Raw genomic sequence first — 72,089 nt, 5'->3', positions numbered from 1 at the left:
TTATTATTATTATTATTATTATTATTATTATTATTATTTGTTAGTCTTAAAAGATGCCACAAGACTGTTTAAATGATCACTAGCAATGCTGTAATTCAAAACAAATAAAAGCAACTAGCTAGCTAGATAATTTATGGAATATGATATCTGAGGTGAGGTAACTAACTCAGATAAAAGTGCTTCAAGAAAAAAAGGGGGAATTTGATGCACATTCATCTTCAGTGCTCTAAAACTATCCAAACCAGCATTTGTAGGCTTACATTTGTTCAAGGTTCAGTTCAAGAATATTTTTCTTTTTAATGTTAGAGTTTAAGCCTGGAATTTCATGATAGAGTCAAGTTGCCTCTGAATGTCTCTATCCCTGTGAATACTTAGAACAGTTAGCAATTCAACAGTGATCAAGAAACACACTTCTAGATTTAAGAAGTGTTGCTTGCATTTGGTGATGAAGAGGGCTTAGGGAATGGCCTTGAAGGATAAGAGGCAAAGTTGCTACCAAGGCAATAGTCAGATAAGAGGGACTTGAGCAGAGGTCAAGAAAATAATTTGAAAAAATGTCTCATATAAGCCCCTTCATACCTCACATGCAGATAAAATGAGGGAAGCACATTCAGGTTTGCAAGATTGTGTTATTATTATGGTTTGTCATACAGTCAGCCTGATGCTTAGGATGGATTTGGCATTTTTATCCACCAGTTGAATCCTTCCAAAGGACCTGGGATAGGGAGGTGTTGTACTTGTTACTAAAATTTATATGTAGTCCGACTCCCAGGTAGTTTACAAATTAAGAACAAGAAACAATACAAGAAACACAAAACAAAAATGACAGAGAAAACAAATCTGGATAAGAACAAGGAAAAGGAAGAAAAGGGGGCGTCAATCATCCCCACCAAAGTCCTGGGGAAATAGCCATATCTTTGAAATACAAATAGTGGGAGCCATTTGACAAAGCAGTCTTGACTGACATGGCAATGGTTTCTTAGTCTGGTCTACATTGTAGAACTGACCAGCAGGTAGTAACGATTATAGTTCTTCAATCATGTACCTGGGACTCAGAGTAAGTTAGCCAATTCTTGTTAATACTCACCACCATTGCTGAGAGTATTGCCCCATCCTGAGATCAAGCAGATATCACCAACTGCTGGACATCCGTTACTCAAAGGGATAGGTGAGACACTTGCATCAATAGTGACAGGTGATTCCAGCTTGATGAGCATGATATCATTATCCAGGAGCCAAGAGTTGTAATCTGAATGAACAATTATTTTTGCAGGTTTTTTAATCTGCTCGCTCTGTTCATTTTCTACAATATTGTGCTCTCCAAGTCTCACATCCATGCGGCTGAAAGTTAATATTGCAGCATTATATTGGTTGTACAAAGCAATGTCTGATCTCAAGTAAGAAAAAAGCTTTGAATACCTTATGTTAAAGAACACGCAATCAAATCAACCGTCATAGTTTTAGTAGAGAGTCCAATCTAACCTGGGAACTTTGCATGTATTCATGACTAATATCATAAATTTCACAAAGTTAGAGGTTAAAACAATTCTAGCCCTATTAGGGTTGAATATGAATTTAGAGAATCTATTTTCACTCATCTCCACAACAATACAGATTCTGGTATTAACTAAGAAAGTTTGATTGTTGCTTCATCAAATTCTACACTTTCCCCCAGAGCATCCCCAAAAAATTATTCTTGAATTTTGCATACAAACAAAATGTTAAAAGAATGTTTTTTAAAAAATGTACCTGTGAAGGAATTTACATTTTAAAAAGCCCAATATAAGAAAATGCACATGTCAAAAAAAGTAAGGTGATCTTTTTAAAGCTGTTTAGACATTATATATAACTGTTGCATAAATTAGTGAAATATGCATATAAGGCCTCCTACCATTGTAAAGATACAGAAGTTGGAAAGAATAAGTAAATAATTATTAACTATTCACAACAATTGTCATGGCAGATAATTCTTTAACTGGTATTGATCTTCATAGCGTAACATTCTTCCTAAGAACCTAAGATGTACTAGCTCTCAACAACTTTGGGTGGTTCGCAACAATAAAATAACAATTTTATTAATTGTCCCACTGGTATTTTTTCAAGAGGCAACTGGACTTTCTTGTTTTTGTTTGAAGACGTTTCACTTCTCATCCAAGACGTTTCTTCAGGTCTGACTGGATGGTGGCGAATGGAAGGATCACAGTCCTTTCAGCAGTTCCAAAAAGACTCCACACCCATTTTCCCCACTCAGGTGACCTTGAGGACACAGATAAACCTCCAAGTGGCCTTATTGACTCTCTAAAAGAATGCAAATAAGCAGCTGTCTGCAAGGAATATAAATCCCTCCATTCCCCCACCAGCCAGTTAGATCTGAAGAATCTTCTTGGAGGAGAAGCAAAATGTCTTCAAAGAAAAAAAAAGTCCAGTTGCCTGTTGAAAAAGCACCTTTGGGACAACCATGACCTGGATGACTGAGAATCTTCATAAACAATCTTATTAATTCCCGTGTCCTTAGTAGTGAAGGTGGAAGTTAAACTTTGCCCTTAAGCATAAAGTAATGTTTTCTCATAAGACAAAATGCAGAGAAACAAGGTAGGAAACTTCCATTTTCAGGGTTAGGTTCAGGTTTTATGCTCTAAGCATAAATCATGTATACTGAAGCTTCAAAGCCCTCTTAAGGTGCAACACAAAATAGCATAAGACTATTCCTGACTTTTGCCAGATAGTATAAAACGTCTGGCTCAGCCTTAACTGTTATACAGTAATTATTAGAAACAGACATTTTGCCTTCTAATCAAAATAACATTTTCTGCTTGCTGCATTTCATCCTTGGGTCAGTTGCCTGACCTTAGAGATCCGGAATAGGTTTCTACTCTCTCACACTGGATCCGGGTACAAAAAAATATGCCCCTTGAATCAATTCCACAACAGGCTATTTCTGAAGAAACCTGTGACTTTCAGGGAATGAGTTAGCTTAGCAAGTGATGTAAGGAACCCTTACAGATCATTATCATTAGATTTGCACTCTATGTAAATTAGTGTAATTGATTTATTTAAGATATTTCCATGCCACTATCACAATCTATATAATTGAGTGGACAGCTATAGTCCTGTAAGATTACCTTGATATCATAGACGTTTTTTGGCTTTGGGATTGATTGGGATTGATCTTTAATAATAAAACACCAGACTAGGAATAAATAAAAGTGGAATCACAAGCACACAAGACTTTACTGAATGAATATGACATTGATTTATTGTTGGTGCTTTTTTAACTTCCATGTGTAGAGATCGGCTTTATCAGAAATTGCTTTAAGATATCATAAAAATACTCTTTACTCACGATTTATAACAATGGGCAGCTGAAACGACCCATTGTTCATTGATGAGGGAACCGCCACAGAAATGATAGCCAGAATTCAGTGAAACCTGATAAGGGATAGCATTTTTCTGGCAGGTATATCCTCCAACAATCTTGTCATCATCATCCTCAAAGGGGGCAGCAACTAATAAGAAAAGGGACATCAAAATGAATAAATACAGCACTATTATGTAGAAAGCCCACTGGAGTATATGTTCCTATTGAAACCATGAAGCAATGGGTGCTATTTATAGAGAAGACCACTACTCCTCTGTAATTTGAAACATGTTAGCCTCAACTGAGATTACTTAATGATGGACTACCGAATGATTGAATTATTCAACTTTCTTAATATATCTATATAAGTTCCCCAAAAGGTGATAATGAGCTGTGGTTTTGGTTTTCTCAGATTCATATGATGTATGCAGGTATGTGTAACATATCTGCAAGTTGTGGGAGATTGGAACAATCTATATGTTTCATACATAAAATTCTACACACATAAATAATGAGGACTCATATATAAAATATAAGTACATATATTTTTATTTATTTATTTATTTATTTTAATTCCATTTATATCCCGCCCTTCTCCGAAGACTCAGGGCGGCTTACAAGCTTAGCAGTAGCCTTCATTCTATGTATATCCCTGCTTATTAGGGCTTTCACACACACCCCAAGCGGCATTATTACAAAGTCAGCTTAATTGACCCCAACAATCTGGGTCTTCATTTTACCTACCTCGGAAGGATGGAAGGCTGAGTCAACCTTGAGCCTGGTGGGATGCGAACCTGCACTAATTGCAGGCAGCTGGTGTTACTTAAGGAGGCATTAGCCCACTGCTCCACCAAGGCTATAGAAAGCTGGATATCTGAGACAATAGTTCTAGGCCAGCTTCGAATATGTTTGTATTCTATGTATTTTGAGGGAAACAGCAAAGAATGAACTACGAGAATTGTTACCAAAAACAGTACCAAAATCAAATGGTAAAACCTATTTTACACTCAGGTGAATCTTCAGAAGAAAGAAGAAAGGTTTTGGGCATGTGTGTGTATGTGTTCCTACTGTTAATAGATTTAGCTTTAAGTCAAGTACAAAGGAAATATAGGATTCTCTTTCAAATCAGACATACAAGGAATTTCAGTTAAATTCAATCCAAAACAGTCTCACAAAGGCATCCTTGTGTTGAGGGAGGTTTCTTTACTCTTCTCACAGCAAAACATGTATTCATTAGGGCTTAGTACTCCTTAGAAAATTGCAGGGCTGTAAATGCTTCAGAGAGAATAGTAGAAGTATATAAATAAAGGAACTACCCATGGAGAAAATGGTGGTCTGACTTAGAGATTCAACTGATTAAGGTAGTTCAATCCAAAGGATATCCATCAGCCTTCACTTAATAAAGTCTAGTTAGAAAGATAACCAGAAATGCCTGAAAATACAGTAAACCTTTGATTCAGAAGATCTAATGGGAAAAGGGAGTATACTTTAAAGCTAGATGTCCATTAAAGAGTAAATTAATATTTGAGCCCTAAAGCACCCACTCATTTAGTGCTCCCCGATGAGGAACATGGAGAGAAAAAGATGGCTGTCCCCATTGTACCCTCCAACCTCAGAGACTAGAAGAATCAAGTATCTGTTTTAAAACTCACATGCTGCTCCGAGGAAGGCAAAGATCCACAGGACTTTCATTCTGTCTGATGGTAATTTTGTAAGTTGGAATGGGATGTGCTGAGGGAATATTTCCCCATTTATACCCTTCTTGGGATCTTATCTTTTTGGCCCAAGACCCAACAGCTCCCTACTTCCCAAGGTCTTGCATAAGCATAATTACCAATTAATCATGTATTAGACATTTTCATGATGTGCCATATGTGATAGCATTGTTCCAGGTGTCTTAAATCTAAAGGAAAGCATTAGGCAGATACTCACGCACCATTTGACCTGTGTGCTGGGTCTTCCATTGAGCCTATCTGTCTACCTACTTGGATGTTTCTGAATGTTCTAAGATTTTGGGGGTTTGCAAAGCTTGAGCCACTCCTGTTCACATCAAAGGCCTTTCAACATACATGGCAAAGACATGGCTGCCAGAGCTCAGTTCTTTCCTTAGCTGGGGCGAAATTTAACAGGTCACAGAAAATTTCCCCATACTTATGCCAGATTATGCTACTCTGGAGAAATAGATATGAACCATAGCTTTTTTGTCTACTCTACATCAAATACAGCAAGATAGAGATCTTTTAACAGTTTGATCCACTTGTGGTCCTGATCCAGAGAAAATACTGGCAGTTATCCCAGTTTGCCCAGTTCATCTTGGATTTCAGGAGATCATCTCACTCAAAGTCTCACTCAAAGGATTTGATTGCATGATGTGAAAGTACTGACCAATTAGCAACACCACAGTGTCTTCTCCATCAGTACCAGCACCATAACAACCACCTAAAGAAGAGATATCCTTCTGGATTTCCATAGGTTTGGTAATGACATTGTCTGGCCCCATAAAGTTTTCTGATCTCCCCCAAAGATGTGATGGAGTCATTGAGACAGAAGGTGACATGGCCAGAAGCACAACTTACAGAACAGTAGTTTGAGTGATGCATTGCAGAATAGTGAAAGCAAGAATGTTTATCACAATAAGTGTCAATGTTTGGTATTTTAACTCCTACTAGTTATTGGAGCAAAGAATGTGGATCAGACAAAAATCCCCCTTTATTCAAATATGTTATTTCCATGGTTACAGGTCTTGATGTATTTATTACTTGTGTTAAATGTGGACAAATGTGGAAAGTCAAGAAATTTAACCTCTCCCCAAACTGTGCTGTGCTCTTGGTCCAAGCTGCAAAATTCAGTGTGCAACCAGAATTGTCTTCAGCTGTATACACAGAAACTTCCATGAGACCTTAAACCCCATGCCATCAGAGTTTTGACTCATGTGAACATTCCTGTCATCTAAAACCTCACGTAAGAACATTTTTCACTACAAACCACCATTCTGGGCTCATAGATGACTGATGCTGTCTTATCTAGATTGATAGATATCTTGGACTTAGACAAATCTTCTTTTACTATGGTGTTCTTGTTTGGATTTACAATATTTATGGCCAGAAGAGGCTTCTGCATATGAACTTCCTCTAATATTTCCAGTAGCTGATGAAAGAGTTGGTTGAGATCCCTGGAAATGTTGAATGAGACTTCAAAGTGATGCCAAACAAAGCAATATAATTGCTTTGTTTTAAAAAGTACAGTGTGTGTGGTCATTGTTTCCCAAAGTAGCACTGAAGAGTGTTTTGTATGATGAGCCTTCATTAAAGTAAAGCACTCAATCAGAGCTTTGCACAGATTTACAGAAAAATGTAAACCGGGATGAAATTAAATCCATGTGTTTGCCTAAAATTCCTGAACGCTCAAGTACAGGAATCTGCCATCATGCTGGTCCCTTCCAAGACCTCCCTGTATGTTCCTCCTGTTGATATTAATTTTCTTGGTGTTGATCCAGGAGATGTGAAGAGAGTTTCTTTTTCACACTTGCTTGAATGGCAGTAGAATGTTGTCCGATGGTGACTAGAATATGTAGGGAGAGCTACTACAGCTACTAGCCTACGTAACTTCAATCTCTTTTGAAACCTAGATAAACTGGAAGACCATCGTTTCATTTGGTGCTATCCAACTCAATAGCTTAATGTGCTATGTAAAAAAAATACTTTTCATATATTTTGAGCATGCATTTCCTTGGATTTAGCTGGGGGTGATGACACAGAGTTATAATTTTGTGTGAGAAGAATCTGTTTTTATTTTCAATATTGATGCCATACCTTATTTTTCAATATTCATGCCACCTATAACCCACCTTATTTCCAAATTGGAAAAAAAATTCTCACAAAGTTGTAGTCTTTCTTCATAAAGGAGCTATTCTCTAAGTATTTTTTGTTTTTTTCAACTGTAAAATATTCTTTTTGAAGTGCAGCGTAGAAGATAGACAGTGTACATTATTTATGCGACAATATAGATTTACAGTTGTTTATAGGCATTACAGTGCTGACAATTTTATTTTCAATCTCATTTTTAATAATTCCCAGTATTGAATTCATTTTTTTTTAATCTTTGCCACAACCAGGGTTAAAATTTGATGGAGATAATGATCATTAGTGTGATTGTGAACTTTGGGTTTTGTTATTGCTGTTCCACTATGCTGCACTTTGTGTTTGCTTTTACTGCACTGACCCAATTATTTTAAAATCCATTCTTCCAGTTGGAAAGATGTTTTTGAAATCTTTTGAAAACACACTACTTAACACAAGAGCTGCTGGACTGCTCATCCCTCTTTCTAGCTCATTTATGCAGTAAAGCCACCAGTCCCAGAACACATTCATTCATTTAGGGCAATCTCCGTTTGTTGTGGTTTCTTGTTCACATTTCTTGATATTTGGTTTCTTGTTATGGGTGCTCCAACACTGAAGGTTTTAAAGAAGAATTTGTCTGAAAAGTTATAGGATTTCCTGCTTGAGCAGGAGGTTGGACTAGAAGACTTCCAAGGCCCCTTCCAGCTCTGTTATTCTGCAAAAGTATCACATGAGAACATGTCTACCTATCCCATGAAGAGAACTGAAAGTAATTGGACTGTATTTATTATTGATTTGTTTGTCATACTAGCTCAAAATAATTTTAACCAGCAATCCAGTTCAGAGTAAAAGGTAAAGGTAAAGGTTCCCCCGCACATGTGTGCTAGTCGTTTCCGACTCTAGGGGCCGGTGCTCATCTCCGTTTCAAAGCCGAAGAGCCAGCGCTTGTCCGAGGATGTCTCTGTGGTCATGTGGCCGGCATGACTAGACGCCAAAGGCGCACGGAACGCTGTTACCTTCCCACCGTAGTCCTCCCTATTTTTCTACTTGCATTTTTACGTGCTTTCGAACTGCTAGGTTGGCAGAAGCTGGGACGAGTAACAGGCGCTCACTCTGTTACGCGGCACTCGGGATTCGACCCGCCAAACTGCCGACCTTCCGATCAACAAGCTCAGCATCCTAACCCACTGAGCCACCGCGTCCCTTGCAGTTCAGAACAAATACAATAAAACAGACATGTCAAACACAAGGCCCGGGGGTCGGATCCGGCCCGCGAAGTGGTTTCATGTGGCCCACGAAGCCATCCTGGAAACAGTGAGGGAACGGCCCCCACTGCCTTGGCCCTGGCCCAGAGACCCTCCTTCTGCCAGAGACCCCCAGATCTGTCCCACTCCTGCCCAGGCCCCCATAGGCACTCTTGATGCGAACGATGTAGAGCTGGCCACGCCCACCCAGTAGGCCATACACACTCTAGCCATGCCCACCCAGTAGGCTACGCCCACCCAGGCCACTCCCACCCGGCCCCTTGAGGGCAACCGCAATGCTGATGCAGCCCTCAATGAAATTGAGTTTCACACCCCTGCAATAAAATATAAAAACCAGAAGACAATATCTGGGGAATAAAATAATCATCACTCAAATAAAACTCCCATAAGGCTTGTATTCTCAACCCAGTACCTGTAGAAAGATTCAGGACTCTAAGGTGGCTAGATTAACTATCTCAAGGATCCTGTCCACTTCCTCAGTGTCAAACCCCACATAGCTGGTACCAACTCAAAACTTAGGTGAACACATACCTGAGGCAGAAATATACTTCATCCCTTCTTATATCCTCTCAATTTGCTTTTATAGATTGGGGTTAGTATTGCTACTGCTCAGCTCTCCAATACAAATTCTAATTGGGGGGAAAAACTTGCATTTTTATTAGAACAGTAGAAAATAATTTAAGAAGATTTGAAAATTTTTTAATTTGTTACTGAACAATTACTCAGGTCTTTGGGTTGCTCAGGAAATAATTCAAGCAGAGTCAAAAGTCTGATGGATCTTATTTGCACTTATCATTCTTCAGCAGGTTACTGAGATCCCTGTTGCTCAGCCGTTCAACAAACGTTGGTCTATGACTGTAATAAAAATGTGATTGATTGAACCATTCAATACTGTAAATTCAAAAGTTTCTTACTTCAAATTCAGTTAACAATTTTATTAAAAATATCACAATTTGTGATATTAAATTAGTGGAACTTAAATGATTTTTTTTTAAAAAAAAAGAACTGCAAAACATAAAAGTAACTTCTTATGCCATTGTGAAGCTATAAACCATTAATTGTGAACAAAATGTCCCTTTCCCTGAAGCAGCTCCAAGGCCTTTTGTTGACAATAAAGTAATTAAGATTCTCCCTCTTGACTGGTCCTTGATATGATAGAACATTTCCAGATATGGGTCCTGAATTTTCACATTAGCTTATCTATAACCTAAAAGGTGATATCTCCTACCTCTGTCGATTCCAGATGTTTCTTTCCCAGCAATTCTTGGTGGAGCAAGCAACTTTAGCATGCATAAAATCTGAAGGTCTTCTAACTCATGCTAAGGAAGCGGTATCTGGAGCTGTAACTTTTTTCTCCTGTGCATGCATATTTATGAACACATGCACAATACAACTCACATAGATAATAATGCACTTACCTACACTTCGTAACACATCTTTTTAGTCATGTAACAGGATGTCTTCTCATACTATTATGAAGAATATTCTGTTGCAGTGCCTGATAAAATTCTAACAGCTTGACACCCAAGTAGATCTACAATGCAATACTGTACAATAATACTCTTTCAGATTATGATTAATCCATATGGATCATGGCAGTTGATTACTTCTTTAAGTATGTAGACAGAGGATGATGGAAATTGTAGTCAAGCGCATCTGAAGAGTGCTAGCTTGGGGAAGTGAAGAATCAATCTGGCAGTCTTAGTGTCTGCACACACCAATTCAGGCCTTTTTCAAGACTGTGGTTGGTAATTGTAAGAACAATGTCAGATTACTCCCAATGTGACAATAAGCTTCCACAAGACAATGTAAGAAAATCATAGCATAATAAATTAAATATCTATTCATAGAACCTCTTTTAATTTGAAAACAAATGAACAAAGATCTGAATGAACTATATATGATTCCATCTTTAACTCATTCTGAAATGCAAACATATGCCTAATCAATATTTAATAGTCATAATATACTTTGTAATAAGAATTTTTATTGCTGCTGTTCACTTTAAATCTATATGTTTGCCTTTCAAATCAATAATCCTGAATTACTGATTTGAAAGAAGGTATATACCTAAAGAAAATTAGGTAAGTGCTAGAAAACGTTTTAAATCCTTGCATAGACAACTTACTCTTTTGATACATTTTAAAAGTTCAAAGCACATTTTCAGAAATGAAAGAATGTATTTTATACTAGTAAATGTATTATTATTAAAGGTAAAGGTAAAGGTTCCCCCGCACATGCGTGCTAGTCGTTTCCGACTCTAGGGGCCGGTGCTCATCTCCGTTTCATAGCCGAAGAGCCAGCGTTTGTCCGAGGACGTCTCCATGGTCATGTGGCCGGCATGACTAGACGCCAAAGGCGCACGGAACGCTGTTACCTTCCCACCATAGTGGTGCCTATTTTTCTACTTGCATTTTTACGTGCTTTCAAACTGCTAGGTGGGCAGAAGCTGGGACGAGTAACAGGCGCTCACTCTGTTACGCGGCACTCGGGATTCGACCCGCCAAACTGCCGACCTTCTGATCGACAAGCTCAGCGTCCTAACCCACTGAGCCACCGCGTCCCTTTGATATTATTATTATTATTATTATTATTATTATGGTCTATTAATTCAAAAGCTGAATAAAATGATAATAACAACATATTCCAAAATACATTTTAATTTTGTTCCTGTTTTATTGTATTCTATATATTGTGAATTAAACAAATTTGGATTGACAAAACCAGACAGTCTAATGTCAGTATTTTCATAAGTACCATGGCACTCTTGAAAAAATAAGTCTATCTACTAGAATTGAAAATCTAAATACAAGTGTTACTAAGCCGCCCTGAGTCTTCGGAGAAGGGCGGGATATAAATGGAATTAAAATAAATAAATAAATAATTCAAAACAAGAAAAATGATCAACTCCTTTTTTTAAAAAAAAAGTCACATATTTAATCAAGCATTTATTGACTGGTTGAATTGGTTTGGTTTGGTTTCACACCACTATAATTTCCAAAGTGTCCCAAAACTAAGTAATAATGAGGAAAAAAAATCAAGCACAATGATAATTAAAAATATCCTTGTTAATGAATAAAAACATAAAGAAAGAGGGGAAAAGCAACCTAAGCAATTAAACAATAAATACAGTTGTCATCTTCCATTTAATTAGTCAATAGAAGGCTACCAAAGAGAGTTGATCTAGGAAAAGTCTGTTCCAGGTCACCCTCACCATCCCTGAAAAGCAGAATCTTTGAGTCTGAGCAACCCGCGTCTGATAAAAATGGCGAAAGTAGTTTTTCTTGGAAAGAGAATATTGGTTATGTTGACTCTAACTGGAGAAGCAGATTAATGCTCAGTTCAGTGTGTAAATTCTTCTTGTGGTTGACCTCAAACTACAAACCTATTAAAAAGAGGTTGGGCTGAGGTTGTGTCTTGCCCAACCATGCAAGTTCAGGATTGAGCGCAGTCTGAATTCATGTCTTTCCTATTTAGTTTCAACCTTTTGATAGAGGGAAAGATTTTTACAGAAAGGTTAAAGCATTTCTTCCATTAAAACATAGTAATAAGGATACTCAATATAAATTGATCAGAATTCTGAAAAGCAGACTAAGACTCAGAATGAAAATGTGCAAAGAGCGAAAAAGCAATCAATGGTTGTATTAAAATTACTCTCGCTAAACTGCTCTTCTTCAAATATGTTAAGCAACAGCCAGAATTCCCAGTGAACATGGCTAAAAGAAGCCAGCGAGATGGTGGAATGGGGAGGTGAGCTCTGAATTATTTCTGTAAACTATCAGGACGATAAGATGAAAACTATTTTCCTTGTTCAGCTAGAATTTCTGTTTTTCAAATAGATAGGAACACTAAAATCCAGAGACAAATCCCTGAGACTACAGTTCAGGGTAAAGTAGATATTTGGCAACACTCTGGATGTCTCTTATTAAAGAACCTCAGATCTCAGAAACACTTCTGGCCACGATGTGAGAAGTGAATAATGATCTGAGAAAACATCACCAGTTAGTTAAAATCATATGGTGGCCACCAAACCTGACATTTGCAATTATCCACAGAATTCAAAACATTTGGTTTTTTCTCCCTAATAAATCCTGTAAAAAAACAATAAAGAACTGAGAAAGAGAACAAAAGTAAGCAACATTAGAAGACCCATCAGCTGCATGAAGACAAAAGAAGATCAGGAGAAACTTTGTGGTATTTCTGCCAGTGGTTATTGTGTGACCTATGAGAGGAATTGGCTAATGAGATTTCTCTTCCAAATACCTGCCTGCTGGTGTTATCTTGCCAAATCCCGTAGTTGTGTCAGCTTTTCTCTTCTTAGCATAAATTTAAGAGTGATAGCCCTGTGCTGTTTTCAAGAGAAGAAAGTACATAATTGTAATTGTGGTGAGCAAACTTTCCTGTCCTTGAAATTATTTTGCAACTCTTCTAAATCTTCACCACATCTTTGCAGAGGATTCCAAAGCACTGTACAGGAGATGTCTTGGCCAGAAACAATACAAAGGACCACTTTCTACAGGGTGGTAGTGGCTTAAAGTGGCGTCTATGGCTTCCATAATAAAGCTGGTTGAACCAAAGATGGATTTTTACTGAGTGGGAAAGTCATGAAAACGGATGCAACCTCTGCACCCAGATACCATTCATTTCTTGGATTCCTAATAATCTCCTCTGAGTGTTGGAGATTCCACTGATATTATGAAAGATGTTGTGTAGTGAGTTCGTTGCGCAGGAATGAAGACGAGGCGAGTGAATTCAGCAATGAACATGTTTATTTGCTTGCAGGATCTGAACTAGAGAACTGGGCTACAGCTTGCAGCAATTTATAGCCTGGCCCCAAGGCGGCAGCCAGTAGGTTTAAAGCAGCCTATTGATGCCTAGGGGCAACCAATAGCAGCCCTGGAGACGGGGTGTCTGAGGTGCTGGGAGACGTTAGCTAGCTCCAGCTTACCACGTGGTGTTACAATAAAGCCCAATACATTACACCCCTCTCCTCTTAGAACAAACAACATCATAGCAACAACAAGAATGATTACAACAATACAATTTTAACAATAATATGAATAGGCTTCTGTTGACAGTACACTAAGACATTAAAACAACATTATAGCTCATTGGTCGAGAGGCTTCTGCTGCCACCCTATCTGGATGCAACCTGTCCAGTTTTGTGATCAAACGCCTCCCCCATCGTAGTTCTGCAGGGCTTTTCCCAGTTGCAGTGCAGGGTGTGGAATGCTGGCAAAGTAAAAAATCTGCCAATCTGTGATGCCAGTCCCCAGTCACTATGCATTTCAGTGACTCCTTTGTGGTCCTTACCATTCGTTCAGCTTGACCGTTACAGGACGGATGAAATGGGGCAGATGTTGTGTGTCTGATGAGATTTGCTCTCAGGAAAGCCTGAAATTCAGCAGCAGTGAATTGGGCCCCATTGTCTGATACTAAGACATCTGGCAACCCATGCGTGGCAAAGTTTTCTAAGCACCTGGATGGTCCTAGCAGTAGTCATGTTTGCAACTGGAATCACTTCAAGCCATTTGGAGTGGCTGTCTACCACTATAAGGAAGAGCTGTCCCTGAAAGGGCCCAGCGAAGTCTATGTGAATTCTAGACCAGGGAGTGTGTTTGCTCCCACCTGTGAACTGGAGCATGTGGCATTTCAGGCCTTGATTGCTGGCATGTATAACATCCATGCACCTGTGCCTCGATGGCCTTGTCCAAACCTGGCCACCATAGGTAGCTTCTAGCTAAAGCTTTCATATGGACAATACCCGGATGGCCTTCATGCAGTGACTGTAAAACTCTATCTCTCAGTGAAGTGGGAACTATGACCCTGTTCCCCCATAGGATACAACCCTTGTGAGCTGATAACTCATGTCTTCTTGAAAAGTAACTCTGGAATTCAGAGCCTGGGCTTTTATTTAACCACCCTGTGTGCACCCATGAAAGTACCCTACTTAGCGTCTTATCGGCTGCTGTTTCTGCAGCTATATCCCCTGCGTGAAGGGGAAATTCTGGCAAGTCCCGAATGGACAGAATTCTGTTCTCACTGGGGCCAGATCTGGTTCAATTAGTGGCAGTGGGAGTCTGCTCAGGCCATCAGCATGGCCCATTTCTTTGCCGGGTTTGTGAACCAGCTTAAACGTTTATGCTGATAGAAAAATAGACCATCTCAACATTCTTGGGGAAAGTATGTAGGGTGTTTATTTGTCAGTTGTAAAAAGTCCCAGTAGTGGTTTGTGGTCTGTGGTCTGTGAAGACCGTGAAGTCCCTGCCATATAAGTAGTCATGGGATTTTTTAACTCCTGCTACAATGGCTAAGGCCTCTTTGTCAATTTGAGCGTAATTATGCTCAGCAGAAGACAGTGTCCTTGAATAAAATGCAATAGGAACTTGTGTTCCATTCTTCTCTAAATGATTCAAAACCGCCCCCACCCCATAAGGGGACACATCACATGCTAAACAGACTGATTTAGACTCCCTAAAATGAGTGACAGTAGATTTAACCGACAAAAGTGCCTTTAGGTCTTGGAAATTTTTTTCGTGAATGTTGGTCCATTTCCATGAAGCCTCTGAAGGGGCTCTTCCAATGCGGCCTTGTTTGGCAGGAACACACGGTAGAAGTTGAGGCGGCCCAAGAATGCTTGTAGCTCTCCTTTTGATTTAGGGCTAGATGCCATTTGAATGGCCTTCACTTTGGATTCAGCTGGGTGAATGCCGTTAGCATCAATACAAAACCCCAAAAATTCATTTGAAGAAACCCCAATACTACATTTACTCTTTTTTAATTTGAGGTCTGCTTCACACAGCCTCTGTAAGACGGCTCTGAGCCTGCTAGCTAACATCTCTGTGGATTCTCCAGCAATAAGCACATCATCAAAATAAGGGCAAACACCCGGAATGCCTTTAAGTGTGCGTTCCATGATTCCCTGAAATATGCCTGGGGCAACACTAACCCCAAATTGCAATCGCTTCACTTTGAAAGACCCCCTGTGTGTCACGATCATCTGAGCTGCAGCTGTGGCCTCATCAACCAGCAGTTGCTGATAGGCCTGTACCAAATCTAACTGCGAAAATGGTGCCCCCTTGCAAAGATGCCAAGATGTGGCTCACCACTGGGACAGGGTATGCATGCTGCTTAAGGGCCTTATTAATTGTGCATTTGTAGTCTGCACATATTCTAATTTCTCTTTAAGTGGTGTTACTATAGGAGTTTCCCACTCCCCACCATCAACTGGTTGCAAAACGCCCTGTTCTACAAGCTTGTCTATTTCTGTGTCAATTTTGTGCTTGAGGGCAAAGGGAACCCTTCGAGGCTTAATTCTAATGGGGACCACGTTGGGGTCTAGCTTGAACATTATAGGCGGGCCTGTGTAAGTTCCTAGGGCTGAATCAAATACGTCTGCAAAGTTCTCGCAAACTGACACTAGACTCGCAACTTGTGTCCGGTTGATAACGGTAACCTGGATGCCTAATGCATCAAACCAATTGAGTCCAATTAGACTCATTCTCTGGCCCCCTACTACTACAACATCCAGGTGCCCAAAAATCCCTTAAATTTAACGGCCAAGGTAGCTTCACCCTTGACTGTGACTTTAGCGTTTTGAAAATCTGTTAAAATTATGTTGGAGGGCCTTAGCTTGGCCCATTTTCTACTGTGACTGCACACAACATTAAATGTGTCCAGAGAAATGATGGAAACGGCTGAGCCTGTGTCCAACTCCATTTTGCAGGGGATGCCTTGTAGCTCCACCTGAAGTTTAAATTTGGGTCTGAGGGGGCATCAGGCCCCTGTACGGCAGACACTTCTGCGGCTTGCACAAAACCCCACAATGAACGGCCCTGAGGCCCCGGTACCTCTCCTGGTCGGATCTTCCGACTGGTGCTTCGATGGCTGGTCCCTCTGACGAGCTCTGCATACTGCTGCAATGTGGCCGGTTTTGCCACAGGCCCAGCATGTGGCTGACCAGAACCTGCAGTCTGCGCGTTGGTGGCGGCCACCACAACCTGGGCATCTAGGTAGGAGATCTGCTTTGTAAGGAGTCTCTTGTTGCTTGCTGTTGCGGTGCTGTGTGTTGGGCTGTCTGTGCAGCTTGTCAACTTCAGCGTCTTCTTCTTCTGATTCCTCGGTGCGTTTGGCGTCCTCATGGTGGACAGCTTCTTCGCGATGTGTCGTTTTGGCAGGCCTGATTGTTCGGACGGCTCCCCCAGCGGCTTCGTCTGCTATGACTTCATCCTGGGCCTCAGCGAATGACAGTTTTGCCCTAGTAAAAAGTTTTTGCTGCAGCTCTCGATTGTGTAGGCCGCAGACGAGCTGGTCTCGAAGTCGCTCTTCGACGTCTGAAAATCGACACAGGCGTGCGGCCTGCCTCAAGGCCGCGATGTACTCCAACACGGTCTCACCCAGCTGCGGTATTCGCTGTTCGAAAGCGTAGTGCCAAGTAATCACCGACATCTTTGGTTGGAAGTGTCCTCCGAGCTTCTTCTTCAGATCAGCATAGGAGACTGACTCCAGCAGCGTTGCCGCGAACAGGTTTTCAGCCAGATCGAATGTTGCTGGGCCGCACACACAGAGCAGCGTGGCAGCCTTCAGTCCAACCTCTGCAACCTGGTTCACCCGAAGGTAGTTTTTGACCTGGGACAGGTACAAGGGCCATCCTTTTGGTTGCTTGATGTCGAACTCTCGCAGCCTTCCGACCTTGGGCATTCTTCTGGTCTTCGCGGCTGGTTCCTGTGTCTTCTGATCCTGCTCCTCCTTTTGCCCAGGGACTGATCCACTGAGCACGTGGTCGCTAGCGTGTCTGGCTAGCCGACAAGGGGGGGGAATGCTTTTCCCACCAGGCGTGAGCTGCCTCTCCCCTAGTGACTTTCAGCTCCTTTGGAGAAGCAGGATCCCACCTTCGTCGCCAGTGTTGTGTAGTGAGTTCATTGCACAGGAATGATGACGAGGCGAGTGAGTTCAGCAATGAACACGTTTATTTGCTTGCAGGATCTGAACTAGAGAACTGGGCTGCAGCTTGCAGCAATTTATAGCCTGGCCCCTAGGTGGCAGCTAATAGGTTTAAAGCAGCCTATTGCCACCTAGGGGCAACCAATAGCAGCCCTGGAGACGGGGTGTCAGAGGTGCTGGAAGCCGTTAGCTAGCTCCAGCTTACCACGTGGTGTTACAATAAAGCACAATACATTACAAAAGAGACTTCTTTTATTGTGCTTTCTGGAGAAGTAATAGCATTTTGTACAATACTGACTTGCCTCTCCATGGGATCATAATCGAATCACATGATTTTGAAATGCTTGTTATTCTCAATTGCTAGCCAGGCCTGAGACAAAAAGGTCATGGGATGTTTTTGTCAAAAGATGAAGTTACCTGGAGGTAACTGCTTGCACAAAATACATGTCTTACTTGAAGAGGGGGTGGGGGGGGTGGAAGGAAGGAGTTCAAATTGCAGAAATCATTCCGTGGCTTCTCAGCTTTGAATCAAGGAGGCCTCTTCTCTAGGCTTAATTTTTCATATGAAAAATAATGGAGGAGCTGCAGAGCCTGCCCTTCATGCTGCTGCCGCCGCTGCTGAGCATATTATGGTCATATTTTTTTTGCTTGCACTCCAGCAACCCGGCAACTTGTCCTTGCCGTACCACCAGATTCCACAATTGGCTGATTTTTGCCTGGCAGGGGCAGAAATGTTCGTTCAGAACAGCCTATAAAATATATTTCAGTTTAGACCATTTAGTAGTACAATATGACTGTGTCTGCTCACATGTGAGCCTCTCTTAATTTAATAATATTTCTCCTAGGATTGCAACCTATAAAAATATAAAGACTTAACCAATTTCCAAGAGAAAGACAGCCACACATTTTATCTTGGATCCTTAAGGGTTATGTTTATTTGCTTTTTTCCATGCATTCCATGCATTTAAGTGGATGCCTACACTGTATGACAATATGAAGAAGAACAAGAAGAACACTTTATTGATTAAATCTATTGACTATCTCAAAGGAAATCTTGTGAAAAAGCATCTTTGGGTCAAATATATAAAGCTGATGCAAAAATGCAAATAGATACAAAGAAAACAACACTTCATAATAAATCATCACCCCTACAATTAACGCTAATCTGATCCAGGTATTTTTTCCCACAAGCTTTTAAGTGGATGCCTATAGTTATGACAATATGAAAGCAATATTACTGGAGACCAAACTCCAATCTCTCCCTCAGGCAGGGCTTAAGTGGAGTTTTAGCAGCTGACAGGTTAAAATGCATGAATCACTTCCAAAAGAGGCTGTGATCTGCAGGGAAGATTCTGCAGTCAGTGATGGAGTGTAGGGCAAAACAGTTGGGTCAAGGTGGGGTTAGGCATCTACTCCATTCTTAACTTCCACTTTCCTTCCTTGCCTCCTTTTAGCTGAAACAACATAAACTGAGTACCTATCTCCATCTGGATCTGTGACTGAAATGGGCTTTGGACCTCAAAGAGATCCTTCGCCCTTCACCTGAACTTAAGTGAGGCTAGGTAATAGTTTACAGCTGTCACATTGGGTCTCTGATTGTACTGAGAAGTTTCCACTTCCATAATGTTCCAGATGATCACACTGTTAAAAATGTGATTTGGAAGGCACTATATTATAATAACGTGGATTCACAATCGGCTGACTTAATTCCACTCAGATAAGCAGCACTAATGTCTCTACATTATGTTGGGGAACAGGGGATCAGACTTGAGGCCAGGATTATTCAACATTTTTCTTAATTACCTGGATATGGGACTGATGGCCTGCTTTGATTTGATTTGTAGATGTCACAAAACTGGGAGGTCTGCCAACACTAGGCTAACGATCTGAATAGATGGATTGAGAGAAACAAGAGGTACTTTAAGAGAAAGAAATGCAAAGTATTACACTGAAGAAGAAAAAATGTAGGACACTTCTTCAAGAGGACATATGAAAAGGACTTGGGTGTGGTCTCTGACAAGAAGCTGAATATGAAGAAGGAGTGTGAGGCAGCTTCTAGAAGGTTTCCAGAAATTATTGGGAAATTAATATGGCAAAAGTGGATTTATTTGATCAGAAGTGGCATAAAAAGGTAAAGGTAAAGGTTCCCCCGCACATGCGTGCTAGTCGTTTCCGACTCTAGGGGCCGGTGCTCATCTCCGTTTCAAAGCCGAAGAGCCAGCGCTTGTCCGAGGACGTCTCCGTGATCATGTGGCTGGCATGACTAGACGCCAAAGGCGCACGGAACGCTGTTACCTTCCCACCGTAGTGGTCCCTATTTTTCTACTTGCATTTTTACGTGCTTTCGAACTGCTAGGTTGGCAGAAGCTGGGACGAGTAACAGGCGCTCACTCTGTTACGCGGCACTCGGGATTCGACCCGCCAAACTGCCGACCTTCTGATCGACAAGCTCAGCGTCCTAACCCACTGAGCCACCGCGTCCCTAGAAGTGGCATAATTTCTTATAAACTGGTAAATGGCTTCACTCCAAAATTAGACCCTTAACCAGTCTTATCCTGGTTTTATTTTGTTTCTTCTATATTCTATTACTGTGGTATCTTGCAGTAGGAGGAGTTATTACAGTCTTCTTCAGTCCAGTCAGGGGAATAGTTGTTTAGAAACAATGGTAACTTTCTTTAACTATAATACTGCATGAACATATAATGGAAATGATCTTTGCTTAGAGGTATAGAACTCCATCCTTATTTTCAATATGACTACAAGATGGAAGCAGAGAGTTAGCTTCCCTTTCTCTTTGCAGCCATCTAGAGATTGCCTGGATTTCTGCTCAGAGACACGGTACCCTACTTGACTTACAACTACCTTGTCTTTTATTCCCCTTAACTATCTCAGGGAAGAAGGACATTTCTTAGCAATCCTGGGAGCAATCTTATTCCCAGTTGCTCTCATGATACATCTCCAAACTCAGTTTGTTTTTCCTCAGTGACATTATAACAAAATTCAATTTGGCTATGTAAGTAATGACCACCTGCCCATTATAGGATCTCCAGTCCCTTAGTATCATCCATGTGGTAATCCAGCCTTCAAACTGCTTGAGTTCAATTTATCAATGTAGCTGATATCATTCATTACATAGCTGAGCCTGGTTGAGAAGACCAAGGTATCTTTGTAACCACACAAGATTCACAGATTAAAAACAAATGGAGAAGATTTTTGAAGGAAGAAGATGGTATTTTGATGTGCTGTGGTTTCACTGCTTGCACAGAAATAAACTGCTGAATCCTCTGGCTTCACGACTGATATATTCAAAAGACAGCGATCCAGAATAGGCTGGTCAGCATTTAGATGGTGCAAAGATGGGTTTTTCTGCAGGATGTTACCATTATAGAAATTATAGAGGAGCTGAAGATCCTGATGCTGTCTATGCTGCCGAAACCAAAGCATATTATGATGTCCATAGTCTTGTCTGCATTCCAGTCTAGCATCTTGACCTTCTTCCAGCATCATGCTCTGTGGTTGGATGATGTTGACATCTGAGCATCCTAGAAGAAAATATATGTAAGAAAAAATAAGCTCTAGCATAATTTTTTAGATGAGAATCTGCAATCTATTATGGAATCAGCAGGCTATACAATCCAGTTGATCCAAATTTTTAGTTTCAGTTATATAGATCTTTGGTATCTATTTTTGTACAGGGAGGAAATAAAGCAGTTAGCTTCAACATTTGGATTTACTAAAAGTTAGCTAATTCAGGAATATAATTTTTTTCATTTGTTTTGATAGGATTGGGTATAAACTAGGGATGCATATTTAAGCATACATGCACCTGAACATGGCTTTCTCTGATATAAGAAAACAACAAAGATGAAACTAAGCATAGATTGGACCACCATCTTTTAAAATTAAACTAATGTATTTTGTGCTTAATGTTAACATGGTGGAAATCCCTATGCCCCAATCTAAGGAAAATGAATGCAACGTTCTGGTTACTCCATCAGGTCCAAGAGTTCCAGGGGTAGACAACCTTGGCTCTTTTATGAGTCGTGGACTTCAACTCCCAGAATTCCTGAGCCAGCATAGCTGGCTCAGGAATTCTGGGAGTTGAAGTCCTCAAGTCATAAAAGAGCCAAGGTTGCCTACCCCTGTGTTAGACCAAAACATCAAGGAGATAACTAAGAGACCATTTTGTTTCCTACTGAATCTGAAAAGCTAACGCTGTCATGTCCTATGCAAAAAATTGCTACCCTAGGAAATTCATTTTTCCACTCTGTTATTTAGTCCTTAGCTCAAATCCCTCCACTTGGAATTAATACAAGAGAACTATAACAAAACCTACTTGCAATCCAAAGAAAAGCAGCTACCCATCTTAGCTGAGCAGTCATGTCGTTCTTCTGACAACGTTGAAGAAATTCTTGCTGAGATAGCAGGAGCAGGCTTTCCTTTTCTAAATAATCTGAAAGTTTGATTAGATCTCCCCCTTGCGGCCATCTCTCTTTAAGCCAAGGGTCTTAGCTTGCCTTTGTATGAGAAGGAATCCATTCTTGCCTGAATTTCTGCTGTGAATGTATACTGTCATTCCAATCCTAATAAATATATTTGTGTTTTTAGTTCATATTTTATTTTCAGAATGTTTTGACACTATTTTTCAGTCACACTGACAATTTCCCCAGTGACTTAAACAGATGTAACTACATAGTTGTTCCTGTAGCTTCATTCTTACTCTTATTTTCACACGACGACTCTAGAAAATGCTATCAGCCACTAGCGGGGAAAAGGTCTTAGATAATATGGAGAGCTAATGTATTTTGCTTAAACGTATTTAGAATCCTTCAAGAGGAAGATGACACATTACCTAGAGCTGGTTGCCTCTGCCTACTGCAACCCCTGATTCCAACTACGGTATTACAGTATGACTCTGTCCTCTGGGCCACCAGCCTTGTTCAACATCAGCTGCCACTATTCCAATTGTTACTAGAGTTTAAATTTCATGGGAAATATGTTTATTTAGATAAAGTGATATATGTAATTAGTTTAAACCTTTGTTTCTTGAATTAATCCCAATAGTTGATTATATACTACAACTAAACCATAAACTCACTGCACTGGCTGGGTTCACACAAAGCTCTTCGGCTTTGAAACGGAGATGAGCACCGGCCACTAGAGTCGGAAACGACTAGCACGCATGTGCGGGGGAACATTATTATTATTATTATTATTATTATTATTATTATTATTATTATTATTATTATTATTATTATTATTATTATTATTATTATTTCCAAAAAACCTTGCCAAGAAAACTGCAGAGACTAACCAGGAATCAAAAATGACTCAAACGCATTAAAAAAGCGTATAATGAATCCAAGTAATGTTTATTGGGTAAGCAATGGTTTGAACTAAGAATCTCATGATTTGTAAATGGAAATTGCCAAGGACTGTGAAGCAAGGATAAGGAATCCCCACCCTTATTTCCTTCAAACAGAAAGTTCTTCAACAGTTACTTGAAGCAGATAGGGAACAGTGAGCAGAGGCATCTCTAAATGCCCCAGGAACATACTGACCTTTACCTTGGCAAAAGCGCCATGTATTCTTGGGCCTGATCGGAAAAAAATATATTGCCACTAACATATGCATATTCTTTGCTTGCTTGAGATGGCATTTTAAAGCAAAAGAATGAGTGGCTTGAAGGAGGTCCAAGCTATGCCACCTAAACGCTGACAGTGGTCCCAACCTTAATCAGTCTATTCTGAACACTGCCATAGTGGTCTCTCTAGGCACAGAAGGGAATCCAAATGTTTATTATCAAATCTTTTGAATGATACTAAGTCCCTGCTTTCAGTAGGTTTGGCATAACAATTAGAAATCTGTTTGCTTGTTTGTTTGTGTTTCTGGTCAATTCACAGAATAGCTCAAAGTTCAGCCTTCCATCCTTCCAAAGTCAGTAAAATGAGGACACAAATTGTTGGGGCCAATATGCAAATAGTGCTTCTGCATTGTAAACTGCCTAGAGAGTGCTGTGAAGCACTATGATGTGGTACATAAGTCTAAATGCTATTGCTATTGCTATATCTTTTGCAAGATTGCAACTCACTTCTAAAGCTCTGACTTGGAAAGCTCTCATTCCAGTTTGGAATTGTGGAAGACTACCAATGGCCCTCATTCGCTCATAAATAGTATTAGATGTATCTGTGGGCCTTCTTCTATCCTTGTAATCCACTTAACGTGCTGTGACTGGGGCAGCACTGACATTTTGCAAATTAAGAAATAAATAAATGGTTAACTTCTCAAAAGGTGAAATGTGTAACCACTGAAAATACGAGCAGAGAAATCAATGAGTAAAATCACCATTCAGAGGCAACCAGTGTTTTGCTTCAATCCTGTGTGGATGGATCTGTGCACAGGGCTTCAATCTATGTGACACAGACCGGCAACGAAACAGCGCTAAGTAGTTTGTGTGTAGCTGGGTGACCTGGAGCTCTCACTGTGCCTTAGCAACTGCACAGAAATATACTGCGGGCTTTGCAGCCTCTTCCGGAGGGATGATAAGGGAAGAATGAGTCACTGCTCTCCTAGTGATCCCGTATGTCATGATTTCCCTTCTCAGATCACTATCAGCAATGGAGTATCCAATAAGCTGGAACTTCTTCTCTCCAGCGTTGCTGTCCTGCCGATACCAAAAGAGTATGATGTAGCTGCTATCATCATAATCACAGGTGATATCTGTCTGCATCCCCTCTGGGATGATTTTGAAGCGTTCCTTCTGGGTCACTATAATAGCATGGCAAAGACCTGCATAGACTGGAGGAGAAAACAAGATCCATCTCAGGAGGCTTGCTCAATGCAGATGGTCAGGGGTAGGCAACCTCGGCTCTTTTATGACTCATGGACTTCAACTCCAGAATTCCTGAATCAGCTATGCTGACTCAGGAATTCTGGGAGTTGGAGTCCATGAGTCATAAAAGAGCCAAGGTTGCCTACCCCTGCACATGGTCATCCCTCAAATCCAAAGGGGCTGATTTGCGTCAAATGTTTTGTCTCTTTAGGAGAAACAGCCTCTTTTTTTCTCACATTTTTTTTATATTAAGCATTTTCTCATATACCACCAGAGAAAGCTTACAAATGTTAAAGGAGATTTGTGGGGAAGCCTGCCTGAGCCACTGATTATTTCTTTCACTCTATTGGATGTATCTTACTTGAGATATTCCTCTCACTGATATCTCTTTTAAAAATTCTGTCATAGCATTAGCGTTGTATGCTCCTAATGCCTTTTCATCCGTTTTAGAGCTATGGATATCCCAGAGTACAGCTAACTATCCTAAGAAAGGCATTCTTACCTGCCAACAGCTTCAAGCCAAGGGTCTCCCACCAGATAGCTTCCATTGCAAGAGGATGTCACGGGATGACTCTGCTCTTGAATCTTGAAACACAGGAAGCTCCCTTCATTAGCAAGAGGAGTGGCTTCTGAGCCTGTCCAGCCAATGAAGAAACAATGCTGGGGTCCTGCAAAGACAAAGAAATTCTTATTCAGACTGTACAATCAAGTGGGTGAATTAATTCATCAAGTTTAAAAGAACATGGTCAGTCAAATGTGGTTAAATCATTTATCACAAGGCAAAAGGCCGGAATTTTCTGCTCTGATTGTTCCAGTAATTCACTGATCTTTACATTTTTAATTTTTATTTGCTGGGTTTTAGAATTGTAATTGAAAAGCTTAGGCTCATTGCTTTTCTTAAGTATATTTCAAATGCCCTTTGCACTTGCAGACAAATGAGCTTCCAGCTATTCAGCCACTTTCCAATTATGAGCTCGAGTAATAATTAAATTAATTATTTTCCCCTTCTATCTTCAATCTCATAGAGTTTAAAAGGTTAGGTCTGTTTCTCTTTATAAAATTTAGACAAATTCTTACAATCACCACAAAAGAAGCATACATGTGTGCATATTTGTCCACCCAAACACAAAGTCTCACACACAGACCTCTTTTTGCAGAGAATAAAGGGTTTCAAAAATAGACAAAGTGGACTTTGGCAGATCTGCGGATTGCCTATTCTGAATCAGTATGTCTTGATAATTGTCTAATGAGTGCCAGTTTTGTGTAGTGGCACCAGGCTAGAAACCGGCACAAAACTGTCTGGATGATCTTGGGCTAGTCTGTCTCTCTTAGCCTTAGGAAGGAAGTAATGGCAAACCACTACTGAAAACTTGCCAAGAAAATTGCAGGGACTAGTTCAGGCAGTCCCCAGGAATCAACAGGGATTTGAAAGTGTGTGTGTGTGTGTGTGTGTGTGCGCGCGCACACACACACACACACACACACACACACACATACACAAACACACACAGAGAGAGAGAGTTCATTGTATCACTTGCATGAGTTCTATGGGGCTGTAGTATACGTTGCTAATAGATAGTTGAGTGATTGAGATTTATTAATACATACCTGTTGGTTTTCAGGAAATGTTTAAACTCCTTCCGGCGCGATCTTAAAACCTACCTCTTTGAACAAGCTGGCCTGGCCTGATGGGATGGGGTTGGGTTTTATAAATTGATCTTAACCTTTTAATCTATATTAATTTATTATGGGCATTGCTGTTTAATTACTTTTTAATTTTTGTATCTTGTTTTTTATTATGTATTGCCCTGTTCACCGCCCTGAGTCCTTCGGGAGAAGGTCGGTATACAAATTGAATTAATAATAATAATAAAAAAAATAAAAAATAGATCAACTTAATCTAATATAATCTAATCTAAACTAATCTAATCTAATCTAATAAAAGTGTATTCATTTGTGCATATTTGATAGGCCGAGCCCTATATTGTGACGGGGCTTCTTTGAACTACAGAAAAATATTTAGTAAGAGCAGAATGCTGGGACATTTGTGAAAGTTGGGGTATTTCTTTCAGTTGGCTCCCATTTCTCTTGCTTGTCCATTATTGGGGAAACTCTGTCCTACACAGAATTCACAGGTTGGATGGGATATCTGGGAGTTGAAGTCCATGCATCTTAAAGATATCTTGAGGTAAGATGGGTGACCTATAAATTTTATAAATAAGTAAAGTTGCTAAGATTGAGAAACAGATCTATACATAAGCAAGGAAAATATGTGATCTCTGTGAAGAAGAGTAGACAAAAAAATTACTTTGCATGTGAGATGAGTAGCATAGAAATGTAATAAATAAATAATATAATATTTATAAAATATGCTGTCAATTTTCTCTGGTAAATACCATTCTCATTTTGCTGACTCCCCATTGGATATGTCCTCCCTATATCATTCCTACCCATATTCCCTGCTGGATTTTCAGCCTAAGCAAACCAGTCAGTGCAAAACAATTGAATCTATGGAGCAAGTGAGAGAAAGATTATTGATCCACACCTCAAATCCATGGATTTCCCTTGAAAACACCATTAAACTCCAATATAGTATAAGAACAACTTACTCTTTCTAACCCAGAGCCAAATTCTGCAGCTCATGTAAAGAATGTTTTCACAGGAAGAAATGAGAGTAACCTTGAAATGCTGATTCAAAAAATATACAAAGGAAACAGGGAGATCTTGATGTTTCTAAGGAGAAGTTACTGTCCCTGTTGTGCATCCTCCCAAGATAAGCTGTGATATTGTGCTAATTTATGGGTCTGCAGCCCAGCCAAACTTTTTGCCTTTGTTGAAGGACTTGATTCCATGGTTGGCTGGTTTTAGCACTGGTGCATTCCAAAAAGGAAGGGAAAGTGCTTCCATGATGAATTACATTCTCTAACTCCAGTAAGGCATTCCTTTATGACATCATAAAGCAGCATAAATCAAGATTAAGTGATATCACAATCCCAGAAAATATTAATATGTAACATATATTAAGTGATATTAAACCTTAAAATTTCTCCAGTACTACTAAACTGAAGATACCCAATTTCCTCCTCTTTAAATCAACCATTGTCCGTGTGGTTTGATTTGGCAACACGAATATTGGTTAATGGATATGTTAGTGCTGAAAAATCCACTTCCAGAGTTTCTGAGGATCCCCAAAATGTCATGTGCTCCTGTGGTGGGTTTCAAAATGAGAAATGGGATAGGGAGGAGAGAGAAAAAATAACTTCCCTATTTTGGTTGTTTAAATATTTCCTCCTTCCTTATTGCATCAGTGAGAGGTTCTGAGTGGCATGGAAGCCCGTTTGGAGAAGAAAGGATATCCGAGGGGGGAAAGTATTGGATTCTGTGAATCTCGTCTCTGCAAGCACTAACATTGGCTTGCTCGCTTTCCCAATCTAATGTATAAGCAGAGCCATCTTAAACATAAAGGGTGGTAGGGTGTATTGAAAGGAGAATCTCCCTGTCTGATATCAGCTTTCTCTCTATGCGCAGACTTCTGAGATAAGATGTAGCCTTGGAATAGCCTACTAGATAACAAAAGATTGCAGTGACCATTTTTGAAGAAGTTTCCATATAGCAAAGTGATCTGATTCACACCACCTCAACTGATCCCATGACAATATTACTGGGAGTCTGCAGAAGTCACGACTGGTCTTTGTGCCACGCTATTTTATTCTTGGGGGGGGGAAAGAAATGCTATTTTAAAACAACAAATGCCACTTTAAAAACAGCAACCTATCACAGACTTGTACTTTGAGGAATGTTTGGGCCTCCTTGAAAAAAATTCTTGCCTTATGCTGCCCCCTGCTTCTAGCTTCTGTTCTAGCATCATAACACATGCTAGGTGCTAGAAAGATGCTCAAATACAAAATTGCTGATATGCCAGCTTTACAGGTCACAGGGAGCCGGAGAGTAACAGAAATGTACAACCATGGACTGCAGATATTTTAAGGGCGTTTATGGCATGCATATTATATGCATAATATTGTTCGTTAGTTATTAATTCCTAGCAGAATTTCCACTCAACTTGTCTATGGGTTTTTTTTGCATGGAGCATAAAAAAGTAAAAGTTCCCCCACACATGCGTGCTAGTCATTTCCGACTCTAGGGGCTGGTGCTCATCTCTGTTTCAAAGCCGAAGAGCCAGCGTTTGTCGGAGGACGTCTCCGTGGTCATGTGGCTGGCATGACTAGACGCCAAAGGTGCATGGAGCGCTGTTACCTTCCCACCGTAGTGGTCCCTATTTTTCTACTTGCATTTTTACGTGCTTTCGAACTGCTAGGTTGGCAGAAGCTGGGACAAGTAACAGGCGCTCACTCTGTTACGCGGCACTCAAGATTCTACCTGCCAAACTGCCGACCTTCAGCTCGACAACCTCAGCGTCCTAACCCACTGAGCCACCGCATCCCTTTTCATGGAGCATATGAGAAGGGAAAATAAAATGCATGGATCAGATGAGAGGCAGAACATTAGCAACTTCTGTGAAGCATGGGGAGAGTTTTTGCACCTAGTGGAACGAGGTAATTTACTGCTGATTGTAATGAGTACTGCTTGGCTGAGAGTTGTCTTTGCTGAACCTTTGACCAGAAAGCACAAACATTGATTGGCTGACCATCTTGTGTGCCAAATATTTAAACGTAGCCATGCTTATCATCAAATGTGCTACTTCAGTGATAACTATGGTGGAGACATGAGAGGGTCGACATCTGTCCAGGTTCTAAGGACTAGTTTTTGCAACTGTGGGCATGTTCTGTCCTTTCCAGGCCCTCCCTCTCTGGCCGTTTTTGTTTCTGCTGCTGGGGAATGGATGTGACACCAGAAGAGAAGAAGCAGCACCAAGATTGTTGGAGATAAAGATAGATCAGGACATCTCTAGAGCCTGACTTCCCCAAGTGAAAAAAAAATATTCCAACAGGCAGGCCACTTTGGAGAAGAACTTTTCCCACAAGCTTAGTCCTGTTTTACTTTAGTTTCATATATTAACAGTACTACTGTATTCAATTTTAGACCTTGTAGGGTATACTGTATTCTGTGTATCAACAGACTTTTTAGCGCAAAGCTGCTCTCCCTTATTTCTTTTCAGAATGGATTTTGAAGGTTCAAGACTAGTTTTCTGATGAAAAAAATTCTTCTATGTTAGCATTATACCATCTCTGTAAATTATCTGCGCTCATTTATCCAGAAATGTGACCAAAATCAGCAATTTGGTTAATCTTAGTTTCTTGGCACTCTCCTGATGGAAACGTTTCCAGTTTCTGTTATTACCGTATTTTCCGGCGTATAAGACGACCCCTGACTTTTGAGAAGATTTTCAAGATTTTTCGTCTTATACGCCGGAAAATACTTACATGCCAGTTGCCAAGTGTCCGACACAAGCCCGATTCAGCCCCGTCTGATACAAATGGTGCAAAGCCACGCGCTCTTCCAGGCCAGACTCTGCAAACAGCACGCCAAAAGCCGCAACCACCGTGGGAACTCTGAGTCCCCGCCTTTCGGCAGCCTGCACGGCCAAGCGTGATCTGGCTTTGAGATAGCATTTGCAGATGGAGCAGCCACCGCGTCTGGAGCCAAGCCCCGCCCAGGAGACGGTTGGCCAGGCGGGCCCGGAAGACGCACTAGAGAGCCAGGCTTGGGGCAGCCATGCCGAGGCCAGCTGGCGAGGGCTGCTGCATGGTCTGCAGGCAAGAGGGGCGCCAAGTACCGCTGTTCCACACTCCGTGACCGGGCAAGCGATTCTTCTGGTCGGCGTGGGTCAGGCGGTGCCTCGGCAGGAGCAAAGGTGCTCCCTTCCTACTGTCGAGCAGCGCGCCTCTGGGGACCGCCTGCCCCTCCTCTTTTCAGGGACCTGACAGCCAGCATTGGAAGCGCCAGCATGGCCAGTCCTACAGAGAGCAACGGCGGCGGCTGCAGTAACCGTCCCAGGAGCTGACAAGAGTTTGCCCTCCATAACCCGTTCGCCATCGGCCACTTAAACACGGCTTGCCATCTCATACCTCCATTCACCCAGCGATCCCGCCGTCCAGCAGAAAAGAGAAAAGATCAGAGAGGTGAATAGTATTTTCCGGCATATAAGACGACTGGGCATATAAGACGACCCCCAACTTTTGAGAAGATTTTCATGGGTTAAAAAGTCGTCTTATACGCCGGAAAATACGGTAACTGAAATTGTATGAGCGTTTTCAATATACTGTTTCACCCACATTCTAGTCCCCATCGATTGCGCAGTGTCATCCAATATAACCCAGGAAGCTTTGAAAGGATAATGTCCCAGAGATCTTCATGCCTTCTACCCCAATGACATTCGGGAACCTACCAAAGATCAAATGGTTCTCCTGGGCTTTAGGCAGGATAATGGCTCAGCCCGTCATTTGGAGGATTTTTTTAAAAGTTTTAAATTCACCTTCAGGTTGTTTGTGATTTCTTATACTTTTCTTACTTTTAATTATAAACCATTCAGAGTAATTAGGATCTTGTGGCCTATAAACTATATATGTGTGGATATATAAATAAAACCTTAAGCCAAATACAATGAATTCTGATTTCTCAAAGAGAATATTTTTAAGTATTGAGGGGTTTCTTTAATACCCTGAAGCCTAATAGCATCAATTCATAAGAATGTTCTTAGAGAGTAGATTTTTTACTTTTTGCAAGTCAGCTGGAGCTTAAAGTAATCATATTCACAGAACCCACTTCATTTTTATTTAAATTAAATCAAGTTGAGTTCTTGTCTTGGGCTCATTAACTTGCTGCTATCTGAACTCAGTATACCATTCAAAGTCCAAGGACAACCCTCACCATAAAAAATATGCATGTCTGGATATTTTTTTAAAAAAAGATGGGATGCCTTTGTGCATAAAATAAACATAAAATGTCTATCTTATGAGAGATAGCAATAACATCTCCACAAAAGTTTTCCACTTTCATAGAAAAGACATTTACTTACTGCAAGGCAGCTAAGGATAGAACCTTTATTATAATATATAAATACATGATAAATGTATTTCAACAGTATACATCTAAGAATGGCAGTATTAAATTGTTGGTGAAGAGGAAACTCATGTGAACTCCATCTTTCCTTTCCACCTGTTATTGTTGAGATCCAAGTAACAAAGTTTATATTTTCCATTGCGTATTTTTCCCTTTGATTAAGTCCTTGGAGCAAAGATAATATTGGTCCCACAACATAAATATGTGCAATAGCTCCTCTGGTCTGCCAGTCTGATGATAGAAGGCAACATGAAGTTCATTTGGCTGTTAGCACTCTTGGGAGCAGCTGGTAAGTGCATAATTTCTTCCAGAGAAGATCCTGAGAAGTCACACCTTGGAACTGGAAAGAGACAATTGTGTTTTCAAGTAGAATTTGAGCTAGCAGGCTTGTGAACTTAAGGGCTTTTTATTAGTTGAGGGCTGAATTTGTAAAGGTGGGACTCCCAAGCCACCAAAATTAATCTATAGAAGTGTTTCTAAACTTTGGCAACTATAACATGTATGGACTTCAACTCCCAGAATTTCCAATCCAGCATGCTAGCTGGAGAATTGTGGAGGTTGAAGTCCATACATCTTAAAAGCTGCCACAAGTTGTGAAATACTAGACTAAATATTAGCCACATATTAATTTTAAATCAGGTATCTTTATTGATGATGTAGCTAAGGAACTTTCTTTATACTTTCTTGGTGTTTCAGCTGAAGCCACCAAATTATACTACCTAGTGTCTGGCCTAAGGTAACTTTTTCCCAGATATAATAGAAAGTGGAGAAAGAATTATAGCCAGGAAAAGCTTAGAGCAGGCAAATTGCTTTTTAAGGCAACAGACTAGACAAACTTTAGGATCCCCAGTTCCTCAAATATTCTACCCATTCCTTGAAACAGAATCATTATCTATTCCATACACTTGCATGATACAAATGGTCCAATGATAGAAACCATTCAAAGGGAACTTGGCTCAGGGTTCACTTATCTTTGTCTTACTCAATGTTCGAGGAAAATTATGTGTAGGAGCATGAGAAAGTAAACAATGAACCTGAAGGCAAAAAGCTGCTTCCGAATGTACATGGATAGCATCTGTCTATAACTCCTGAAGCCAGATACATCTTTTCCTAAGATTGCAGATCACCTAAATGTACAATTCTGGAAAAAACTGCAGAATCACTGATGACATGGAGATCTGCTGCATGTATATTTCTCTACATACCAAAACATATCCCAAACTTGCATTCTACAGCAGTTCATCAGTATCTCTTCATAGAAGAGTGGAAATCGCTCAAAATAAAAAGAAGGGGGGGAAGAGAAGACATTTTGACAGGAAGTGGAAACTAATGGGCCAAAACAAAGGCAGAAACTCAACTGGCATGAATAGTGGCATTTCTTAATGTTTCACAATGCTGCTTACCCAGAAAAGGAATAGCATTCTGGATTATGCAGGCATACAGTATATATCAGCCACTCATATAAAACTGGCTGACTGGCCATTGTGTCTTATATAAATAAGATAAAGATCCAGTAGTAGACACCCTCAAAGTTCAGCAGAGATTTCATGAATCCCTATGCTAAAAATTGGGGAATATTTGATTCCTGTTTCAGCCACTATGAATTTTTCTCTAAATATTTTCATTATCCAGTTGCCTTCCCCATCGATGATGAAGACGATGATAAGATTGTGGGCGGCTACACCTGCCAAAAGCATTCTGTCCCCTATCAGGTCTCCCTGAATGTCGGATACCATTTCTGTGGTGGCTCCCTCATAAAGAACCAATGGGTTGTTTCAGCTGCTCACTGCTATCAATCGTAAGTAACCATTTGTTCTAATTTTAACTTGGACATCACCATTGTGCTGAAATGTTTACTTGTATTAGTAAATTTAATAAAGAATATACATACATGCTTCTATATGTAGGCACGGGTGTGCACAAATGTATAGAAGTGTTTACTGCCTACCCAGTACTGGAAGCCAACCTGCAATTGTGTCCATCTTTTCCTGGATTTAGCCATTCTGGGCAGCAGGATGCTCTTGTGAGCAGCAATATTAGTAGGCTGGGCTTTTACTTATAGCATATTAAAAGAGGCATGACCAAAATCTCTTGTTTCTTGTTTTGATTCAGACGAATCCAAGTGAGACTTGGGGAACACAGTTTGAACAAAAATGATGGTTCTGAGCAGTATATTGATTCAGTGAAAATCATTCGTCATCCCAGCTACAACTCCCGAACCATGGACAATGACATCATGCTCATCAAACTATCCAGACCAGCCAGTCTCAATTCCCGTGTTTCAGTAGTCAGCCTACCAAGCAGCTGTCCAGCCACTGGAGCAAGATGTTTAATCTCTGGATGGGGCAACACTCTCAGCAGTGGCAGTGAGTCTTCTTCATGTTCTTTGATCATGTTCATTTGAATTTATTGAGCAAAATTAAGGAGAGAGGTTAATAGATATTGATTCTTGGCTTTCATTTCCTGATAAATTCCATTATAAATTGGATCATCTCATGTAAAGCAATGCATCCCAATAAGATACTCAGAACTTGCCTTAAGTCCAGGATTTGGTCAACTGGAAGATTTTTGCAATGCAGCAAAGGATGACTGGCATCCTTAGAGCAATAATTTTACAGAGGTTTTATGGAGAAGCTTCAGTTCTGTAACTGTGCTGTTCAAACGTTCTAATATCTACTTCTGGAAATGAATATTGCTTCTTTGATCTTTCCCACAGCACGTTATCCAGACCTCCTACAGTGCCTGAATGCCCCTATACTTTCTCAGAGTCAATGCAGTAATGCTTATCCAGGGAAAATCACCAACAATATGTTTTGTGCAGGATACCTGGAAGGTGGAAAAGACTCTTGTCAGGTAAATCTTTTTCCTTTTGCCGCATTTTGTATTGTATATTTCAGATGGTGTTCACAGTAGGTCCCACTGTTTAAATTAAATTCATAGCTGGCTGGTGCTTAAGTTTAAGGAAATAATAGAGCAGTGGGTAGTTGGGGAGAGATCCCTATATTCCGGAGCTTTTTCTGCAACTCTCTGGTCTTCAGTTACCTGCTTCTAATGAATAAATAAACAACATCAATCACATCACCCCTGGCTCTTATTAGATTTCGAACCATAAGTTGGATCTGCCTTTTCTTTTAGGAAGCTCTTACCAGACAGGCATAGTACTACTCCATCCCATCCTGAAAACAATTATGACATCTAATATAGAAGAGTATTAAATCAATTTGTCAAAGTTCCGGCTGAAAAGCCCCATGAAGTAAACACACTGGAGACATTGTGATCTCCTAATGTTAAACTTTATTGGCCTAGCAAACTGGCACGGTAGAAAGAAAGCCAGCTCTGGCAATATGGCAAAAAAAGATAATTAAAACAGTAAAACTTTCCCTCCCCTCTCTGACAGCTCGGGTACATTGTCCAATTAATCTTCAAGTGTTTGTTATGAGAAGAAAGTCTCTTTTTGCCAAAACATCTCTCCAGCTACCTCGGCTCTCACGCTGATCGAAACAAACCTTCCCCCTCCCCCCTCGCAACTGTAGGCAAGGTAGAAGCAATATGGTAGTCCTGATGACAAGAATCTTCATAGCTTGACACAATTCCATTGGAACTTTTTTACTTCTGCTATCTATTCTTTGCCTCCACCCACCAGAGTCTGAAATAATGCAAATTATTGTTCCCCACTCAATATCCTGCTTGTGGAATACATGTTCATCATTTCTTTTCCAGGGAGACTCTGGTGGCCCGGTTGTCTGCAATGGGGCACTCCAAGGAGTCGTCTCTTGGGGTGTGGGATGTGCTCTGAAAGGCAAGCCTGGTGTCTACACTAAAGTTTGCAACTACGTTTCCTGGATTCAGAGAACCATCAGTTCCAACTGATCTGCACTTCCTGTCTGGCAAGCTCCCTTTTCACACCCATAGCTAATACTTCACAGGCTGAGAAGAGACAGATTATATCTGCAAAAATAAAAAAAACTAAGCTGTGCAATGACAAGCTTGGTGATTGGTCTCTTTCTTTGGTGGAGGGGAAAGGTCATGGTCATTAAACTAAATTAGTTTTAATTCTTCTCAACGATCACATTCAAAATTAGTGAAATGATGATAGAAGCTATGAAGAGGGAGGATAAATCAATACTGAGATGGAAGTCTGGTAGGAACTACAAGAGGTGTATGCTAGAATGTGATTCCGAGAAAAAGTCACAAAAGAATGCAAATGGTATTGTCATGTGATGTTGCACTTTACAACTGCATTGCTTAGAGACAGAAATTCAAGTCCCTATTACCATTGTGAACTAAGAACAGCTTGTATTTCAGGCATAGATTACAGTTCTAAGATGTTTTAGTGTCTTGGGACAGGGCCCCATTCTGGAGATGAAGGAACCAAACAGTGTTTACAAAGTTAGGATCCTGTTCAGGATGAAGGTGTGTATCTTAAAAAACAATCGATTCATGTACAGGATCTGGTGTCATGTCACCTTGGCATTTGTGCATGCGGATCACTGGAGAAGAAAATAATCTGCATGGTTCACAGATATCTGCATAATACACTACTGAGCAAGGAGAGGATTGGAGAAGACAATTGATTCATCCTGGGCTGCCCCTTTGATCTTGCAGTGACAATTTTTCTCTGGAATTCTAAATAAGCTATTGGTGGAAGTCGAAAACAACTTGATGTCACATAATCAATCCAACTAATGTAATTAGATTTAATACACATAGTGTTCATATGTCCCACCATCCTTGCTCATCCTACACATCTATGGGGGGGGGCAGGTTTTGGGATGCTTCCATTAAACAATGTTATCTTGTTGGACCCCAGAATTGTAACTTTTTTTGGCAGTCTTTCAGCCTACATGGTCAATCACCTTCTTGATTGGAAGCAATGAAACACATCTGGAGGGTGTGGAGAAGAGTGCTTTAAACTCTTGGTAAAGAAATAGGGGAACTCAGGCACCACACAGGTTATGTAGGGCCAGTCATAAAAGACTCAAATGTTTATACACCAACACACAGAGTATGAGCAGATATGATATTGTTGCCATTATGGAAACTTGGTGGGATGAAACCCACAAATGGAACACACAGCTAGAGGGATTTAAATTATTTAAAAGAAACAGACCAAATAAATGAGGAGATAGAGTTGTTTTCTATATAAGAAATAACTACATCTCTACAGAAATAGAGCACAACAACAATGAAAACTGTCTTGAATGCATTTGGGTCAATATAAAAGGGGGGGGAATGACATTGCCATAGGTGTATACTATAGGCCGCCCAACCAAGCAGAGGAAATAGATGAAGTTTTTGCTAGTCAGCTAACTAAGGTATGTAGGAAGCACATCACAATAGTAATGGGGGACTTTAATTTCCCTGACATCAACTGGGAGACAAACTCTGCACCAAGTGGAAAATCAAACAGTTTCCTGACAAACCTAGCAGACAACTTTGTCTCCCAAAAAGTAGAGAAGGGAACTAGGGGATAAGCCATATTGGACTTAATTCTCTAACAGAGATGAAATGATAGAAGGTGTTGAAGCCACAGGAACCTTGGGGGGGGAGTGATCATGCAATATTAGAATTCAACCTTATGCAAGCACAAGCAATAGAACATAGTCAAACTAGAGTCTTGGACTTTAAGAGAGCTAATTTCAATAAACTTAGAGAGAGCTTGGGAAGGATTCCATGGATGAGAATCCTCAAGGAGAAAACAACTCAAGAAGCTTGGGAAATTTTGAAAAGTGAGATTATAAATGCCCAGTCTAGCACAATGCCAATAAAGAAGAAAAATAACAGTTCTCAAAAGAAACCAGCATGGCTGCATAAAGAAGTCACTGATAAATTGAAAGATAAAAAGAACAAGGATAAAAATGGAAAGAGGGGCACATAACTAAGGCAGAACATCAACAAACAGCCCGAGCCTGCAAAGATGAAGTGAGGAAAGCTAAGGCTCAAAATGAACTAAGGCTTGTGACAAAAGTCAAAAATAACAAAAAAAGCTTTTTTCAACATATAAAAAACAAGAAAAAAGTTAAGGAAATGATTAGTCCATTAGTGGGAGAAAGTGGCAAGAAGGTGATAAACAGGGAGAAAGCAGAAAGCAGAACTAATCATAATCATAATAGTAAAGTTGGAAGGGACCTTGGAGGTCATCTAGTCCAACCCCCTGCTCAGGCAAGAAACCCTCTAACATTTCAGACAAATGGCTGTCCAGTCTCTTCTTAAAAACTTCCAGTGTTGGAGCATTCACTGCTTCTGGAGGCAGGTTGTTCCACTAACCCTATCTTAACTTGTCTGCAGGAAACACATATTCGAGCAGCTGATCAAAAATATCTGATAAATTCTAGGCTGGGTATTCAGTTTATTGCGTCTGCTCCTGATAAGAAAAATGGAGTAGTTATTTATGTTAAGAATAATTTAACAGCTAATTTAATTGAAACAGACAAACAAGGAAGATATGTTATAATTGAACTATTAATAGAAGGCAAAAAAATACTTCTGGTTGGACTATACGCTTCTAATCAACAGCAAGGAGAATTTTATAAACTGTTACATAGTAAGATAACTCAATGGGATTATAAATCTTGTATTTTTATGGGAGACTGGAATGGTGTTTTGGATGTACAAATGGACAAAAAAGGTCTTTTTAAAAGCACGCCAAGTCACGCCAGATTGTCTAAATCTTTTTTTGAGATGAAAGACGATTTGGAATTGAGGGATGTTTGGAGAGAAAGAAATTTGCAAGAAAAAGAGTTTACCTTTTTTTCTGATAGGCATCAATCTTTTTCCAGGATTGATTTTGTATTAACTACTAATGATTTTTTTTTCTAGGATCAAGAAGATTAAAATATGTCCAAGAACTATATCAGATCATAGTCCAGTATGGTTGGAAATAGAAAAAGACAACAGAGACAGGCGCTCTTGGAGACTAAATGAAAATTTGTTTAGATATCAAGAAAATGTGGAAGAGTGTAAAAAATAGATGAAAGAATTTTTTAATATGAATATGCACAAGGGTACTTCTATTGAAATGGTTTGGGATGCAAGTAAAGCTTATATGAGAGGAGTCTTAATATACTTGAATAATAAGTATAGACGCAAATTGGAACATAGGCGAAAAGAATTAGAGGAGGAAATTAAGAGGAAAGAAAAGGCTTTAATTTTGAATCCATCTGATGGGAAGATTAAAGAGGTAATTACTTTATTAGGAGGTCAGTTTGATATGTTGATGGCAGATCAAGTGGCTACCAATTTACGGTATGCTAAACATAATACTTTTTGTAATGCTAATAAGCCGGGTAGGTGGTTAGCTTACTTGTTAAGGAAGAAACAAAGGTCATGTAATATAGATAGAATAGACTACAAGGGTAAAGTGGTGTTTCAGCAGAATCTTATTAAAAAGGCATTTGTTGATTTTTATTCTAAGTTGTACGTTAGTGATAAGATTCAAGATGTAGATATAGATAGATATTTACAAGAAGCTAATATTCCTGTTCTTACACAAGAGCAAAGGGAAAGGATGAATCATTTGATAAGTGATGAAGAAATTATTTTAGCAATCAAGCAATTAAAGGTGGGGAAAGCACCAGGAACAGATGGTTTGACTGCCATCTATTATAAAGATTTACAGTCAGAAATGGTGGAACCTTTAAGAGAATTGTTTAGGACAATTCAATTGGGAGGACAAGTGCCTCCATCGTGGAAAACAGCTTTTATATCGCTGATTCCGAAGGAAGATCAAGATACTACCCAAACCAGATTGTTGAGGGCAATAAGCTGACTTTGTAATAATGCCGCTTGGGGTGGGGGCGAAAGCCCTAATAAGCAGGCATATACATAGAATAAAGGCTATTGCTAAGCACATTGATTTGTGCTTTAAATTGTAAGCCGCCCTGAGTCTTCGGAGAAGGGCGGGATATAAATGGGATTAAAATAAATAAAAAATATCGCTTTTAAACACTGATTATAAGATATTTGCAAAAATCTTAGCAAATAGATGAATGAAGGTAATGCAGCAAATGATTCATAGTGACCAAACTGGATTTATAAGTGGTAGACAAATGAAGAATAATGTGAGACATATTGTAGACCTATTGGAATGTTTGGATAGAAATAACCAGGTTTCTGCAGCGCTGATTTTTTTAGACGCTGAAAAAGCCTTTGATCAATTGGATTGGCAATTTTTATTTAAGGCATTGGAGAAAATGGAATTTGGGGGAAAATTTTTGCAATCTATTAGGGCTATATATCAGAAGCAAACTACTCAAATAATAGTTAATGGTAGCTTGACAGAAATATGTAATATTGAAAAGGGTACAAGGCAGGGGTGTCCGTTGTCACCTTTGCTGTTTGTTTTAACACTGGAAATATTATTGATTAAAATACGAGATTCAAATAAAATTAAGGTAATTAAAATAAGAGATCAAGATTATAGATTGAGAGCGTTTGCGGATGACCTGGTCACTACAGTAACCAAACCGACTTACTCAGTTGTAGAACTTATGGAGATAATAATGTCATATGGGAGAGTTTCTGGATTCAAGATAAACATACAAAAAACTAAAATATTGTCTAAAAATATGACTATAGAACAAAAGGTTGTTTTAGAAGAGTTAACAGGATTTGAAATAGTTAAAAAGATTAAATACTTGGGGGTATATCTTTCGGCCTCAAATGTAAAATTATACAAAAATAATTATGAATTGTTATGGTTAAAAATACAAAAAGAGCTAGAAGGTTGGAAAAAATTACAATTATCCTTATTGGGAAGAATTGCAGCAGTGAAAATGAATGTTTTGCCAAAATTTTTATTTTTGTTTCAAATGATACCTATACTTAAAAAAGATTAAAATCTGGAGGAATGGCAGAAAGGCATTAATAAATTTATTTGGGCAGGAAAAAGACCAAGAGTTAAATTTAAGATAATGCAAGATGTACGTTAAAGAGGTGGTTTAAAAATGCCCAATTTTAAATTATATTATGAGGCTGCTGCTTTATCATCAATTAGTGATTGGTTTAATTTAACACAAGGGAGATTATTGAATATTGAGGGTCATGATTTGTTATTTGGTTGGCATGCATATTTATTGTATGATAAGAAGGTGGATAATGTTTTTAAGATACATATATTAAGGTGTGCTCTGTTGCGAGTATGGAAAAAATATAGACATAAGTTGAATTATAAAATTCCAATTTGGGCAATACCTAAACATGCAATAGAAAATATAAATGTGGGATTTAAACATGATGTGACTACATACAAAGAAATTTTAAGGATGGAAAGGAATGTATGGCAACTAAAGTCATATAATATTTTAAAAGAAGAAAATATTGTACAAACTTGGTTCCAGTATGGGCAGTTACAAGCAAGATGGAAAGAAGATCAGAAAGTTGGTATTTCAATAACTGATGGAAATTTGGTAAAACAAATTAGAGATCAGGGTCAAGCACATATAAGAAGGATATATAGTGCATTGATAGAAATTGATTCAGAAATGGAACTCGTTAAAGACTGTATGATAAAGTGGGCTCAGAATTTTCAGGAGGTTATAAAATTGGATACTTGGGAAAAGATTTGGGTCAGAAATGTAAAATTTACACAGGCTCAAAATTTAAGAGAGAATTTTTATAAAATGTTTTATAGGTGGCACTTAGACCCTAAAAAATTAGCAAGTATGTATCCGAACTGCCAGCCTAAGTGTTGGAGGTGTGGTTGTGAGGATGCAACGTATTATCATATATGGTGGTCTTGTAAAAAAGTTAAAGCTTTTTGGATTAAAATTTGGTGGAACATGCAGAAGATATTCAAGAAAAAGATTAGGTTTTGTCCACAGTTATTTTTGTTGGGTATTTTCACAGATTTTACTGTTATAGATACTAAATTGATGTTGAATTTAATCACGGCAGCAAGACTCTTAGTTGCGCAATATTGGAAGAAGGAGGAACTGCCTACTATAGAAGAGTGGACTTTGAAAGTTTCTAACTTGGCGGAAATGGCTAAGATTTCAGCATATTTGAAAGAACAATCGCAACAGAGATATATCGTGGAATGGAGAAGATGGATTGAATATATTCAGAATAAATATGGGACTAAAAAGTTTCATTTAGCATTTGAATAAGCATTGGTTTTATATGATGTATTATTAGTTATTTGTTATTTGTCAGTAATATAGTTATGTCTAAGGCGGGTTAAAGTGCGATAGAATTTAATGTTTTATGTTAGTTTGTTAGCATATTTTAGTTTAAGTTTGTAAAATTTATACCCTGTATTCAGCTCTGGGAAGTCGGGGGGAGGGGGAGGGTAAGGGAGTGGGAGGGGGAGGGGAGGGGGAGGGGGAGGGGAGGGGGAGGGAGGGAGGGAGTTTTTCTTTTTTAAAAAATGTATTGTAAAACGTTTCAAAAAAAACAACAAGCTCAGCGTCTTAACCCACTGAGCCACCGTGTCCCTCTATAAACTATAGGTAAAGGTTCCCCTGCACATGCGTGCTAGTCGTTTCCAACTCTAGGGGCTGGTGCTCATCTCCGTTTCAAAGCCGAAGAGCCAGCGCTTGTCCAAGGATGTCTCCGTGGTCATGTGGCCGGCATGACTAGATGCCAAAGGTGCACAGAACGCTGTTACCTTCCCACCGTAGTGGTCCCTATTTTTCTACTTGCATTTTTACATGCTTTTGAACTGCTAGGTTGGCAGAAGCTGGGACGAGTAACAGGCGCTCACTCTGTTATGCAGCACTCGGGATTCGACCCACCAAACTGCCAACCATCTGATTGACAAGCTCAACGTCCTAACCCACTGAGCCACCAAGTTCCCTATAAACTATATGTATGTATAAATAAAGGAAACCTTAAGGCAAATAAAATGAATTCCAATTTCTCAAACTGAATAATTGTAAGTATTGGGGTTCTTTTTGTACCCTGAAGCCTAATAGCATCTATTCATAAGAATATTCTTGGAGGGTAGTTTTTTGAGTTTTTGCAAGTCAGATGGAATTTAAAGTAACCATATTCACATAATTCACTTCATTTTTATTTAAATTAAATCAACCCGAGTTTTTGTCTGGGGTTAATTGACTTTTTGCTATCTGATCCCAGTATACCATTCAAAGGCCAAGGACAACACTCACTATAAAAAAAATTGCACATATAGATATTTTGAATGCAATATTTTTGTGCATCAAACAAATCTATTATGTATTTCTTATGACAGATAGCAATAAGACCTTCACAAAATTTTCCCACTTTCATAGAAATAGCTTTTACTTTTACTTACAAGGATAAAATCTTCATCATTTAGTATGATAAATTTAGTTACTGATCTAAGAATAGCAGTATTAAATACTTGGATCAGTTGGGTGGGGGGACTCATGTGAATTCCATCTTTCCTCTCCACCTGTTATTACTTGAGTTACAAGTAACAAAGTTTGTATTTTCCATTGCATATTTTTCCTTTCAATTGAATCCTTGAAGCTAAGGATAGAACCTTTATTATAATATATAAATACATGATAAATGTATTTCAACAGTATACATCTAAGAATGGCAGTATTAAATTGTTGGTGAAGAGGAAACTCATGTGAACTCCATCTTTCCTTTCCACCTGTTATTGTTGAGATCCAAGTAACAAAGTTTGTATTTTCCATTGCGTATTTTTCCCTTTGATTAAGTCCTTGGAGCAAAGATAATATTGGTCGCACAACATAAATATGTGCAGCAACTCCTCTGCTCTTCCCGTTTGACAAAGGAAGGCAACATGAAGTTCATTTGGCTTGTAGCATTCTTGGGAGCAGCTGGTAAGTCCATAATTTCTTCAGGACAAGATGCTGAAGCATCTAGCCTTAAGATTGGAAATAGACATCTTTAGATTTTCAAGTAGAATTTGAACTAGCAAACTAAAAAAACATAAGGACTTATGATAACAGTTTAGGGTTGAATTTGTAAACAAGGAATCACAAGTCACCAATAATAGGCTATAGAAGTCTTTCTCGACTTTGGCAACTTCAAGATGGGCTTCAACAGGTTGGGGAATTTGGAAGTTGAAGTCTATACATCTATACAATCAACAACATTGGACCATTAGACAAACGTTATTAATTTTGAAACAGGTTATTTATCGATGGAGTAGACAATGAACTTTCTTTATGCTTTTTTGGTGTTTCAATTGAAACTGCTAAATTATTTTTTGCAGTGTGTGGCCTCAGGTAACCTATTAACAGGAATAATAGGAAGTCAAGAAAGAGTTGTATCAAGAACAGCTTAGAATAGGCAAACTGCTTTTTAAGACAATAGCAACAGACTTTACAAAAACCCTAAGAGCCTCAATCTTTCAAATATTATTGAAGATTATCTTGAAACCTACTCGTTATCAATTCCAAATACATGCAGGATGGAAATCTCCATAAAAGAGGGAAGTATTCAAAGAATCTTTGTTTAGTTCTCCTCTCTTTGCCCAACTAAATATTAGATGAAAATCATGTGCAGAAGCATGAGGAAATAGATAATAGGGCTTTGCAGTATTTTGAACCTGAAGGCAAAAAGATCCTTCAAGAATATATAAGGGGCTCATGAATAACACCAGTGTATACAGAAATTATTCAGACCCCCTTCACTTTTGTCAATTTTGTTATGCTGAAGCTGATTCTACAGTTGTTGAAATTCATTTTTTCTCATTTTCTCATTAATCAGTACCCCATAATGACAAAGGGAAAACAGAATTTTAGAAATGCCTGTATATTTATTAAAAAGAAAAAACTGAAATATCACTTTGGCTTAAGTATTCAGACTCTTCACTCAGTATTTTGTTGAAGTATCTTTGACAGCAATTACAGCCTCGAGTCTTTTGGGGTATGAGGCAACAAGCTTTACATACCTGGATTGGGGGATTTTTAGCCATCCTTCTTTGCAAATCTTCTCAAGCTCAGTCAGGTTGATTGGCGACTGTTGATGGACAGCCATTTTCATGTCCCTCCAAAGATGTTCAACAGGGTTCAAGTCAGGGCTTGGCTGGGGCATTCTAGGACATTCACAGAGTTGTCCCTAAGCCACTCCTGTGTTGTCTTGACTGTGTGCTTAGGATTGTTGTCATGTTGGAAAGTGAAACTTCAGCCCAGTCTGAGGTCCTGAGCATTGTGGAAGTGCTTCATTGTTGGGGTGATATTGGGCAGGTGATAAGCAGTGCCTGGTTTCTTTCAGAGACATAACATTTAGAATTGAGGCCAAACAGTTCAATCTTGGTTTCATCAGACCAGAGAATCTTGTTTCTCACAGTCTGAGAGTCCTTCAGATGCTTTTTTGCAAATTCCAAGCAGACATTCATGTGTTTTGCATTGAGGAGAGGCTTCTGTCTAGCCACTCCGCTGTAAAGCCCAGATCGGTGAAGAGCTGCAGTGATGCTTGTCCTTCTGGAACTCTGTCCTATCTCCACACAGGTTCTCTGTAACGTAGTCAGTGCAAACAGGTTCTTGGTCACCTCTCTTACTAAGGCCCTTCTTCCCCGATTGCTCAGTTTGACCAGGCGACCAGCTCCTGGTTGTGCCAAACATCTTCCATTTGAGTATTATGAAGGGCACTATGATCTTAGGAACCTTCAGTGCAGCAGAAAATTTATTGTAGCCTTCCCCAGATCTGTGCCTTGCAATAATCCTGACTCTGAACTCTGCAGGGAGTTCCTTTGACCTCATAGCTTTTGCTCTGCTGCGGAATGCATTGTTAGCTGTGAGGCATTCTATAGAGAGGTGTGTGCCTTTCCAAATCATGTCCAATCAATTTAATTTACCACAGGATGACTCCAGTCAAGGTGTAGAAACATGTCAGTAACTATCAAGAGAAATGGGAGGCACCTGAGTTAAATTTCAAGTGTTGTTGCAAAGTGTCGGGATACTAATATTAGTATGATATTTCAGTTTTTTCTTTTTAATAAATTTACAGACATTTCTAAACTTCTGTATCATTTTGTCATTATGGGGTACTGAGCATAGAGTAAGGTGGGGAGAAAATGAATTTCAACAGTTGTAGAATCAGGCTGCAGCCTAACAAAATTGACAAAAGTGAAGAGGGTCCGAATACTTTCTGAATGTACTGTAACTCCTCAAGCCTGATAAAGCTTTTCCTAGGATTGCAGACCACCTAACTGTACCATCTTGGGGGAAAATGCAACTTCACTAAGAACCTAGAGATGCACCACATGGATATTCCCCCCCACCCCCCACTCCAAAGCATGCATTGACTTTGGACCAGAAGCATTACGTAGATCAAACATGCAGCCCCACTTGATCAGTATCTCTCAAAGAGGAGTGGAAATCATTCAAACTAAAAAGGAAGAGTAGACATTTTGACAGGAGACACAAAACTGATGAATGAATAATGGGAAAGAAAAAGGTTCTTAGGATAAAATAAAAAGAGAGCAACTAGTACAAAACAAGCATTGATGTTGGGTGGATCATAGAGAGAAAATACATGAAGGGTGAGCAGGTGGAGCAGAAAAAGATGAAGGAGCAATTCATGCTTGGGAAGAGTTTATAAGATACTCAAAACAAGTGGAGAAGATTGAAGGAAAAAAGACAATGGCCAAGTGGTACACAAATGTGGTGGACATTGGGATGGTTCAGTAGTTAAGAGAGGTGTAGTGAATGTAAATGTATCTACATTTAGATAGATCCCCTTTTCTATTGTTTCCTACATCCTTCTCTCCTTCCTCCCTACCGCCCTCCCTCCCTCCTCGTATGACTTCCTACTAGTTGATTGGCCATCCATAGCTTACCTGAATGGGATGAAGATCCCATCATATGGGCCATCAAAGTATAAAAAATATTTTGTGAATCCCTTCTGCTAAAATTGGAAAACATTTGGTTCCTGTTTCACCCATGATGAAATTTTCTCTAAATATTTTCACTATCCAGCTGCCTTTCCCATCGAAGATGAAGATGATGATAAGATTGTGGGTGGCTACACCTGCCAAAAGCATTCTGTTCCCTATCAGGTCTCCCTGAATGTCGGGCAACATATCTGTGGTGGCTCCATCCTAAACAACCAATGGATTGTTTCAGCTGCTCACTGCTATAAATCGTAAGTAATAATGTGTTCTTATTATATTTGGGACATCACCATTGCACTGAAATATTTACTTGTATTAGTAAATCTAATAAAGGATACACAAACATGCTTCTATTTGTAGATACATGTGCACACATATTTGTAGAAATGTTTATTGTGTACTCAGTACCAGAAGCCAACATGTAATTGCTTCCATCTTTTTCAGAATTCAACCATTCTGGACAACGCTCTTGTGAGCGGCAATATTAGTTGGCTTACTGCAAGTTAAAGGAGTGGGTTGGATGAAAATTGATATGACCAAAGTCTCTGTGTCTTGTTTTGCTTCAGCCGCATCCAAGTGAGACTTGGGGAACACAGTTTGACCAAAGATGATGGCTCCGAGCAATACATTGATGCAGTCAAAATCATTCGCCATCCCAAATACAACCGCCAAACTTTGGACAATGACATCATGCTCATCAAACTATCCAAACCAGCCGGTCTCAATTCCCGTGTTTCAGCAATCCGTCTACCAAGCAGCTGTCCATCCACTGGAGCAGTATGTTTAGTCTCTGGCTGGGGCAACACCCTCAGCAGTGGCAGTGAGTCTCTTTCATGCTCATTGATCAAGATAGGGTCAAGATGTGATTATATGCAGTTGGGTTTATTGAGCAAAGCTAACAATTGCAGTGGGTAAATTGCTAATATAAATTTATTTCTGGCATTCATTTCCCTCACAACATCATGTAAAACAATATACAGGTAGTCCTGACCTTACAACCATCCATTTAACGATCGTTCAAAGTTATAACACTGAAAAAAGTAACATGACTTTTTCACACTTTCAACCATAGCAGCATCCCCATGTTCATGTATTCAAAATTCGGGTGCTTGGCAATGTGCATGTTTTTATGATGGTTGCAGTGTCCTGGGGTCATATGAAGATCTTTTGCAAACTTCTGACAAGCTACGTCAATGGGGAGGCCAGATGCACTTATGAACTGTTATTAACAATAGCAATGATTCACTTAACAACTGTTGTAAGATATAAAATGAGGCGAAATTTATTTAAAACTGTCTTGTTTAGTAAGAGAAACATTTGCCTCAGTTGTGGTTGTAGGTTGAGGACTTACCTGTACTCCAGTCAGAACTTGCCTTAAGTCCAGGTTTTGGTCAACTGGAACATTTATCCACTGAAGGAAAGGGTGATTGGCATCCTTTGGGCAACTATATTATTATAGAGGTTTGTAAGAGGATCTTCTTTTCTATTATTGCTCTGTAGAAAATATCTTGTGCATGTCTAATATTTACTTCTGAAAATGAACACAGCCTCTTCGATCTTTCCCACAGTACACTACCCTGACCTCCTACAGTGCCTGGATGTCCCTGTACTTTCTGAGAGTGAGTGCAGTGGGTCTTATAAAGGGAAAATCACCAACAATATGTTTTGTGCAGGATTCCTAGAAGGCGGAAAAGATTCTTGTCAGGTAAATCTTTCCTCCCTGTTTAGAGTATATTTCAAACGGTAATCAAAAATTTCCCACAGTATAAATTCATAGCAAGCTGATGTTAAGTCAGAAAATATATGAGAGAAGTAGATAGTTGGGAAGAGATCCCTATATTCAGAGGCTGTTTCTGTGACTTTTCTAGTATACAATTGCATGCTTCTGACAAATAAACGAATGACACCCAATTACATGTCCTTCGGTTTTTATTACATTGCTTACCCTAAGTTAGATTAGCCTCTCTGTTAGGAAGTTCTTACCAGACAGAGGTAGTAATTCTGGGATTTTCATCCCATCCCAGTATCAATTATGTCACCTAACATAAAAAGGTAAAGGTTCCCCCGCACATGCGTGCTAGTCGTTTCCGACTCTAGGGGCCGGTGCTCATCTCCGTTTCAAAGCCGAAGAGCCAGCGCTTGTCCGAGGACGTCTCCGTTTTCTGAAATATGTTCGTTTCCTCCACCGACCAGAACATGCAAATTATAGATAATGCAAGTTATCTTCACTCACTCACTATCCTGCTTGCTGAATACAAGCTCATCGTTTCTTTTTCAGTGTGACTCTGGTGGTCCAGTTGTCTGCAATGGGGAACTCCAAGGAATTGTCTCTTGGGGCAGAGGATGTGCTCTGAAAGGCTTCCCTGGTGTCTACACTAAAGTTTGCAACTACATTTCCTGGATTCAAGAAACCATCAGTTCCAACTGATCTGCACTTCCTGTCTGGAAAGCTCCCTTTTTGACATTTGACATCTCCAGCTGACATTTCACAGACTGAGAAGAGAGAGATTACTTGTGTAGAAATAAAAACTATGCTATAGCAAGCCTGGTGATTGGTATCTTTCTCTGGTGGAGAGGAAAGGTCTTGGTCTTTAAACAAGATGAATTTTAATCCTTTTCAATGATCACATTCAAAGATAGCAAAATAATGAGAGAAGCCATGAAGAATTAGTAAGAATTGCTTCTTAAACAGAACTGCTAAAAGTTACAAAAGGTTCAATGATGAATGATGATGAATGATGATGGTGGTGATGATGGTGATGATAATGCTCTAATTAATTGAGTTCAGGAGGTGTGTATTAACCTCACTACAGAATAGAATAGAGCTGGAAGGGACCTTGGAGGTCTTCTAGTCCAGCCCCCTGCTCAAGCAGGAGAACCTATACCATCTCAGACAAGTGACTGCCTAGCTTCTTCTTAAAAATCTCCAGTGATGGAGTGCCCATGATTTCTGGAGGCAAGCTGTTCCACTGGTTAATTGTCCTCAGGAAGTTTCTCCTTAATTCCAGGTTGCTTCTCTCTTTGATCAATTTCTTTCTTATCCTGACCTCTGATGCTTTGGAGAATAACGTGATCCCCTCTTCTTTGTGGCAGCCCCTCAATTTTCTTTAGATTAGCCAAACCCAAATCCTACAGCCATTCTTCGTATGTTTTAGTCTCTAGGCCTTTGATAAAACCTAATCAAATCTGCAACCTTTAAGTATGAATGCATCAAAGACATCTTCAAAATAGTCTTGAGTATGCTCCTGAATACCAGGAAGTGAAGAGCTTAAGCAAATTCCTGGGATCAGCCACATTCCATAGTTTGAGAACAGCCATGTAGAAGGCCTACTTTGTTATATACCTACTCTTTATTTCACACCAGTAGATTTCTTTTGTAGCAACTCAGATTGGAGACAGTCCTAAGAAGAAGTCCCTCAGAGGTATGATTACATTTTACAGATCTGGGCAGAGGAGTTTGTTCAGCACCTGATGGACAAAATCGCTCAGATCCGTTCCCAGTTGGATCCCATGCGTGGAGATGGTCCATATGAGATCTCTGGGGAGAGATCTTGCCCTATTATCTGGGTATGGCTTGATCCTGTAGGCCCGGATGAAGTGGGCAGGGCCCTCAATGCTGTCAGTTAGATACTTGTTCCTCCTGAATGGTGAAAAGTTCCAGGATGGTGACTAGCAGGTGGGTCCAGGCAGTGATTAATACGTCACTGGAGGAGGGGACATTTCCAGATGCTTTTAATGAGGTTCACCTCCTTAAAAAACTATCATTGGATCCCACATGACTGGACAACTTTCCAACCTCCCGTTCTTAGGGAAAGTTGTGGAAAATGTGGTGGCTTAGCAGCTGCAGATTATCTGCAGAGCAGCTGCAGATAATCTGGGTGAAACAGATTATCTAGACGCCTTTCAGTCAGGATTCAGGCCCAGTTATAGTATGGAAATTGGTCGTGCTTATTGATGATGTCTGGTGAGAGCGAGGTGGAAGTAGTGCTTGCTCTCCTTGATCTGTCAGTGGCTTTCAACACTATCAACCATGGTATCCTTTTGGGTCGGCTGTGGGGACTGGGGCTGGGCAGCACAGTTCTGTGCTGGTTCAGCTCTTTTCTTCAGGGCAGTCTCAACTGGTATTGAGAGGGAATGAGAAGTCCAGCCCTCGCTCACTATTCTGTGGTGTGCCACGGGTCTTGGTACTCTCTCCATTCCTTTTCAACATCTATATGAAACCACTGGGCAAGGTCATCCGTCATCATGGGTTGCAATATATAGAGTATGCTGATGACACCCAACTCTATATCTCCACTCTTGATGATCCAAGTGATGCTGTGGCTGCCCTCTCACAGTGCCTGGAGACTGTGGGGGCCTGGATGGGGGTCAACAGGCACTGACTGAACCCTGGCAAGACCAAATGGCTTTGGCTACATGGGGCTCCGGGATCAGGGACTTGTCATCTTTGTCTCTGGATGGGGTGGCATTGCCCCAGAAAGATCTGGTCTGCAACTTGGGGTTCTCTTGAACCCATGACTCCTGCTTGAGGAGCAGGTGGCAGTCACGGCTAGGAAAGCTTTGCACAACTTTGTGTTGTATGCCATTTGCAACCTTTCCTGGATCAGGATTCCCTGCGCTCAGTCGTCCCTGGTCATCTCAAGGTTGGACCATTGTAATGCATTGAAGAGCATTCAGAAGCTATAGCTGGTATAGAGTCTGGCAGTGCAAGCAGTTTTAGTGGCCCCTAGAATGGCCCCAGTAGCACCATTGTGAGCTGCTTTGGTTACCAGTCTGCTTTGGGATGCAATTCAAGATGTTGGTGATCACCTTTAAAGACCTTCATGGCATGGATCCAGGTCACTTAATGGATTGTCTCACTCCACTAGGATTGGTTCATGCCACCTGTGCCAGCAGAGGGAGCAATACTGTGGGTCCCATCAGTGTGAGTATTCCAGCAGATGGGGTCCAGGAGGAAGGTCTTCTCTGCTGTTGCTCCTGCTGTTGCTCCTGGAAGGTTGACCCCAACCCATCAATCCTTTCACAAGAGCTTAAAGACATGGCTTTGCCAGCTGACTTGGAGGCCTAGTGGGGGAACAAAGCAATGGAGATTGAGTAACAACTGGTCCAACCTCCCCCTACTCTGGCCCTGTCCTCCCTATGTGTCTTTGGGTTTTCATGTTGATTTTAATTATTAATGTTTTAACCGTACATGTCTAGATATATATATATATATATATTATGACTGTATGCCACCCAGAGTTATCCTATGGCAAGATGGGTGGCCGATTAATTAATTAATTAATTAATTAATTAATTAATTAATTAAATAAGTGATAATTAGGAGAAAAAGAATCAGGTTACGACACAAGAATTCCATCAAAGAGTCACTTAATTTCAATTGTCAGAAGAATGGCTTTTGATGTGAACACTATGAATTTTTTGCCTATAAACACCATATGAGATTTCTTCATTAAATACAAGAGACTTGGTGATTCACAGATTAATCTATTAATTGACTCCATTAGAAAGCTGTATAACCTTTTGGAAGGCACGCTTATAAAAGTCCAATATATAGCATCTAATTATAATAATGATTGCCGGTCTGCTTCAAAGGGCTGGCTACGGCCCATATCTATGCAATGAGAGGTAATATTAGATGCTGTCTTGTCTAAAATGATCCTTTCCATCCTCTCAAATAATCTCAAGATCTCTTTTAGGTCTCCCCAATTGGGAAGCCAACAGAAAATCAAAAGTTGCCATCACTTAACAATCTATGTGGTCCTTGCTTCATTACGGTAACCAAGGACTGCTAGAACTGTCCTCAAAAAGCAGCATGGTCACGTGATGTGATAATAACAACCTCATTGCTTACTGAGAGAAATTCCAGTCCCGATTACCAGTTAAGCAAGAATAGCCTGTATTTCAGTATTAAATTATATTACAGTTCTAGGTAGCTTTAGTGTTTTGGAGCAAATCTGCATTTAATGTTTAAGCCTTTCCTGTCCTGTACTCATGCTGGCTTCACTCTACGCCAAGAAAACAAACTGACAGATCATTAAACAAATCAACCCAAAATTCTCACTAGTGGCATAGTTGGACAGGCTCAAATTATCCTACTTCGGAGACATTGTACAAAGAGCTAGTTCTGATCGATAAGTTTTTTTTTCCTGGAAGCAGTGAAATTTGTAGTCAAATACCAGAGTGGAGGATACCAAATAGGAACAGAGTGCTTTAAATTCCTTGCTATTCTATCCTAGTTGCAAATAATATTTTACCATCTGTTTGTAACTTCTCATTCTTAATAGTCAAAATTCTATCAGGTTGCTTCGTCATTTATAAGAGTGAAACACAAAAAGGTTTTGCCAGATTTTCTCTTCCCCCCCCCCCTTAAATATTACAGTGATCCAGAAAATTTTGCTCCTCTATGTTCCTGTGATTCGGATGCTGTATAACCGAAGCGGTTTGCCGTATATGTCTTTGTGGCATGGACCGAGGCTGACTGCAGCGTTGCAAAGTTCATGTGCAGCTGTGAAACCTGGAGCTCTCACTGTGCCTGAGAAACAGCACAGAAATATATTGCTGGCTTCGCAGCCTCATCTGGAGGAATCCTGAGAGAAGCATGGGTCACATTTGGTCTGTATATGTTGAAGTTTTCATTTTCCATTGTTGGGCTGTTTCCTTGTATGGAATAACCGATCAGTTTTAGTTCTGTCTGTCCACTATTAAGCTCCTGCCGATACCAATGGATGAGTAAATAGCTGCTGTCATCGTGTTCGCAAGGGATGTCCACCTGGGTCCCTGCTTGGATGGTTTGGAAGCGTTCCTTCTGGGTCACAGTGACCCCGTGGCAAAGACCTATGAAGACTGCAGGGGAGGGCAAGATCCACCCCGGGGGAGATGCTTAATACACATTGTCACACTTGAAACCTAAAAATGCTGTTTTCCGTAAACATTTCTTTCTCCTTCAGAATAAGTTTTACTCTCCTTGTGTCACTAATGTTTGCTATAAAATCCTGCTCACCTATCACCAGAAAAAGGCTTAGAAATTGCCTAATGAGGGACAGGGGTGTGGGAAAGCGATGAGCTTTATGTCTTTTCAATAGCATTTTTTTCCCCTTTGCCAAATTAAATGCACTTTTTATTTCTACCTTTCCATAATAAAGAGAATGCTCAACACAGCTGAAAACAACATAAAGACAGAAATACACTCAAAGACACTCTATGCTGAAGGCAAAGAGTAGTGAAATCATTATACTAATAAATTAAGGTATAATATATCAAGTATAATTTAGAATTCTATTTTAATCGTATTTAAGACAGAGGACAATAATCAGACATCAAAAGCTGGATCACTGCTATTCTAGCAGAGACTTCTCAACTCATTAGACAACCCTACTAATTCTCACTTCTTGATCAGTTTTTTTCCTCAGCTTTTTTTTCTGCTGCAATGCTTCTTTTCTTTCTCTTTTCTGTGGCTTTTTGTTTTAATTTTTGGTAATAGCTAAAATCACCCGAGAAAAGGAATCCCTACCTGCCCATAAGTGCACACCAAGTATTTCCCACTGCATTTCTCCTGCTGCAAGGAAAGTCACAGCTTGACAGCGGAATCCTGGCACAGAAGAAGCTGCCTGGAGCGCCGTTTGGCGGGAGGAGGGGCTTCTGAGCCTCTCTAGCCAAGCAGGAAGTGAAGGTGGGGGAACCTGCGACGCCAGAGGAAATCCCGTCTATTCCAGTTATGGAATTGACTCAGTAACAATCTTAATGGCAGATTATTAGAGACATTATTAGCAGTGAAACTAATGGCTTTTTTTCAATCCTTCCTTTTCTTTTTGAACGATCTCAGTTTTCAGCGTACATTCTGCGTTCGGCAGTCTCTTCGGTGCAAAGCTGCTCTTGGTTATTTATTTTCAGAATGGATTTGGAAGAGTCAAAGATTGCTATTTCCTTACTGAAAAGTTCTCCGGTAATAGCATTTATACCAGGGGTAGGCAACCTCGGCTCTTTTATGACTCGTGGACTTCAACTCCCAGAATTCCTGAGCCAGCTGGCTCAGGAATTCTGGGAGTTGAAGTCCATGAGTCATAAAAGAGCCGAGGTTGCCTACCCCTGATTTATACCATTTCTAGTAATCAGGAGAACTAAAAGGACAAACCTTAAATCTGAGATTTACTTTTTCTCTTTTGTATTAGATATATAATAGACAAGAAAACTGATTCCACACTGAATTAAACACAAATGTTCCAGTATAGTTGAATTTTTCAGTTGTAAAATGGAAACTCATTTAAGAAGAGATATGACCAAAAGCAGCTGTTAGGTTAGTATCAGTTTTGTGGTTTCTACTGATAGAAACATTTCCAGTCTGTTTTTAACAGAAATTTTATGACCATGTTCGATACACTTTTTCACCCACATTCTGATCGCCATCGTTTTTACAGTGTCATCCAACAAGACCCAGGAACCTTTGAAATGATAATGATAACATTGCCACAAAGTCTTTCCACTTCATAGAAATAATATTTGCTTACCTGCAAGGAAGTCAAGAATAGAATCTTTAACATTTAGTATGATAAATTTAATTCCACAGTATTGATCTAAGAATAGCAAGATTAAATGGTTGGATCGGGTAAGGGGGAAACTCATGTGAATTCCCTCTTTCTGCTCCACCTGTTATTGAGTTCCAAGTAATAAAGTTTGTATTTTCCATTGCGTATTTCTCCTTTCGGTTGAGTCTTTGGAGCAGAGATAATATTGGTCCCACAACGTAAATATGTGCAGTAACTCCTCTGGTCTTACCCATTGATAGAGGAAGACTACATGAAGTTCATTTGGCTGCTAGCATTCTTGGGAGCAACTGGTAAGGCAATCATTTCCTCAGAATAAGTGCTGAGAAGTCTTATCTTCAGATTGATAAGACACCTGAAGATTTTCAAGTAGGATTTGAATAGCAAACTAGTCAACCTGGGAACTTTTTCTAACAATTTGGGGCTGAATTTGTAAAGGTGGGATTCCCAAACCATCAAGATTATAGATTTTTTTCCCAGGGATTTCTAAAGATTGACGTCCATGTATTGAAAAGCTGCCAAAGTTCAGAAACACTGGGTTACAGTATTATATTAGAGAAATATCATTAATTTTGAACCAGGTGTCTTTCTGGATGAAATAGCCAAGGAAAGTTGGTGTTTCAGCTGAAGCTGATAAATTATTCTGCACAGTGTGTGGGCTAGCATATCTCATTCCCAGTAATAACACCAAGTGAAAAAAAAGTGTTGTGCACAGAAATAGCTGAGAACTTCCAAGCTCTTCTTTGAGGAAATGGCAAGAGATAAACCCTAGGCTCTTTAAAACTAAACCCAATAGCTCAAATATTATTAAAGGTTATCCATAATTTGAAACACCATTATCAGTTTCATGTTCTTGCAAAAGACAAATGGTTCCATAAAGAAGGGAAGCTATTCAAAGGAACTTTGATTGAGGGCTGTGCAGTACTTTGAACGTGAAGGCAAAAATATGCTACAGAATGTATAAGGGGCTCATGAATAGCATCTGTCTAGAACTCCTGAAATCAGATCCACCTTTTCCTAGGGTTGCAATCACCTAATTGTAAATCCTGGGGCAGAAAAATCAGTATCTCTAAGGAAATGGAGATATGCCATATGCATACCTTCCCATACTCCAAAGCAGGCTTTGCCTTTGGATCAGAAGTATTACATAGCACAAAACATGCACCCCACTACATCTCATCCTAGAAGAGTGGAAATCATTCAAAAGAAAAAGTAAGAAAAGAACATTTTGACAGGAAAAGGAAGCCAATTGCATAAGAAATAAGGGCAGTGACTCAGTTGCCATGAAGACAGATGGCATTGCTCGCCCTTCTTTCAACTTGATTTCATTGCCTTCTTCATGATGATAGCCAGCTTATAGGAGAAAAGTTTGGCTCATTGCTGCTTATTCTTTATTGTATTTTATGAATATATGGCCTGTTTGCAAGAAGTTCATGTTTCTTAAAAGAAGTGAAAATGTGTAAATGTGTGGGGCATTGAAACTGTACATTAGCAGGCACCTAACAGTTGAATGAAAGGGACGTGGTGGCTCAGTGGGTTAGGATGCTGAGCTTGTCGATCAGAAGGTTGGCAGTTTGGCGGGTTGAATCCCGAGTGCTGTGTAACAGAGTGAGGTCCTGTTACTTGTCCCAGCTTCTGCCAACCTAGCAGTCCGAAAGCACATAAAAAATGCAAGTAGGAAAATAGGGACTACTCCGGTGGGAAGGTAACAGTATTCCATGCACCTTTGGCGGCTAGTCATGCCGGCCACATGACCACGGAGATGTCCTCGGACAAGCGCTGGCTCTTCGGCTTTGAAATGGAGATGAGCACCGGCCCCTAGAGTCGGAAACGACTAGCACGCATGTGTGGGGGAACCTTTATCTTTTACCTTTAACAGTTGAATGAAGAATGGCAAAATTCAAGGGTACCTACCATATTTTTCGGACCATAAGACGCACTTTTTTCCCCAAAAGTGGGGGGGGAAACGAGGGTGCGTCTTATGGTCCAAAGGTGATCCGTATGGCCAGCCCCAACCTCCGCATGTGGAAAGCAAGGGAGATTGCCAGGAGCACGAATCGGCACGTGCTGAGAAATGCCGATCTCGCGCTCCTGCAATCTCTCTCGCTCGGTTTCAGCTTCCCTTGCTACAAGAGAAAGCAGGCTGAAACGGAGCAAGGGAGATTGCCAGGAATGCGATCTCACACTGCTGCAATCTCCCTCGCTCCGTTTCAGCCTGGTTTCTCTTGTAACAAGGGAAACTGAAACCGAGCGAGGGAGATTGCAGGAGCGCGAGATCGCGTTCCTGGCAATCTCCCTCGCTCCGTTTCAGCTTGCTTTCTGCAAGAGAAAGCTAGGCTGCAGGGCCGCCTCCGCGGGTACTGCTCTAACGCGGAGAGGGAAGGACAAAGAGGGAGGGAAGGAAGGAAAGAAGGAAGGGACAATGGGAGAGGGAGGGAGAGAGAGAAATAGAGAGACAGAAAGAGAGAGGGGGGGAGAGAAAGAGAGGGAGAGAGAGAAGGAGAAAGAAATAGGGAGGGAGAGAGAGAAAGAGAAAGAAAGGGAGAGAAATAGAGGGGGAGAGAGAAAGGGAGAGGGAAAGAGAGGGAGAGAAAGAAAGGGAGAGAAAGGGAGAAACAAGGAGAAAGAAAGAGGGAGGGAAAGAGAGGGAGAGGGAGAAAGAGAGGGAAAGAGAAAAATAGGGAGAGGGAGAGAAAGGGAGAGAGAAAGAGAAGGAGAGAGAAAAATTAAATTAGTAACATTCTTGTTAAGTGAATCTGGTTTCCCCGCTAACTTTGCTTGTCAGAAGGTTGCAAAAGGCGATCACATGACCCTGGAACAATGTGACCATCATAAATATGAATCGATTGCCAAGCATCCGAATGTAAATCACATGACCCTGGGGATGCTGCAATGGTAATAAGTATGAAAAATGGTCATAAGTCACTTTTTTCAGTGCGGTTGTAACTTTGAACAGTCACTAAGTGAATCGTTGTAAGTCGAGGACTACCTGTACTTTATCAATTTTTTTCCTTTTTTGGGGGGGGTCAAGTTTTTGACACCTTGCTGGGCGACTGGTGGTACTTGGACATTGCCTTGTCCTAAAAGTGGTACAATGGATGAAAAGGTTGAAAAGCCCTGTTTTAGTATACCGGTACTTTTTGGTTCAGAATATTTTTTTTCTTGTTTTCCTGCTCTAAAACTGGGTGTGTCTTATGGTCAGGTGCGTCTTATGGTCCGAAAAATACAGTATAATAAAATAAAAAGAGAGTGACCCATACAAAACATTTATTCTCTTTTGGTTGGGACATACAGAAAGAATAAATGAGGATCAATCTGTAAATCAAATATAGGAAGAAGGAGTGATCAGGTAGAAATGGATGATGTTCGTGGTTGGACAGAGTTTATGAAATCTCAAAATGAGAAGTTAGAAGAAGAAAATATATAATGGCAAACTGTTGAAGAAATATGGTGGACATTAGGATGGTTTAGTAGTTAAGAGAGGTGTAGTGAATGTAATTGTATCTACATTTAGATAGGTTTCCTTTTCTATTATTTCCTACACATCCTTCTCTCCTTCCTCTCTTCTGCTCTCTCTTCCTCCCTCCTCATGTAACTTCCTACTGTTTTTCTTAATGTTTCACAATGCTGCTTACCCAGAAAAGGAATAGCATTCTGGATTATGCAGGCATACAGTATATATCAGCCACTCATATAAAACTGGCTGACTGGCCATTGTGGCTTATATAAATAAGATAAAGATCCAGGAGTAGACACCTTCAAAGTTCAGCAGAGATTTCATGAATCCCTATGCTAAAAATTGGGGAATATTTGATTCCTGTTTCACCCACTATGAATTTTTCTCTAAATATTTTCATTATCCAGTTGCCTTCCCCATTGATGATGAAGATGATAAGATTGTGGGCGGTTACACCTGCCAAAAGTATTCTGTCCCCTATCACGTCTTTCTGTATTCTGGAAAAGATTTCTGTGGTGGCTCCATCTTAAACAACTAAAGGATTGTTTCAGCTGCTCACTGCTATAAATCGTAAGTAATCATCTATTGTTATTTTACTTGGGACATCACCATTCTGCTGAAATATTTACATATATTAGTAAATTTAATAGAGTGCGCACACATGCTTCGATATGAAGGTGCACACATGAGTGTAGAAGTTTTCACTGCCTACTGAGCATTGGAAACCAACACGCAACTGTGCCCACTTTTTTCAGGATACATCCACTCTGGGCAATAGATGCTTTTATGAGCTGCAGAATTAATGGGCCTGGCTTTTGTCTGACAGCATATTATAAAATATGCATGATCAAAATCTCTGTTTCTTGTTTTGATTCAGCTGAATCCAAGTGAGACTTGGGGAGCACAGTTTGACTAAAGATGATGGTTCCGAGCAGTACGTTGATTCAGTCAAAATCATTCATCATCCCAAATACAACCCCCAAACTTTGGACAATGACATGCTCATCAAACTATCCAAACCATCTGGTCTCAATTCCTGTGTTTCAGCAATACATCTACCAAGCAGCTGTCCGTCCACTGGAGTAGAATGTTTAGTCTCTGGCTGGGGCAACACCCTCAGCTGTGGCAGTGAGTCTCTTTCAAGTTCTATAACCAAGATAGGGCCATCTGTGATCATATTCAGTTGAGTTTATTGAGCAAAACTAAGGAGACATACCCCTCAAAGGCCCAGTATGTAGAGGGAATAGGGAATGGCCTTGACGAACAGCAGGAAGAGCTGCTTGCAAAGCAAGCTTGATTCTGCTACTATAGCTGTTTTGGAACTATAGCTGTTCCAAAAGCTCTGACTTATATGCTGTTGTTTCTTAGTCTGATCTATCTTGATGGGCTGACAGAGTGCCACAAAGTGCAGATATGAGAACAGGAAGGTGCGAGTGCAAGGAAAAGGAAAACCAAAAGAAAACACTCAAAGGAAGTGGTTCAAAACAGTATCTCTTTGGAAGAAAAGTGGTGTCATAAAGATATAATAAATGTCAGTCAAACATTTGTTTACTGCAAAAAAATTTTTTTAAAAAAATCCCTCAAACAGCCTAAAATGTCCATGAAGCTGCTAATATATATGACGGTCTTGATTCCTGACAATTGCCTGGGTGAGGTTCTATAGTTTTCTTACCAATATTTTTGAATGAGGTTTTGGAAGTGATTTTTGGAAGTGGTGCCTGCAGTTTTTAGTAAAATTTTTGAAGTAGACAAAAGCCTTCCTGGCCAAAGTTACAACTGCTCATTGAGCAGGAGGTGTAAGTCCAACAAGACTCTCAAATTGCACACCATTCTTGAATGGGGAAATACAACCCCATCCAAGGTTAAAGTTGGGATATCCTCAGATCCAGGTAGTCCAAACACCCACATTCAGTCTTCTTACCATTCAGTTAGAGGGAACATTGACAATCTCACTTGGCTGGTTTGGAGTCAAAAGATATAATTGGGTGCCATCAGCTGTCATGATGGGCTCAGAATCAGAGGAAGGGACTAAGGATGAGCAGCCAGCTCCAGAGCCTATCAGATGAACTGCCATTTCACATGCAAACATTTCTATCTATCTATCTATCTATCTATCTATCTATCTATCTATCTATCTATCTATCTATCTATCTATCTATCTATCTATCTATCTTCCTTTGAATGTTTATCTGAAATAAAGAATAAAAAATTAAATTAAATTAATAAATAAAAAATTAAGCATAATAAGAAGAAATACAAGTTAGAATGGCAGTCTTTCTCCAAGTGTTTACAAATCTGAAAATGCCTGGCTGCAGAATGACTGCAGCCATTAATTAAAAGGAGGCATGCATAATTGGGTATCACCGCTGAGCAGAACCTACTCCTAGACCAGGAGTAGGCAACCTTCGCTCTTTTAAGACTCGTGGACTTCAGCTCAGGAATTCTGGGAATTGAAGTCCACGAGTCATAAAAGAGCTGAGGTTGCCTACCCCTGTCCTAGACAATATAATACAATTCTGACCCACCAGTGCAATCATAAGCCTGCTCTAGCTCATCTTAATGAGTACTTTTTCTTTAATATAATGAATAGCTCATGTCTGCCACCCTGTGTTAGTTATTGGCAAGGATCTGCCACAAGGGAGTTTCCTGTGAAGAGATTTTGGCTTGGCTTCCTCAGCATTTGCCTGGCTGTGTAATCTTGTGAAGCACAGTAGTAGGTGCCTGTGTCTTCCAGCTGGGCATTCTCCAGAGTCAGAGGCAAAGTATATGATTTCATCCCTGAGGTCTTGAAGCGGTTTTTGAAGGGTTGCTCAATGGCAGATTCTCCTGGAGAACCTTCAGATGTAAAAGCCACCAGGTGGAACTGTGAATGGACTTCCCGCCTCTTCTCTTGCTTGTACCAGGACATAAATGTATGGCTGGTCTTCAACTGAGAACATGTCAGTTTGGTTTTATCCCCTTCCATAATGATCATATCTGGCGGCTGAACAATAGAAGCAGCTATAAGAATCCATAATTGTTAATTGATTCATTGTGAAGATGTAATCACATTCATCTTAAATAAAGGAAGGTGACAACCTTGAAAATGAGATATATTTCTTAAAGTTATGAATTACGCAGTACTTACTAGCCTACTTATTTTTTGTGGCACTGGTAAATTGATTTAAGTATATGTACGTACATACATACACACACACGCACACGCACACAAACACACAAACAGGAAAAGAATTTTAGTTCAGTGTCTTTAATTCCTTCAATATTTTTATGAGAAAAATTCACAATTAAACTTAAGTTAGTTAAACATCAAGTAAACATCATCATTTTCAGTCCTCCAAATAGAGTTGTCTGGAAATTGAGTCTGCCTTGATGACTGTGAATATTTATTGACATATTGCAATGCACTTTGGGGGGGGGGGGAAACCCTGAGTTTGGTGTGGAAGGAGTTGGTACATTCCAATGAATCTGTGTCTAACTTGCACAGACTGAAGTACCTGCTTGAATGGGCAGCAAAATATCTCAAACCAACAAAAATAAATTAAATTGCTATGACTCGATTTCCAAACATCCAAACAAAAATTTAGTAAAAAGAGATAAGAATGTTGCTTAAATTTTTGGTCTTTGTGATGCACATGAGTAGCACCAGCACTGAAATTACATCAGTGATATTATCACAATTTTCTTTTGAAGGCCTTTACTACTTTCAGACCTTCAACTATTTATCAGAAACTGAAAATCAGACTAATGAATACCATATCCTAGCTAACGTGTTTTTTTTATTGTGCTCCTTTTTAACATCACTTGGAACATGCCTGTCATTTAATTTCATGCTGATGTTAAAATCTGGCAAAGAAAAGACTCCCAGATTCTATAAATTCAAACAACAGAGATTTAAGTGATGACAGTAAATCCTTACCTGTCAAGGACAAGAGAGCAAACAACAAAAGGGAGCTCATTTGTGGCAATAGGGCATCTCAGCAGAATCTTGTCATGTACATTGATATAAGGCATAACAGCAACAAAATACAGATGTGAGAACAGGAAATCATGTGATCAAGGAAATTAGAATGGAACCATTTGAGTAAGGGAAGTTAAAAGAATGTCAAATAGAAAAACCTGAATGTCTGATTGAAGAATTCTGTGAATTTGCAGATTCAGCTGCAGCTTTATAAAAAAAATAAGGTAAAGGTTTCTCCTGCTAGTCATAGGGGTGGTGTTTATCTCCAATTTACAGCTGAAGAGCCGGCATTGTCCAAAGACGCTTCCATAGTCGTATGGCCACTCTAGGTTTATTAATTGTTTTCTTCTGGATTACCAACCAGCCTGCAGTCATATCGGTTAGGAATTCATAGCACTGGAATTTCAACACATTTTAAAGATACAGGTTTGAGAATGTTTTTTCTCTTGGTTCCATTCTATATTTTCCCCAAATTACCCACCTCACTTAATATCAGTTGCTATCACCTGGTTCATATATACAGTAAAGTTACTAATGTAGTTGTCATTCATAATTACTAGTTCTTCCCTGTTTGCATCAGCCTACATAGCCATCTCCCTTCAGGAGCATGACTTCTAAATGCATCCATTGTTACTTATGAGAACTTAGGTTTCACTCTTTTTCTTCACACCCTACTTGGTGCCAGATCTTAAGTGTTCCCACAAATGCTTTTTTTGTGATTTTTATCTTATTTAGTGTACTTTAATCTCTCCTTGTTATCACAAAGTCATGTTCTCTCTTCCTGGAGGCATCTCAGATGCCCTCAAAATGAGACACACAATCTTCCTTAAGGTTTTTTCTTTCCAAGAAACCAAGTTCTTTTTATCTTTTCCTAAGCCATCCTTGCCTTGTAATCCTCTTTTCCCTGTCCAACATTGTACCAGAAGCATCTCCCATATCCAATTCAGCAAAAATAATTTTTCAGCCATGAACTGAAAAAAAGCTATTTAGAGCATTGATAGAAAGGGACAGAATAAAATTAGTTTTCAATAGGTTTTAGCTGCTTCTAGATTATTTCGCTTGTTTCTGAAGAAGCGTGCTGTATCCTATCCATATCTAGTCAAAATCACTTTTCACATTCTGGACAAGCAGTGGTCATGTATCCTAGCAAAAGATGTTACATATGTGCATAAGCGTAGTCAGTAGCACATGCCTTTTTAAAAATATCAGACATGCAAAGAAACAAAAGTAAGTCCAAAATATCTGTATTACATCCAGAAATGCCAACTTTGCAACCAATATTTCTCATCCATAACTATGGCACCCTAAGGATACCTGCATACATACAAATGCTTCTCTGGGATCAGTAATGCAGCAGGGATTGCTTTTTCCTTCCAGTAACAGATTGCTGGGAAATACCAAACATGGCCTTGAGAATTCCAATGTTTGTTACAAATTTTTCTGGATGTGGTTGGAAAGAGGCCTAGAAATGCCAGCACAAATACATCACACCTACTTAACATGCACACGCAACTAATTACAATCTTCATTTATATGTGATATACCTAAAATGAGATGGGCTGTCTCAACTGCAACTTGCAAACCGTTCCGTTTTGCGGCAAAACAATCCAGGACAAGCTGATCAGCAGAGTTTAGAGAGGACTCATTAACACAATTTTTGGGAAGGAAAGAAACAAAAGGACAGTTTAACATCTTCCAGTTGATGTTATGTTATGTAACTTCTTCTGGGAGTTGAAGTCCATGAGTCATAAAAGAGCCAAGGTTGCCTACGCCTGGCCTATTGGCTTTCGAAAGCCAATAGGAATTGCGGGTGAGCGCGCTAAAAGACCCGGGCGGCAAATGTTACACAGGCAAGTTGTCTGCAGCGAAGGCAGGAACTTTGCACCTCTCCCTGCTGCCCAACTATACCATCTCAACTAGGTAAGTAAGATATTATTTGCAAATAGGATGGCAATAAACAATTTAGGCTGTATTTACATCAGGGCTTTTCTACCTTTTCAGAAATTGTACCACTTTTAGAACATGACAGTATTCACGCACCATCAGTGCTTAACAAGGTGTCAAAAACTTGATGACTAAAAAATGGGGGGGTATTGGGTTTCATTGGTTAGATTCATTTATTGTGATAGAAATGGCTATTTTATAATATTATAGAAAAGCAAAAAGTTGAGGTTCAATGTTAATGCTTCCTTCTACTCCTGCAACAGAGGAAGTCAGAGGTCAGTGCCTTTTCTTTTCCCCTTCTCCCCCTCACTTTTCCCTTTTTCTCTCACCCTTTGCTTGCAAAAGCCCCCCCCCTCACTCACACTTTGCTCACAAAAGCCTCCAGTCGATATCACTCACTCCTACGTCTCTTTCAAAGGCACCTCATTCAGTCTCTCCCCCACTGACTCCGTCTCTTTCAAAGGCCTCTTGCTCGCTCACTCACTTACTGTCCCGTCACTTCCAAATGCCATTTGCTCATTCACACACTCACTTACTGCCCCATCGCTTCCAAATGCCACTTGCTTGCTCACTCACTTACTGCATTTGGAAGCAATGGGGCAGTAAGTGAACAAGTGCCGGTGCTGGAGGCCATCAGCTGTTTGGCACTGGAGACCACTGCTCTGGGTCAGGGTTCGGAGCAGCTCCGGGTGGGGGCTCAGCATGGGCTGCGGCGTGGCAACTGCAGGGAGGGGAATCACCATGGCAGCTGTGAGGATCCCCACGGCATGTGGCTCTGAGCCACAGGGGTGGGGGTGCAAAGAACGGGCGGCGACACCATAGCAAGACACCGACATCGCTCCCAGTGACTGCACCTCTGAGTCCTGGCACCTTTTTTTTTTAGAAAAAAAGCACTGTGTAGGTGATTTAACAAATTACAAAGAAACATGTTACTATTATTTTTTAATGCTTCGATAACTGTATTGGAGCATGATGGGTTCCCTTTCTAATAAAATACATATACTGTATGTGTATATATATATATATATATATATATATATATATATATATATATATATATATATATATATATATATATATATATATAGTGTTAAAACTCTTTCTTAAAAACTATTTTTATGGACTTAAATACATTTTTCTGACCAAAGTTTTGTAAGTTTCTTGAAACTCTCAGAAAAACCCATGGCATAGAAAAATTAAGAATCCTTTCCCTGAGAAGATGGACAAAGCTCAACAAATAGGCATTGTCTATCTTGAACATTTCCCTTCTTTACTTGCAGGAGGTGATGGCAAACGAAAATGGTTTTATTCATGATATTGAAGTTTCTGAACCAGCACCCTAAAAACTGAGTCCAAGAGACACAACTACAACACCATAACTTAAAAGGGCATACCAAGTACAAAGCAATTTTTGATAAAATGTTCAAAACCCAATATATTAACAATAGTAATTTTAAGATCTTTAATAATAATTTCTTTGTAAATGTTGTAATCAAAATAAGATTTACTTTCATATTTCATCAGCAAAATAATAGTCTAAAATTATTATATTTTAATAGCTATTAATATATATAAAATACAGAAATGCTCATCTGATTAAATCTTTATTAAAAATACAGATGCCTGATTATGACAATCAAACATAATTTTTAATCTCATACATGCAAGTGTTTCTGTCTTCTTTAGGGTACTTGCAAGTTTCCTTCCAAATCACTTGGCAGGATCACTAGGGTCCAGGCTGGGCCTGTGCTCCTCTGTGAAAAAAAATAAACTTTCATCTTCAACTTGGTGGGTTCACCATTGAAGCTATTAGTCCCTCTGCTTTCTCTCACCCCAATTTCTGCATGAAAATTGACATATATCTATACGGATATACAGACATGCAGGTATTTAATAATACAAACATTCACCAATTGCTTCATTATTCAAACAGCTACGAGTCAATCCAAATAATAATAATAATAAAGTTGGAAGGGACCTTGGAAATCATCTAGTTCAACACCCTGCTCAGGCAGGAAACCATTTCAGATAAATGGCTGTCCAGTCTCTTCTTAAAAACTTCCAGTGTTGGAGCATGCACCGCTTCTGGAGGTAGGTTGTTCCACTGGTTAATTGTTCTAACTGTCAGGAAGTTTCTCCTTAGTTCTAGGTTGCTTCTGTCCTTGATTAGTTTCCATCCGTTGCTTCTTGTCCTGCCTTTCGGCGCTTTGGAGAATAGCTTGAGCCCCTCCTCTATGTGGAAGCCCCTGAGATATTGGAACACTGCTATCATGTCCCCCCTCGTCCTTCTATTCATTAAACATACCCAATTCCAGCAACCTCATATGTTTTGGCCTCCAGACCTCTAATAATCTTTTTTGCTCTTCTCTGTACTCTTTCCAGAGTCTCAACAACTTTTTTACATCGTGGTGACCAAAACTGGATGTAGTATTCCAAGCGTGGCCTTACCAAGTCATTGTAAAGTGGTATTAATATTTCATGTGATCTTGATTCTATCCCTCTGTTAATGCAGCCTAACACTGTGTTGGCTTTTTTGGCAGCTGCAGCACACTGCTGGCTCATATCTAAGTGATTGTCCACTAGGACTCTGAGATCCCTCTCACAGTTGCTACTATTGAGCCGGGTGCCACCTATACTATACCTGTACATTTGTTTTTTCTTGGCTAAATGTAGAACTTTACTTTTTCCAGTGTTGAATTTCATTTTGTTAGATAGCACCCAGTTTTCCAGTTTGTTCAGTCCTCCTGTACTGAATTCTCTCCTGACTATACACTTTCTCTTGCCAGTACATGAATATGTCTATATTTTCATTGCTTCTATCCATCCGCCCTTGACTTGACTTATCACACACCACAACTGACCCAACTTTTAGGTTGCTAACCAAGAGAGGTGTTGAGTGAGTTTTGCCCCATTTTTATGACCTTTCTTGCCACACTTATTAATCACTACTGTTGTTAAGTTAGTAATATGGTTATTAAGTGAATCTGGCTTCCCCGTTGACTTTGCTTGTCAGGAGATCACAAAAGGGGATCACATGAGTTTGGGACACTGCAACCATCATAAATATGAGCCAGTTGCCAAACATCCAAATTTTGATCAGGTGCCCATAGTGATGCTTTAATGGTTGTGTAAAAAATGGTCATAAGTCACTTTTTTTCAGTGCTATAACTTTGAACAATCACTAAATGAGTGATTGGAAGTCCAGGACTACCTGTATTTTGTCCTAAGATAAATCTGCTCATGCTTTGTCCATAATATTCCTTCCCACTTAATCTCTTTTTACGCTGAAGAATCTCCCTTGCCTTAATGATCTCCAATTTTATTCATCTGAAGTTCTTGCCAATATGAACCATCTCCCCTCAGGCCAGACCTGACTGTATATTTGATCCAGATCAACAAGTACAGGAAACATTAATCAGTATTAAACTTAAAGTTTAGAAATGTAAATTTAAATATGTAAAAGTTCTCTACCCATTTGAGTATTTTGTCTGAGCATGTTTCTGGATTTGAGCCAGTTGTGATCAAAATGAAGATTTGCTGCAGCCTAATGAGTAGGGACGCGGTGGCTCAGTGGGTTAGGACGCTGAACTTGTCAATCAGAAGGTCGGCAGTTTGGCGGGTCGAATCCCGAGTGCCACGTAACAGAGTGAGCGCCTGTTACTCGTCCCAGCTTCTGCCCACCTAGCAGTTCGAAAGCACGTAAAAATGCAAGTAGAAAAATAGGGACCACTACGGTGGGAAGGTAACAGCGTTCCGTGCGCCTTTGGCGTCTAGTCATGCCGGCCACATGACCACAGAGACGTCCTCGGACAAACGCTGGCTCTTCGGCTATGAAACGGAGATGAGCACCGGCCCCTAGAGTCGGAAACGACTAGCACGCATGTGCGGGGGAACCTTTACCTTTAATGAGAGAAAAAATGTGAATGATGCCACCTTCCATCCTGTGGGCACTCCGGCTTTATGGAATCAGCTGCCGGTCGAGCTCCGGATGGCACCTGTCCTTCGCTCCTTCCGACACGGTCTGAAGACCCATCTATTTGAACAAGCCGGCCTGGCCTGAAGGGGATATGTTGGGGTTTTAATGGGGATTTTTATATTGTTATTGATTGTTTTAGCTGGGCTACTATTTAATTCTTTTTAATTTTTGTATCCTGTATTTTTTATATGTGCCCTGTTCACCGCCCTGAGTCCTTCGGGAGAAGGGCGGTATACAAATATAATAAATCAAATCAAATCAAATCCCTCAAGTATGAGGTATTCAATTCATTTAAGGTGAATTCATTAGAGCTGTGTAGTTTTCAGATCCGATTCCAAAAAGATGATTCAAGGTACCTACTGAACTTTGCTTTAGGCATGGAGAGGAAGACTTCTATAGCTAACTGTGGAAGGAAACAGAAGCAGTATCTTATTTGTCCTCAAGTAAACTTTTGTCCCTTTTTCTCTAGCCCAGGGTTGTTTCCAGTTCAGTTTATAAATATTAATCACGACTCAGATTCCAGAGTTTTCTCTGGGATTCACGTTCAATTGATCTGACATGGCCTTGTAACTCCTCCATTCAGAGTTAGAATTTCATCTCACTCAGTCAAGCAGGAGAAGTATGCTACAAGCCCTGACAGTCAAAGAATTTCAACTGGTAGGATCTAAGAAGACAGCCTCCTCTGCCACTGCCGTTGCTTGGATCCTTCCTAATCTCCCCTTCAAAAAACAGGGAGCAGAACCATCAAATAACCAGCTTTGGTGGCAAAATCAGCTGATTGTTGGGAGAAAAAGTCTCCTGTCTGTTCAGCATACCATCTTGAGTAAGGGGCCTCTCTGAAATTTTTATTTTTATTTTTTAATTCCATTTATATCCCGCCCTTCTCCGAAGACTCAGGGCGGCTTACAAACTTAGCAGTAGCCTTCATTCTATGTATATGCCTGCTTATTAGGGCTTTCACACACACCCCAAGCGGCATTATTACAAAGTCAGCTTAATTGCCCCCAACAATCTGGGTCCTCATTTTACCTACCTCGGAAGGATGGATGGCTGAGTCAACCTTGAGCCTGGTGGGACTTGAACCTGCACTAATTGCAGGCAGCTGGTGTTACTTAAGGAGGCATTAGCCCACTGCTCCAATTATTATTATTATTATTATTATTATTATTATTATTATTATTATTATTATTATTATTATTATTATTATTATTATTATTACTTCAACCTAAACAGTGGGATTAGGTCTCATAATCTCTTAACCTAATTATCTATTAATCATAGATAATTCAACTCAACAGCCAGAGAGCAACTTTTAATGTGACTCCTTTAGAGGAGATTTTTTTTTCCAGTTTTGTAATTGAGTAAACCATAGAGTTAGAGCTTTCCATCACTGGATGGCTTGTGACAATGACAAGAAAATAGGTAGATACAAATCTGAATATATTTTGTCCTTATATCCTGTTGCAGTCTGAACTCAAGAATTTTCAGCTGAGAAAGAGAGAGAGGGAGATAGGGGGGGCACATGAAGTTAGCTAAATGGGATGGAATAAAATTATCAAGACATTTTGATACCTGGGCTCATTTTTGTCATAAATAAATCACATTCTTTAGTAGCTGGGAATAATAATAATAATAATAATAATAATAATAATAATAATAATAATAATAATAATAATAATGATGATGATGATGATGATGATGATGATGATGATGATGATGAAGAAGAAGAAGAAGAAGAAGAAGAAGAAGAAGAAGAAGAAGAAGAAGAAGAAGAAGAAGAAGAAGAAGAAGAAGAAGAAGAAGAAGAAGAAGAGTTGGAAGGGACCTTGGAGGTCATCTAGTCCAACCCCCTGCTCAGGCAAGAAACCCTCTACCATTTCAGACAAATGGCTGTCCAGTCTCTTCTTAAAAACTTCCAGTGTTGGAGCATTCACTGCTTCTGGAGGTAGGTTGTTCCACTAGTTAATTGTTCTAACTGTCAGGAAGTTTCTCCTTAGTTCTAGGTTGCTTCTCTCCTTGACTAGTTTCCATCCATTGCTTCTTGTCCTGCTTTAAGGTGCTTTGGAGAATAGCTTGACTCCCTCTTCTTTGTGGCAGCCCCTGAGATATTGGAACACTGCTATCACGTCACCCCTCACCCTTCTCTTCGTTAAACTACGCATACCCAATCCCAGCAACCGTTCCCTATATGTTTTAGCTTCCAGTCCCCCAATCATCTTTGTTGCTCTTCTCTCTACCCTTTCTAGAGTCTCAACACCTTTTTTACATCATGGTGACCAAAACTGGATGCAGTATTCCAGGTGTGGCCTTACCAAGACATTGTAAAGTGGTATTAGTACTTCAGGTGACCTTGATTCTATCCCTCTGTTAATGCAGCCTAGCACTATGTTGGCTTTTTTGGCAGCTGTAGCACACTGCTGGCTCATATTGAAGTGATTGTCTACTAGGACTCTGAGATCCCTCTTACAGTTACTACTATTGAGCAAGGTACCCCCTATACCACAGGTCTGCAACCCGCGGCTCCGGAGCCGCATGCGGCTCCCAGTCCTCTGCCATGTGCAGTCCAAAAAAAAAGTGGGACTAAAAAAGTTCAACCAATCAATTCAGATATGCAGGGTAGCTGCATATCTCGCCTTGGCTCCACTCTTCAGTCAAACCCTGTTCTGCACATGTGCACATGAACGCGCATGCGCACACATTTTTTGCGGCTCCCAGTTTTTCCTTTTGTGAGGGAACCAATTCTGAGTGGCTCTTTCCCTGTTTCAGGTTGCTGACCCCTGCCCTATACTATAACTGTGCATTTGATTTTTCCTGCCTAAATGTAGAACCTTACTTTTTTCACCATTGAATTTCATTTTGTTAGATAGCGCCCAGTGTTCGAGTCTGTCCAGATCCTCCTGTATTTTAAGCCTATCTTCTGGAGTATTGGCTATTCCTGCCAGCTTGGTGTCATGTGCAAACTTGATAAGTTCCCCATCTATCCCCTCATCCAAATCATTGCTGAAGAAGTTGAAGAGCACTGGGCCCAGAACAGAGCCCTGGGGCACCCCACTACACACTTCCTTCCATGTAGATGCAGTTCCATTGAGGACCACATGCTGAGTATGGCCTGTCAGCCAGCTACGAATCCATCTGGTGGTGATGCTATCTAACCCACATTTTTCTATCTTATCAAGTAGAAGGTTGTGATCTACTTTATCAAATGCCTTACTGAAGTCCAAGTAAATTCTATCTACAGCATTCCTCTGGTCCACTAATTTTGTCACTTGGTCAAAGAATGCAATAAGATTTGTCTGGCATGATCTGTTTTTGACAAACCCATGTTGACTTTTAGTGATGACTTTGTTTGCATCAAGGTGTTCGCTGATTTGTTGTTTGATTATCTTTTCCAGAATCTTCCCAGGTATTGAGGTCAGGCTGATAGGTCTGTAGTTTCCTGGATCTATTTTTTCCCCTTTTTTGAAGATGGGAACTACATCAGCACTTTTCCAGTCCTCTGGTAGTTCCCCAGTGCTCCAGGATCTTTGAAAAATATAGTTCAGTGGTTCTGAGATCACGTCTGCCAGTTCCTTGAGAACTTTGGGGTGTAATCCATCTGGTCGTGGTGATTTGAACTCGTCTAGGCTGGACAGGTGCTCACTTACCATTTTCTTGCCTATCTTAACTTGCGTTTCTATTCTGTTTTTTATGGCACTGGTTTTGGTAGGTTGGACTGTTTTTTCCCTTTGTGTAAAGACAGATGCAAAAAACGAGTTAAATACTTCTGCTTTCTCCCTGTTGCTTGTCACCTTCTTGCCACTTTCCCCCACTAATGGACCAATCATTTCCTTAACTTTTTTCTTGTTTTTTATATGTTGAAAGAAGCTTTTTTGTTATTTTTGACTTTGGTCGCAAGCCTTAGTTCATTTTGAGCCTTAGCTTCCCTCACTTCATCTTTGCAGGCACGGGCTATTTGCAGATATTCTGCCTTAGTTATGTGCCCCTCTCTCCACTTCTTATACTTGTCCTTTTTATCTTTCAAAGTGATTTTGGTCAGCTTCCATTGGCCTGCCATCTGGGCCTGTCCTTAGACAAAGACAAGAGATAGCTTGGTGACAACTGTCCAATTGGTAATTTCCAATTTAAAATACTAAAATTCATGAAGTTTTGGACTATTC

The 72,089-nt window shown here is 40.0% G+C and overlaps 3 protein-coding genes across 3 annotated transcripts in view; 2 read left to right on the top strand and 1 right to left on the bottom strand.

Moving 5' to 3' along the window:
• The window catches only part of LOC308664447 (serine protease 1-like), a gene marked incomplete at both ends in the record, with an annotated part of 6,872 nt that extends 1,822 nt beyond the window's left edge, over positions 1-5,050 (bottom strand). Inside the window, 3 exons of the mRNA XM_081321684.1 lie at positions 1,088-1,341; positions 3,344-3,506; positions 5,011-5,050. Of these exons, the coding sequence (XP_081177810.1) occupies positions 1,088-1,341; positions 3,344-3,506; positions 5,011-5,050 (457 nt within the window). The remainder of the gene's footprint in view (positions 1-1,087; positions 1,342-3,343; positions 3,507-5,010) is intronic.
• A 26,459-nt stretch (positions 5,051-31,509) lies between these two features.
• On the top strand, positions 31,510-35,130 carry LOC308662767 (cationic trypsin-3-like; the record flags this gene model as incomplete). Its single annotated transcript, XM_081318912.1, has 5 exons — positions 31,510-31,549; positions 32,893-33,058; positions 33,373-33,626; positions 33,977-34,113; positions 34,981-35,130. The coding sequence occupies 5 exons, from the start codon at positions 31,510-31,512 to the stop codon at positions 35,128-35,130; spliced, it is 747 nt and encodes a 248-aa protein (XP_081175038.1).
• A 7,864-nt stretch (positions 35,131-42,994) lies between these two features.
• LOC308661276 (cationic trypsin-3-like) lies at positions 42,995-48,482 on the top strand (the record flags this gene model as incomplete). Its single annotated transcript, XM_081316191.1, has 5 exons — positions 42,995-43,034; positions 46,140-46,305; positions 46,621-46,874; positions 47,623-47,759; positions 48,333-48,482. 5 exons carry the CDS (start codon positions 42,995-42,997, stop codon positions 48,480-48,482), a joined length of 747 nt encoding a protein of 248 aa, XP_081172317.1.
• Positions 48,483-72,089: the final 23,607 nt, after the last annotated feature.

Source organism: Vipera berus (genome assembly GCF_964194415.1).
Source record: "Vipera berus genome assembly, chromosome: 2".
Classification (NCBI taxonomy): Eukaryota; Metazoa; Chordata; class Lepidosauria; order Squamata; family Viperidae; genus Vipera; species Vipera berus.
The sequence above is the reverse complement of the archived record's forward strand: the minus strand, read 5'-3'. Positions and strand labels throughout refer to the sequence as shown.